Genomic DNA, 67296 nt, shown 5'->3' with positions numbered 1-67296 from the left:
AAGCACAGCCTAGAGCCGAGGCGAGCCGAGTCCAGAGCCGAACCCAGATCCGAGCCCCGAGCCCAGCCTAGAGCTGAGCCGAGTCCAGAGCCGAGCCAGAGCCGAGCCTCGAGCCGAGCCCCGAGGAGAGCCGAGCACAGAGCCCAGAGCCGAGCCTCGAGACGAGCCCCGAGACAATCCCCAAGCCCAGCCTAGAGCCGAGGCGAGCCGAGTCCAGAGCCGAACCCAGATCCGAGCCCCGAGCCCAGCCTAGAGCCGAGCCGAGCCCAGAGCCCAGCCTAGAGGCGAGCCCAGAGCCGAGTATTGAGCCGAGCCTCGAGCCGAGTCCCGAGCCCAGCCGAGCACAGAGCTAAGAGCCGAGCCTCGAGCCGAGCCCCGAGCCCAGCCGAGCACAGAGCCCAGAGCCGAGCCTCGAGACGAGCCCTGAGACAATCCCCAAGCCCAGCCTAGAGCCGAGGCGAGCCGAGTCCAGAGCCGAACCCAGATCCGAGCCCCGAGCCCAGCCTAGAGTCGAGCCGAGCCCAGAGCCCAGCTCAGAGGCGAGCCCAGAGCCGAGTATTGAGCCGAGCCTCGAGCTGAGCCCCGAGCCCAGTCGAGCACAGAGCCCAGAGCCGAGCCTCGAAACGAGCCCCGAGACAATCCCCAAGCCCAGCCTAGAGCCGAGGCGAGCCGACTCCAGAGCCTAACCGAGATCCGAGACCCGAGCCCAGCCTAGAGCCGAGCCGAGGCTAGAGCCCAGCCTAGAGCCGAGCCCAGAGCCGAACCTCGAGCCGAGCCCCGAGCCCAGCCGAGCACAGAGCCCAGAGCCGAGTCTCGAGACGAGCCCCGAGACAATCCCCAAGCCCAGCCTAGAGCCGAGGCGAGCCGAGTCCAGAGCCGAACCCAGATCCGAGCCCCGAGCCCAGCCTAGAGCCGAGCCGAGTCCGGAGCAAAGCCCAGAGCCGAGCCTCGAGCCGAGCCCCGAGCCCAGCCGAGCACAGAGCCCAGAGCCGAGCCTCGAGACGAGCCCCGAGACAATCCCCAAGCCCAGACTAGAGCCGAGGCGAGCCGAGTCCAGAGCCGAACCCAGATCATAGCCCCAAGCGCAGCCTAGAGCCGAGCCGAGTCCAGAGCAGAGCCCAGAGTCGGGCGCGATCGGAGCCTCGAGCCGAGCCAAGAGCAGAGCCGATACCTGAGCCCAACCCAAAGCCGATTGCAGACAAGCCCAGAGCCGAGCCTCGAGCCCAGCCTAGAGCCGAGTCCAGAGCCGAGTCCAGAGCCGAACCCAGAGCCGAGCCTCGAGCCCAGCCTAGAGCCGAGCCGATCCCAGAGCCGAGCCTCGAGCCCAGCCTAGAGCCGAGCCGATCCCAGAGCCGAGCCTCGAGCCCAGCCTAGATCCGTGTCCAGACCCGAGCCCAGAGCCGAGGAACGAGCAGAGACTAGAGCCGAGCCGAGGCTAGAGCCCAGCCTAGAGCCGAGTCCAGAGCCGAGCCTCGAGCCGAGCCCCGAGCCCAGCCGAGCACAGAGCCCAGAGCCGAGCCTCGAGACGAGCCCCGAGACAATCCCCAAGCCCAGCCTAGAGCCGAGGCGAGCCGAGTCCAGAGCCGAACCCAGATCCGAGCCCCGAGCCCAGCCTAGAGGCGAGCCGAGCCAGAGCCCAGTCTAGAGCCCAGCCTAGAGCCGAGCCCAGAGCCGAGCCTCGTGCCGAGCCCCGAGCCCAGCCGAGCACAGAGGCCAGAGCCGAGCCTCGAGACGAGCCCCGAGACAATCCCCAAGCCCAGCCTAGAGCCGAGGCGAGCCGAGTCCAGAGCCGAACCCAGATCCGAGCCCCGAGCCCAGCCTAGAGCCGAGCCGAAGCTAGAGCCCAGCCTAGAGCCGAGTCCAGAGCCGAGCCTCGAGCCCAGCCTTGAACCGAGTCCAGACCCGAGCTCAGAGCCGAGAAACGAGCAGAGCCTAGATCCGAGCCTTGGCTAGAGCCCAGCGTAGAGCCGAGCCCAGAGCCGAGGCTCGAGCCGAGCCCCGAGACAATCCCCAAGCCCAGCCTAGAGCCGAGGCGAGCCGAGTCCAGAGCCGAACCCAGATCCGAGCCCCGAGCCCAGCCTAGAGCCGAGCCGAGGCTAGAGCCCAGCCTAGAGCCGAGTCCAGAGCCGAGCATCGAGCCCAGCCTAGAACCGAGTCCAGAGCCGAGCCCAGAGCCGAGCCTCGAGCCGAGCCCCGAGCCCAGCCGAGCACAGAGCCCACAGCCGAGCCTCGAGACGAGCTCCGAGACAATCCCCAAGCCCAGCCTAGAGCCGAGGCGAGCCGAGTCCAGAGCCGAACACAGATCCGAGCCCCGAGCCCAGCCTAGAGCCGAGCCGAGTCCAGAGCCGAGACCAGGTTCAGGCGCGATCTGAGCCTCGAGCCGAGCCAAGAGCAGAGCCGATACCTGAGCCTAACCCAAAGCCGATTGCAGACAAGCCCAGAGCCGAGCCTCGAGCCAAGCCTCGAGCCCAGCCGAGCACAGAGCCCTGAGCCGAGCCTCGAGACGAGCCCCGAGACAATCCCCAAGCCCAGCCTAGAGCCGAGGCGAGCCGAGTCCAGAGCCGAACCCAGATCCGAGCCCCGAGCCCAGCCTAGAGCCGAGCCGAGGCTAGAGCCCAGCCTAGAGCCGAGCCCCGAGCCAAGCCGAACACAGAGCACAGAGCCGAGCCTCGAGACGAGCCCCAAGACAATCCCCAAGCCCAGCCTAGAGCCGAGGCGAGCCGAGTCCAGAGCCGAACCCAGATCCGAGCCCCGAGCCCAGCCTAGAGGCGAACCGAGCCAGAGCCCGCTCTAGAGCTCAGCCTAGAGCCGAGCCCAGAGCCGAGCCTCGCGCCGAGCCCCGAGCCCAGCCGAGCACAGAGCCCAGAGCCGAGCCTCGAGACGAGCCCCGAGACAATCCCCAAGCCCAGCCTAGAGCCGAGGCGAGCCGAGTCCAGAGCCGAACCCAGATCCGAGCCCCGAGCCCATCCCAAAGCCGAGCCGGGTCCAGAGCCGAGCCCAGAGCCGAGCCTCGAGCCGAGCCCCGAGTCCAGCCGAGCACAGAGCCCAGAGCCGAGCCTCGAGACGAGCCCCGAGACAATCCCCAAGCCCAGCCTAGAGCCGAGGCGAGCCGAGTCCAGAGCCGAACCCAGATCCGAATCCCGAGCCCAGCCTAGAGCCGAGCCGAGTCCAGAGCCGAGCCCAGGTTCAGGCGCGATCTGAGCCTCGAGCCGAGCCAAGAACAGAGCCGATACCTGAGCCTAACCCAAAGCCGATTGCAGACAAGCCCAGAGCCTAGCCTCGAGCCCAGCCTTGAGCCGAGTCCAGAGCCGAGCACAGATCCGAGCCCTAGCATAGCCCAAAGCCGAGCCGACCCCAGAGCCGAGTATTGAGCCGAGCCTCGAGCCGAGCCCCGAGCCCAGCCGAGCACAGAGCCCATAGCCGATGCTCGAGACGAGCCCCGAGATAATCCCCAAGCCCAGCCTAGAGCTGCGGTGAGCCGAGTCCAGAGCCGAAACCAGATCCGAGCCCCGAGCCCAGCCTAGAGCCGAGCCGAGGCTAGAGCCCAGCCTAGAGCCGAGCCCAGAGCCGAACCTCGAGCCGAGCCCCGAGCCCAGCCGAACACAGAGCACAGAGCCGAGCCTCGAGACGAGCCCCAAGACAATCCCCAAGCCCAGCCTAGAGCCGAGGCGAGCCGTATCCAGAGCCGAACCCAGATCCGAGCCCCGAGCACAGCCTAGAGGCGAGCCGAGCCAGAGCCCAGTCTAGAGACCAGCCTAGAGCCGAGTCCAGAGCCGAACCTCGAATCGAGCCCCGAGCCCAGCCGAACACTGAGCACAGAGCCGAGCCTCGAGACGAGCCCCGAGACAATCCCCAAGCCCAGCCTAGAGCCGAGGCGAGCCAAGTCCAGAGCAGAACCCAGATCCGAGCCCCGAGCCCAGCCCAAAGCCGAGCCGAGTCCAGAGCCGAGCCCAGAGCCGAACCTCGAGCCGAGCCCCGAGCCCAGCCGAGCACAGAGCCCAGAGCCGAGCCTCGAGACGAGCCCCGAGAAAATCCCCAAGCCCAGCCTAGAGCCGAGGCGAGCCGAATCCAGAGCCGAACCCAGAGCTGAGCCCCGAGCCCAGCCTAGAGCCGAGCCGAGGCTAGAGCCCAGCCTAGAGCGAGCCCAGAGCCGAACCTCGAATCGAGCCCCGAGCCCAGCCGAACACAGAGCCCAGAGCCGAGCCTCGAGACGACCTCCGAGACAATCCCCAAGCCCAGCCTAGAGCCGAGGCGAGCCGAGTCCAGAGCCGAACCCAGATCCGAGCCCCGAGCCCAGCCTAGAGCCGAGCAAGTCCAGAGCCGAGCCCAGGTTCAGGCGCGATCTGAGCCTCGAGCCGAGCCAAGAGCAGAGCCGATACCTGAGCCTAACCAAAAGCCGATTTGAGACAAGCCCAGAGCCGAGCCTCGAGCCAAGCCCCGAGCCCAGCCGAGCACAGAGCCCAGAGCCGAGCCTCGAGCCCAGCCTAGAGCCGAGCCGAGGCTAGAGCCCAGCCTAGAGCCGAGCCCAGAGCCGAGCCTCGAGCCGAGCCCCGAGCCCTGCCGAGCACAGAGCCCAGAGCCGAGCCTCGAGACGAGCCCCGAGAAAATCCCCAAGCCCAGCCTAGAGCCGAGGCGAGCCGAGTCCAGAGCCGAACCCAGATCCGAGCCACGAGCACAGCCTAGAGCCGAGCCGAGTCCAGAGCCCAGCCCAGAGCCGAGCCTCGAGCCGAGCCCCGAGCCCAGCCGAGCACAGAGCCCGGAGCCGAGCCTCGAGACGAGCCCCGAGACAATCCCCAAGCCCAGACTAGAGCCGAGGCGAGCCGAGTCCAGAGGCGAACCCAGATCATAGCCCCAAGCGCAGCCTAGAGCCGAGCCGAGTCCAGAGCAGAGCCCAGAGTCGGGCGCGATCGGAGCCTCGAGCCGAGCCAAGAGCAGAGCCGAAACCTGAGCCCAACCCAAAGCCGATTGCAGACAAGCCCAGAGCCGAGCCTCGAGCCCAGCCTAGAGCCGAGTCCAGAGCCGAGCCCAGAGCCGAGCCTCAAGCCGAGCCCCGAGCCCAGCCTAGAGGCGAGCCGAGCCAGAGCCCAGTCTAGAGCCCAGCCTAGAGCCGAGCCCAGAGCCGAGCCTCGAGCGGAGCCCCGAGCCCAGACGAGCACAGAGCCCATATCCGAACCTCGAGACGAGCCCCGAGACAATCCCCAAGCCCAGCCTAGAGCCGAGGCGAGCCGAGTCCAGAGCCGAACCCAGATCCGAGCCCCGAGCACAGCCTAGAGCCGAGCCGAGTCCAGAGCCCAGCCCAGAGCCGAACCTCGAGCCGAGCCCCGAGCCCAGCCGAGCACAGAGCCCGGAGCCGAGCCTCGAGACGAGCCCCGAGACAATCCCCAAGCCCAGACTAGAGCCGAGGCGAGCCGAGTCCAGAGGCGAACCCAGATCATAGCCCCAAGCGCAGCCTAGAGCCGAGCCGAGTCCAGAGCAGAGCCCAGAGTCGGGCGCGATCGGAGCCTCGAGCCGAGCCAAGAGCAGAGCCGAAACCTGAGCCCAACCCAAAGCCGATTGCAGACAAGCCCAGAGCCGAGCCTCGAGCCCAGCCTAGAGCCGAGTCCAGAGCCGAGCCCAGAGCCGAGCCTCAAGCCGAGCCCCGAGCCCAGCCTAGAGGCGAGCCGAGCCAGAGCCCAGTCTAGAGCCCAGCCTAGAGCCGAGCCCAGAGCCGAGCCTCGAGCGGAGCCCCGAGCCCAGACGAGCACAGAGCCCATATCCGAACCTCGAGACGAGCCCCGAGACAATCCCCAAGCCCAGCCTAGAGCCGAGGCGAGCCGAGTCCAGAGCCGAACCCAGATCCGAGCCCCGAGCCCAGCCTAGAGCCGAGCCGATCCCAGAGCAGAGCCTCGAGCCCAGCCTAGATCCTTGTCCAGAATCGAGCCCAGAGCCTAGCAACGAGCAGAGTCTAGAGCCGAGCCGAGGCTAGAGCCCAGCCTAGAGCCGAGCCCAGAGCCGAGCCTCGAGCCGAGCCCCGAGCCCAGCCGAGCACAGAGCCCAGAGCCGAGCCTCGAGACGAGCCCCGAGACAATCCCCAAGCCCAGCCTAGAGCCGAGGCGAGCCGAGTCCAGAGCCGAACCCAGATCCGAGCCCCGAGCCCAGCCTAGAGCCGAGCCGAGGCTAGAGCCCAGCCTAGAGCCGAGCCCAGAGCCGAACCTCGAGCCGAGCCCCGAGCCCAGCCGAACACAGAGCACAGAACCAAGCCTCGAGACGAGCCCCGAGACAATCCCCAAGCCCAGCCTAGAGCCGAGGCGAGCCGAGTCCAGAGCCGAACCCAGATCCGAGCCCCGAGCCCAGCCTAGAGCCGAGCCGAGGCTAGAGCCCAGCCTAGAGCCGAGCCCAGAGCCGAACCTCGAGCCGAGCCCCGAGCCCAGCCGAGCACAGAGCCCAGAGCCGAGCCTCGAGACGAGCCCCGAGACAATCCCCAAGCCCAGCCTAGAGCCGAGGCGAGCCGAGTCCAGAGCCGAACCCAGATCATAGCCCCAAGCGCAACCTAGAGCCGAGCCGAGTCCAGAGCAGAGCCCAGAGTCGGGCGCGATCGGAGCCTCGAGCCGAGCCAAGAGCAGAGCCGATACCTGAGCCCAACCCAAAGCCGATTGCAGACAAGCCCAGAGCCGAGCCTCGAGCCCAGCCTAGAGCCGAGTCCAGAGCCGAGCCCAGAGCCGAGCCTCGAGCCGAGCCCCGAGCCCAGCCGAGGACAGAGCCCAGAGCCGAGCCTCGAGACGAGCCCCGAGCCCAGCCGAGCACAGAGCCCAGAGCCGAGCCTCGAGACGAGCCCCGAGAAAATCCCCAAGCCCAGACTAGAGCCGAGGCGAGCCGAGTCCAGAGCCGAACCCAGATCCGAGCCCCGAGCCCAGCCTAGAACCGAGCCGAGCCCAGAGCACATCCTAGAGCCGAGCACAGAGCCGAGCCTCGAAACGAGCCCCGAGCCCAGCCGAGCACAGAGCCCCGAGCCCAGCCTAGAGCCGAGCCCAGAGCCGAGCCTCGAGCCGAGCCCCGAGCCCTGCCGAGCACAGAGCCCAGAGCCGAGCCTCGAGACGAGCCCCGAGAAAATCCCCAAGCCCAGCCTACAGCCGAGGCGAGCCGAGTCCAGAGCCGAACCCAGATCCGAGCCACGAGCACAGCCTAGAGCCGAGCCGAGTCCAGAGCCCAGCCCAGAGCCGAGCCTCGAGCCGAGCCCCGAGCCCAGCCGAGCACAGAGCCCGGAGCCGAGCCTCGAGACGAGCCCCGAGACAATCCCCAAGCCCAGACTAGAGCCGAGGCGAGCCGAGTCCAGAGGCGAACCCAGATCATAGCCCCAAGCGCAGCCTAGAGCCGAGCCGAGTCCAGAGCAGAGCCCAGAGTCGGGCGCGATCGGAGCCTCGAGCCGAGCCAAGAGCAGAGCCGAAACCTGAGCCCAACCCAAAGCCGATTGCAGACAAGCCCAGAGCCGAGCCTCGAGCCCAGCCTAGAGCCGAGTCCAGAGCCGAGCCCAGAGCCGAGCCTCAAGCCGAGCCCCGAGCCCAGCCTAGAGGCGAGCCGAGCCAGAGCCCAGTCTAGAGCCCAGCCTAGAGCCGAGCCCAGAGCCGAGCCTCGAGCGGAGCCCCGAGCCCAGACGAGCACAGAGCCCATATCCGAACCTCGAGACGAGCCCCGAGACAATCCCCAAGCCCAGCCTAGAGCCGAGGCGAGCCGAGTCCAGAGCCGAACCCAGATCCGAGCCCCGAGCCCAGCCTAGAGCCGAGCGGATCCCAGAGCAGAGCCTCGAGCCCAGCCTAGATCCTTGTCCAGAATCGAGCCCAGAGCCTAGCAACGAGCAGAGTCTAGAGCCGAGCCGAGGCTAGAGCCCAGCCTAGAGCCGAGCCCAGAGCCGAGCCTCGAGCCGAGCCCCGAGCCCAGCCGAGCACAGAGCCCAGAGCCGAGCCTCGAGACGAGCCCCGAGACAATCCCCAAGCCCAGCCTAGAGCCGAGGCGAGCCGAGTCCAGAGCCGAACCCAGATCCGAGCCCCGAGCCCAGCCCAAAGCCGAGCCGAGTCCAGAGCCGAGCCCAGAGCCGAGCCTCGAGCCGAGCCCCGAGCCCAGCCGAGCACAGAGCCCAGAGCCGAGCCTCGAGACGAGCCCCGAGATAATCCCCAAGCCCAGCCTCGAGCCGAGGCGAGCCGAGTCCAGAGCCGAACCCAGATCCGAGCCCCGAGCCCAGCCTAGAGCCGAGGCGAGCCGAGTCCAGAGCCGAACCCAGATCCGAGCCCCAAGCCCAGCCTAGAGCCGAGGCGAGCCGAGTCCAGAGCCGAACCTAGATCCGAGCACCGAGGCCATCCTAGAGCCGAGCCTATCCCAGAGCCGAGCCTCGAGCCCAGCCTAGAACCGAATCCAGAGACGAGCCCAGAGCAGAGCCACGAGCCCAGCCTGGAGCCGAGAGCAGACAAGCCCAAAGCCGAGCCTCGAGCCCAGCCTAGATCCGTGTCCAGACCCGAGCCCAGAGCCGAGCAACGAGCAGAGCCTAGAGCCGAGCCGAGGCTAGAGCCCAGCCTAGAGCCGAGCCCAGAGCCGAGCCTCGAGACGAGCCCCGAGACAATCCCCAAGCCCAGCCTAGAGCCGAGGCGAGCCGAGTCCAGAGCCGAACCCAGATCCGAGCCCCGAGCCCAGCCTAGAGCCGAGCCGAGTCCAGAGCCGAGCCCAGGTTCAGGCGCGAGCCGAGCCCCGAGCCCAGCCGAGCACAGAGCCCAGAGCCGAGCCTCGAGACGAGCCCCGAGACAATCCCCAAGCCCAGCCTAGAGCCGAGGCGAGCCTAGTCCAGAGCCGAACCCAGATACGAGCCCCGAGCCCAGCCTAGAGCCGAGACCAGAGCCGAGCCCAGGTTCAGGCGCGAGCCGAGCCTCGAGCCCAGCCGAGCACAGAGGCAGAGCCGAGCATCGAGACGAGCCCCGAGACAATCCCCAAGCCCAGCCTAGAGCCGAGGCGAGCCGACTCCAGAGCCGAACCCAGATCCGAGCCCCGAGCTCAGCCTAGAGCCGAGCCGATTCCAGAGCCGAGCCCAGGTTCAGGCGCGATCTGAGCCTCGAGCCGAGCCAAGAGCAGAGCCGATACCTGAGCCTAACACAAAGCCGACTGCAGACAAGCCCAGAGCCGAGCCTCGAGCCCAGCCTAGAGCCGAGTCCAGAGCCGAGCACAGAGCCGAGCCTCGAGCCGAGCCCCGAGCCCAGCCGAGCACAGAGCCCAGAGCCGAGCCTCGAGACGAGCCCCGAGACAATCCCCAAGCCCAGCCTAGAGCCGAGGCGAGCCGAGTCCAGAGCCGAACCCAGATCCGAGCCCCGAGCCCAGTCTAGAGCCGAGCCGAATCCAGAGCCGAGCCCACATTCAGGCGCGATCTGAGCCTCGAGCCGAGCCAAGAGCAGAGCCGATACCTGAGTCCAACACAAAGCCGATTGCAGACAAGCCCAGAGCCGAGCCCCGAGCCCAGCCTAGAGCCGAGCCGAGGCTAGAGTCCAGCCTAGAGCCGAGCCCAGAGCCGAGCCTCGAGCCGAGCCCCGAGCCCAGCCGAACACAGAGCACAGAGCCGAGCCTCGAGATGAGCCCCGAGACAATCCCCAAGCCCAGCATAGAGCCGAGGCGAGCCGAGTCCAGAGCCGAACCCAGATCCGATCCCCGAGCCCAGCCTAGAGCCGAGCCGAGGCTAGAGCCCAGCCTAGATCCGAGCCCAGAGCCGAACCTCGAGACGAGCCCCGAGCCCAGCCGAACACAGAGCACAGAACCGAGCCTCGAGACGAGCCCCGAGACAATCCCCAAGCCCAGCCTAGAGCCGAGGCGAGCCGAGTCCAGAGCCGAACCCAGATCCGAGCCCCGAGCCCAGCCTAGAGCCGAGCCGAGGCGAGCCGAGTCCAGAGCCGAACCCAGATCCGAGCCTCGAGCCGAGCCGCGAGACCAGCCGACTCCAGAGCCGAGCCCAGAACCGAGCCTCGAGCCGAGCCCCGAGCCCAGCCGAGCACAGAGCCCATAGCCGAGCCTCGAGACGAGCCCCGAGACAATCCCCAAGCCCAGACTAGAGCCGAGGCGAGCCGAGTCCAGAGCCGAACCCAGATCATAGCCCCAAGCGCAACCTAGAGCCGAGCCGAGTCCAGAGCAGAGCCCAGAGTCGGGCGCGATCGGAGCCTCGAGCCGAGCCAAGAGCAGAGCCGATACCTGAGCCCAACCCAAAGCCGATTGCAGACAAGCCCAGAGCCGAGCCTCGTGCCCAGCCTAGAGCCGAGTCCAGAGCCGAGCCCAGAGCCGAGCCTCAAGCCGAGCCCCGAGCCCAGCCGAGGACAGAGCCCAGAGCCGAGCCTCGAGACGAGCCCCGAGCCCAGCCGAGCACAGAGCCCAGAGCCGAGCCTCGAGACGAGCCCCGAGACAATCCCCAAGCCCAGCCTAGAGCCGAGGCGAGCCGAGTCCAGAGCCGAACCCAGATCCGAGCCCCGAGCCCAGCCTAGAGCCGAGCCGAGTCCAGAGCCGAGCCCAGGTTCAGGCGCGAGCCGAGCCCCGAGCCCAGCCGAGCACAGAGCCCAGAGCCGAGCCTCGAGACGAGCCCCGAGACAATCCCCAAGCCCAGCCTAGAGCCGAGGCGAGCCGAGTCCAGAGCCGAACCCATATACGAGCCCCGAGCACAGCCTAGAGCCGAGACCAGAGCCGAGCCCAGGTTCAGGCGCGAGCCGAGCCTCGAGCCCAGCCGAGCACAGAGGCAGAGCCGAGCATCGAGACGAGCCCCGAGACAATCCCCAAGCCCAGACTAGAGCCGAGGCGAGCCGACTCCAGAGCCGAACCCAGATCCGAGCCCCGAGCTCAGCCTAGAGCCAAGCCGATTCCAGAGCCGAGCCCAGGATCAGGCGCGATCTGAGCCTCGAGCCGAGCCAAGAGCAGAGCCGATACCTGAGCCTAACACAAAACCGACTGCAGACAAGCCCAGAGCCGAGCCTCGAGCCCAGCCTAGAGCCGAGTCCAGAGCCGAGCACAGAGCCGAGCCTCGAGCCGAGCCCCGAGCCCAGCCGAGCACAGAGCCCAGAGCCGAGCCTCGAGACGAGCCCCGAGACAATCCCCAAGCCCAGCCTAGAGCCGAGGCGAGCCGAGTCCAGAGCCGAACCCAGATCCGAGCCCCGAGCCCAGTCTAGAGCCGAGCCGAATCCAGAGCCGAGCCCACATTCAGGCGCGATCTGAGCCTCGAGCCGAGCCAAGAGCAGAGCCGATACCTGAGCCCAACACAAAGCCGATTGCAGACAAGCCCAGAGCCGAGCCCCGAGCCCAGCCTAGAGCCGAGCCGAGGCTAGAGTCCAGCCTAGAGCCGAGCCCAGAGCCGAGCCTCGAGCCGAGCCCCGAGCCCAGCCGAACACAGAGCACAGAGCCGAGCCTCGAGAGGAGCCCCGAGACAATCCCCAAGCCCAGCATAGAGCCGAGGCGAGCCGAGTCCAGAGCCGAACCCAGATCCGAGCCCCGAGCCCAGCCTAGAGCCGAGCCGAGGCGAGCCGAGTCCAGAGCCGAACCCAGATCCGAGCCTCGAGCCGAGCCGCGAGACCAGCCGACTCCAGAGCCGAGCCCAGAGCCGAGCCTCGAGCCGAGCCCCGAGCCCAGCCGAGCACAGAGCCCATAGCCGAGCCTCGAGACGAGCCCCGAGACAATCCCCAAGCCCAGACTAGAGCCGAGGCGAGCCGAGTCCAGAGCCGAACCCAGATCATAGCCCCAAGCGCAACCTAGAGCCGAGCCGAGTCCAGAGCAGAGCCCAGAGTCGGGCGCGATCGGAGCCTCGAGCCGAGCCAAGAGCAGAGCCGATACCTGAGCCCAACCCAAAGCCGATTGCAGACAAGCCCAGAGCCGAGCCTCGTGCCCAGCCTAGAGCCGAGTCCAGAGCCGAGCCCAGAGCCGAGCCTCAAGCCGAGCCCCGAGCCCAGCCGAGGACAGAGCCCAGAGCCGAGCCTCGAGACGAGCCCCGAGCCCAGCCGAGCACAGAGCCCAGAGCCGAGCCTCGAGACGAGCCCCGAGAAAATCCCCAAGCCCAGACTAGAGCCGAGGCGAGCCGAGTCCAGAGCCGAACCCAGATCCGAGCCCGAGCCCAGCCTAGAACCGAGCCGAGCCCAGAGCACATCCTAGAGCCGAGCACAGAGCCGAGCCTCGCGCCGAGCCCCGAGCCCAGCCGAGCACAGAGCCCAGAGCCCAGCCTAGAGCCGAGCCCAGAGCCGAGCCTCGAGCCGAGCCCCGAGCCCTGCCGAGCACAGAGCCCAGAGCCGAGCCTCGAGACGAGCCCCGAGACAATCCCCAAGCCCAGCCTAGAGCCGAGGCGAGCCGAGTCCAGAGCCGAAACCAGATCCGAGCCACGAGCACAGCCTAGAGCCGAGCCGAGTCCAGAGCCGAGCCCAGAGCCGAGCCTCGAGCCGAGCCCCGAGCCCAGCCGAGCACAGAGCCCAGAGCCGAGCCTCGAGACGAGCCCCGAGACAATCCCCAAGCCCAGACTAGAGCCGAGGCGAGCCGAGTCCAGAGCCGAGCCTCAAGCCGAGCCCCGAGCCCAGCCTAGAGGCGAGCCGAGCCAGAGCCCAGTCTAGAGCCCAGCCTAGAGCCGAGCACAGAGCCGAGCCTCGAGCCGAGCCCCGAGCCCAGCCGAGCACAGAGCCCAGAGCCGAGCCTCGAGACGAGCCCCGAGAGAATCCCCAAGCCCAGCCTAGAGCCGAGGCGAGCCGAGTCCAGAGCCGAACCCAGATCCGAGCCCCGAGCCCAGCCTAGAGCCGAGCCGAGCCCAGAGCCGAGGCTCGAGCCGAGCCCCGAGCCCAGCCGAGCACAGAGCCCAGAGCCGAGCCTCGAGACGAGCTCCGAGACAATCCCCAAGCCCAGACTAGAGCCGAGGCGAGCCGAGTACAGAGCCGAACCCAGATCCGAGTCCCAAGCGCAGCCTAGAGCCGAGCCGAGTCCAGAGCAGATCCCAGAGTCGGGCGCGATCGGAGCCTCGAGCCGAGCCAAGAGCAGAGCCGATACGTGAGCCCAACACAAAGCCGACTGCAGACAAGCCCAGAACCGAGCCTCGAGCCCAGCCTAGAGCCGAGTCCAGAGCCGAGCCCCGAGCCCAGCCGAGCACAGAGCACAGATCCGAGCCTCGATACGAGCCCCGAGACAATCCCCAAGCCCAGCCTAGAGCCGAGGCGAGCCGAGTCCAGAGCCGAACCCAGATCCGAGCCCCGAGCCCAGCCTAGAGCGAAGCCGAGGCTAGCGCCCAGCCTAGAGCTGAGCCCAGAGCCGAAACTCGAGCCGAGCCCTGAGCCCAGCCGAGCCCAGAGCCCAGAGCCGAGCCCCGAGACGAGACCCGAGACAATCCCCAAGCCCAGCCTAGAGCCGAGGCGAGCCGAGTCCAGAGCCGAAACCAGATCCGAGCCACGAGCACAGCCTAGAGCCGAGCCGAGTCCAGAGCCGAGCCCAGAGCCGAGCCTCGAGCCGAGCCCCGAGACAATCCCCAAGCCCAGCCTAGAGCCGAGGCGAGCCGAGTCCAGAGCCGAACCCAGATCCGAGCCCCGAGCCCAGCCTAGAGCCGAGCCGAGCCCAGAGCCGAGCCTCGAGCCGAGCCCCTAGCCCAGCCGAGCACAGAGCCCAGATCCGAGCCTCGAGACGAGCCCCGAGACAATCCCCAAGGCCAGCCTAGAGCCGAGGGGAGCCGAGTCCAGAGCCGAACCCAGATCCGAGCCCCGAGCCCAGCCTAGAACCGAGCCGATCCCAGAGCCGAGCCTCGAGCCCAGCCTAGATCCGTGTCCAGACCCGAGCCCAGAGCCGAGCAACGAGCAGAGCCTAGAGCCGAGCCGTGGCTAGAGCCCAGCCTAGAGCCGAGCCCAGAGCCGAGCCTCGAGCCGAGCGCCGAGCCCAGCCGAGCACAGAGCCCAGAGCCGAGCCTCGAGACGAGCCCCGAGACAATCCCCAAGCCCAGCCTAGAGCCGAGGCGAGCCGAGTCCAGAGCCGAACCCAGATCCGAGCCCCGAGCCCAGCCTAGAGCCGAGCCGAGCCCAGAGCCCAGGTTAGAGGCGAGCCCAGAGCCGAGCCTCGAGCCGAGCCCCGAGCCCAGCCGAGCACAGAGCCCAGAGCCGAGCCTCGAGACGAGCCCCGAGACAATCCCCAAGCCCAGCCTAGAGCCGAGGCGAGCCGAGTCCAGAGCCGAACCCAGATCCGAGCACCGAGCCCAGCCTAGAGCCGAGCCGAGTCCAGAGCCGAGCCCAGGTTCAGGCGCGATGTGAGCCTCGAGCCGAGCCAAGAGCAGAGCCGATACCTGAGCCTAACACAAAGCCGATTGCAGACAAGCCCAGAACCGAGCCTCGAGCCCAGCCTAGAGCCGAGTCCAGAGCCGAGCACAGAGCCGAGCCTCGAGCCGAGCCCCGAGCCCAGCCGAGCACAGAGCCCAGAGCCGAGCCTCGAGCCGAGCCCCGAGCCCAGCCGAGCACAGAGCCCAGAGCCGAGCCTCGAGACGAGCCCCGAGACAATCCCCAAGACCAGCCTAGAGCCGAGGCGAGCCGAGTCCAGAGCCGAACCCAGATCATAGCCCGAAGCGCAGCCTAGAGCCGAACCGAGTCCAGAGCAGAGCCCAGAGTCGGGCGCGATCGGAGCCTCGAGCCGAGCCAAGAGCAGAGCCGATACCTGAGCCCAACCCAAAGCCGATTGCAGACAAGCCCAGAGCCGAGCCTCGAGCCCAGCCTAGAGCCGAGTCCAGAGCCGAGCCCAGAGCCGAGCCTCGAGCCGAGCCCCTAGCCCAGCCGAGCACAGAGCCCAGAGCCGAGCCTCGAGACGAGCCCCGAGACAATCCCCAAGCCCAGCCTAGAGCCGAGGCGAGCCGAGTCCAGAGCCGAACCCAGATCCGAGCACCGAGCCCAGCCTAGAGCCGAGCCGAGTCCAGAGCCGAGCCCAGGTTCAGGCGCGATGTGAGCCTCGAGCCGAGCCAAGAGCAGAGCCGATACCTGAGCCTAACACAAAGCCGATTGCAGACAAGCCCAGAACCGAGCCTCGAGCCCAGCCTAGAGCCGAGTCCAGAGCCGAGCACAGAGCCGAGCCTCGAGCCGAGCCCCGAGCCCAGCCGAGCACAGAGCCCAGAGCCGAGCCTCGAGCCGAGCCCCGAGCCCAGCCGAGCACAGAGCCCAGAGCCGAGCCTCGAGACGAGCCCCGAGACAATCCCCAAGACCAGCCTAGAGCTGAGGCGAGCCGAGTCCAGAGCCGAACCCAGATCATAGCCCGAAGCGCAGCCTAGAGCCGAACCGAGTCCAGAGCAGAGCCCAGAGTCGGGCGCGATCGGAGCCTCGAGCCGAGCCAAGAGCAGAGCCGATACCTGAGCCCAACCCAAAGCCGATTGCAGACAAGCCCAGAGCCGAGCCTCGAGCCCAGCCTAGAGCCGAGTCCAGAGCCGAGCCCAGAGCCGAGCCTCGAGCCGAGCCCCTAGCCCAGCCGAGCACAGAGCCCAGAGCCGAGCCTCGAGACGAGCCCCGAGACAATCCCCAAGCCCAGGCTAGAGCCGAGGCGAGCCGAGTCCAGAGCCGAACCCAGATCCGAGCCCCGAGCCCAGCCTAGAGCCGAGCCGATCCCAGAGCCGAGGCTCGAGCCCAGCCTAGATCCGTGTCCAGACCCGAGCCCAGAGCCGAGCAACGAGCAGAGCCTAGAGCCGAGCCGTGGCTAGAGCCCAGCCTAGAGCCGAGCCTAGAGCCGAGCCTCGAGCCGAGCCCCGAGCCCAGCCAAGCACATAGCCCAGAGCCGAGCCTCGAGACGAGCCCCGAGACAATCCCCAAGCCCAGCCTAGAGCCGAGGCGAGCCGAGTCCAGAGCCGAACCCAGATCCGAGCCCCGAGCCCAGCCTAGAGGCGAGCCGAGCCCAGAGCCCAGTCTAGAGCCGAGCGTAGAGCCGAGTCCAGACCCGAGCCCAGAGCCGAGCAACGAGTCCAGCCAATAGCCGAGCCGAGTCCAGAGCCGAGCCCAGAGCCGAGCCTCGAGCCGAGCCCCGAGCCCAGCCGAGCCCAGAGCCCAGAGCCGAGACTCGAGACGAGCCCCGAGACAATCCCCAAGCCCAGCCTAGAACCAAGGCGAGCCGAGTCCAGAACCGAACCCAGATACGAGCCCCGAGCCCAGCCTAGAGCCGAGCCCATAGCCGAGCCTCGAGCCGAGCCCCGAGCCCAGCCGAGCACAGAGCCCAGAGACGAGCCTCGAGACGAGCCCCGAGACAATCCCCAAGCCCAGCCTAGAGCCGAGGCGAGCCGAGTCCAGAGCCGAACCCAGATCCGAGCCCCGAGCCCAGCCTAGAGCCGAGCCGAGTCCAGAGCCGAGCCCAGAGCCGAGGCTCGAGCCGAGCCCCGAGCCCAGCCGAGCACAGAGCCCAGAGCCGAGCCTCGAGACGAGCCCCGAGACAATCCCCAAGCCCAGACTAGAGCCGAGGCGAGCCGAGTCCAGAGCCGAACCCAGATCCGAGTCCCAAGCGCAGCCTAGAGCCGAGCCGAGTCCAGAGCAGATCCCAGAGTCGGGCGCGATCGGATCCTCGAGCCGAGCCAAGAGCAGAGCCGATACGTGAGCCCAACACAAAGCCGACTGCAGACAAGCCCAGAACCGAGCCTCGAGCCCAGCCTAGAGCCGAGTCCAGAGCCGAGCCCCGAGCCCAGCCGACCACAGAGCCCAGATCCGAGCCTCGAGACGAGCTCCGAGACAATCCCCAAGCCCAGCCTAGAGCCGAGGCGAGCCAAGTCCAGAGCCGAACCCAGATCCGAGCCCCGAGCACAGCCCAAAGCCGAGCCGAGTCCAGAGATGAGCCCAGAGCCGAACCTCGAGCCGAACCCCGAGCCCAGCCGAGCACAGAGCCCAGAGCCGAGCCTCGAGACGAGCCCCGAGACAATCCCCAAGCCCAGCCTAGAGCCGAGGCGAGCCGAGTCCAGAGCCGAACCCAGATCCGAGTCCCGAGCCCAGCCTAGAGGCGAGCCGAGCCAGAGCCCAGTCTAGAGCCCAGCCTAGAGCCGAGCCCAGAGCCGAGCCTCGAGCCGAGCCCCGAGCCCAGCCGAGCACAGAGGCCAGAGCCGAGCCTCGAGACGAGCCCCGAGACAATCCCCAAGCCCAGCCTAGAGCCGAGGCGAGCCGAGTCCAGAGCCGAACCCAGATACGAGCCCCGAGCCCAGCCTAGAGCCGAGTCAAGAGCCTAACCTCGAGCCGAGCCCCGAGCCCAGCCGAGCACAGAGCCCAGAGCCGAGCCTCGAGACGAGCCCCGAGACAATCCCCAAGCCCAGCCTAGAGCCGAGGCGAACCGAGTCCAGACCCGAACCCAGATCCGAGCCCCGAGCCCAGCCTAGAGCCGAGCCGAGTCTAGAGCCGAGCCCAGGTTCAGGCGCGATATGAGCCTCGAGCCGAGCCAAGAGCAGAGCCGATCCCTGAGCCCAGCCCAAAGCCGATTGCAGACAAGCCCAGACCCGAGCCTCGAGCCCAGCCTAGAGCCGATTCCAGAGCCGAGCCCAGAGCCGAGCCTCGAGCCGAGCCCCGAGCCAGCCGAGCACAGAGCCCAGAGCCGAGCCTAGAGACGAGCCCCGAGACAATCCCCAAGCCTAGCCTAGAGCCGAGTAGAGCCGAGTCCAAAGCCGAACCCAGATCCGAGCCCCGAGCCCAGCCTAGAGCCGAGCCGAGTCCAGAGCCGAACCCAGATCCGAGACCCGAGCTCAGCCTAGAGGCGAGCCGAGCCAGAGCCCAGTCTAGAGGTGAGCCCAGAGCCGAGTATTGAGACGAGACTCGAGCCGAGCCCCGAGCCCAGCCGAGCACAGAGCCCAGAGCCGAGCCTCGAGACGAGCCCCGAGACAATCCCCAAGCACAGCCTAGAGCCGAGGCGAGCCGAGTCCAGAGCCGAACCCAGATCCGAGCCCCGAGCCCAGCCTAGAGCTGAGCCGAGTCCAGAGCCGAGCCAGAGCCGAGCCTCGAGCCGAGCCCCGAGGAGAGCCGAGCACAGAGCCCAGAGCCGAGCCTCGAGACGAGCCCCGAGACAATCCCCAAGCCCAGCCTAGAGCCGAGGCGAGCCGAGTCCAGAGCCGAACCCAGATCCGAGCCCCGAGCCCAGCCTAGAGCCGAGCCGAGCCCAGAGCCCAGCCTAGAGGCGAGCCCAGAGCCGAGTATTGAGCCGAGCCTCGAGCCGAGTCCCGAGCCCAGCCGAGCACAGAGCTAAGAGCCGAGCCTCGAGCCGAGCCCCGAGCCCAGCCGAGCACAGAGCCCAGAGCCGAGCCTCGAGACGAGCCCTGAGACAATCCCCAAGCCCAGCCTAGAGCCGAGGCGAGCCGAGTCCAGAGCCGAACCCAGATCCGAGCCCCGAGCCCAGCCTAGAGTCGAGCCGAGCCCAGAGCCCAGCTCAGAGGCGAGCCCAGAGCCGAGTATTGAGCCGAGCCTCGAGCTGAGCCCCGAGCCCAGTCGAGCACAGAGCCCAGAGCCGAGCCTCGAAACGAGCCCCGAGACAATCCCCAAGCCCAGCCTAGAGCCGAGGCGAGCCGACTCCAGAGCCTAACCGAGATCCGAGACCCGAGCCCAGCCTAGAGCCGAGCCGAGGCTAGAGCCCAGCCTAGAGCCGAGCCCAGAGCCGAACCTCGAGCCGAGCCCCGAGCCCAGCCGAGCACAGAGCCCAGAGCCGAGTCTCGAGACGAGCCCCGAGACAATCCCCAAGCCCAGCCTAGAGCCGAGGCGAGCCGAGTCCAGAGCCGAACCCAGATCCGAGCCCCGAGCCCAGCCTAGAGCCGAGCCGAGTCCGGAGCAAAGCCCAGAGCCGAGCCTCGAGCCGAGCCCCGAGCCCAGCCGAGCACAGAGCCCAGAGCCGAGCCTCGAGACGAGCCCCGAGACAATCCCCAAGCCCAGACTAGAGCCGAGGCGAGCCGAGTCCAGAGCCGAACCCAGATCATAGCCCCAAGCGCAGCCTAGAGCCGAGCCGAGTCCAGAGCAGAGCCCAGAGTCGGGCGCGATCGGAGCCTCGAGCCGAGCCAAGAGCAGAGCCGATACCTGAGCCCAACCCAAAGCCGATTGCAGACAAGCCCAGAGCCGAGCCTCGAGCCCAGCCTAGAGCCGAGTCCAGAGCCGAGTCCAGAGCCGAACCCAGAGCCGAGCCTCGAGCCCAGCCTAGAGCCGAGCCGATCCCAGAGCCGAGCCTCGAGCCCAGCCTAGAGCCGAGCCGATCCCAGAGCCGAGCCTCGAGCCCAGCCTAGATCCGTGTCCAGACCCGAGCCCAGAGCCGAGGAACGAGCAGAGACTAGAGCCGAGCCGAGGCTAGAGCCCAGCCTAGAGCCGAGTCCAGAGCCGAGCCTCGAGCCGAGCCCCGAGCCCAGCCGAGCACAGAGCCCAGAGCCGAGCCTCGAGACGAGCCCCGAGACAATCCCCAAGCCCAGCCTAGAGCCGAGGCGAGCCGAGTCCAGAGCCGAACCCAGATCCGAGCCCCGAGCCCAGCCTAGAGGCGAGCCGAGCCAGAGCCCAGTCTAGAGCCCAGCCTAGAGCCGAGCCCAGAGCCGAGCCTCGTGCCGAGCCCCGAGCCCAGCCGAGCACAGAGGCCAGAGCCGAGCCTCGAGACGAGCCCCGAGACAATCCCCAAGCCCAGCCTAGAGCCGAGGCGAGCCGAGTCCAGAGCCGAACCCAGATCCGAGCCCCGAGCCCAGCCTAGAGCCGAGCCGAAGCTAGAGCCCAGCCTAGAGCCGAGTCCAGAGCCGAGCCTCGAGCCCAGCCTTGAACCGAGTCCAGACCCGAGCTCAGAGCCGAGAAACGAGCAGAGCCTAGATCCGAGCCTTGGCTAGAGCCCAGCGTAGAGCCGAGCCCAGAGCCGAGGCTCGAGCCGAGCCCCGAGACAATCCCCAAGCCCAGCCTAGAGCCGAGGCGAGCCGAGTCCAGAGCCGAACCCAGATCCGAGCCCCGAGCCCAGCCTAGAGCCGAGCCGAGGCTAGAGCCCAGCCTAGAGCCGAGTCCAGAGCCGAGCATCGAGCCCAGCCTAGAACCGAGTCCAGAGCCGAGCCCAGAGCCGAGCCTCGAGCCGAGCCCCGAGCCCAGCCGAGCACAGAGCCCACAGCCGAGCCTCGAGACGAGCTCCGAGACAATCCCCAAGCCCAGCCTAGAGCCGAGGCGAGCCGAGTCCAGAGCCGAACCCAGATCCGAGCCCCGAGCCCAGCCTAGAGCCGAGCCGAGTCCAGAGCCGAGACCAGGTTCAGGCGCGATCTGAGCCTCGAGCCGAGCCAAGAGCAGAGCCGATACCTGAGCCTAACCCAAAGCCGATTGCAGACAAGCCCAGAGCCGAGCCTCGAGCCAAGCCTCGAGCCCAGCCGAGCACAGAGCCCTGAGCCGAGCCTCGAGACGAGCCCCGAGACAATCCCCAAGCCCAGCCTAGAGCCGAGGCGAGCCGAGTCCAGAGCCGAACCCAGATCCGAGCCCCGAGCCCAGCCTAGAGCCGAGCCGAGGCTAGAGCCCAGCCTAGAGCCGAGCCCCGAGCCAAGCCGAACACAGAGCACAGAGCCGAGCCTCGAGACGAGCCCCAAGACAATCCCCAAGCCCAGCCTAGAGCCGAGGCGAGCCGAGTCCAGAGCCGAACCCAGATCCGAGCCCCGAGCCCAGCCTAGAGGCGAACCGAGCCAGAGCCCGCTCTAGAGCTCAGCCTAGAGCCGAGCCCAGAGCCGAGCCTCGCGCCGAGCCCCGAGCCCAGCCGAGCACAGAGCCCAGAGCCGAGCCTCGAGACGAGCCCCGAGACAATCCCCAAGCCCAGCCTAGAGCCGAGGCGAGCCGAGTCCAGAGCCGAACCCAGATCCGAGCCCCGAGCCCATCCCAAAGCCGAGCCGGGTCCAGAGCCGAGCCCAGAGCCGAGCCTCGAGCCGAGCCCCGAGTCCAGCCGAGCACAGAGCCCAGAGCCGAGCCTCGAGACGAGCCCCGAGACAATCCCCAAGCCCAGCCTAGAGCCGAGGCGAGCCGAGTCCAGAGCCGAACCCAGATCCGAATCCCGAGCCCAGCCTAGAGCCGAGCCGAGTCCAGAGCCGAGCCCAGGTTCAGGCGCGATCTGAGCCTCGAGCCGAGCCAAGAACAGAGCCGATACCTGAGCCTAACCCAAAGCCGATTGCAGACAAGCCCAGAGCCTAGCCTCGAGCCCAGCCTTGAGCCGAGTCCAGAGCCGAGCACAGATCCGAGCCCTAGCATAGCCCAAAGCCGAGCCGACCCCAGAGCCGAGTATTGAGCCGAGCCTCGAGCCGAGCCCCGAGCCCAGCCGAGCACAGAGCCCATAGCCGATGCTCGAGACGAGCCCCGAGATAATCCCCAAGCCCAGCCTAGAGCTGCGGTGAGCCGAGTCCAGAGCCGAAACCAGATCCGAGCCCCGAGCCCAGCCTAGAGCCGAGCCGAGGCTAGAGCCCAGCCTAGAGCCGAGCCCAGAGCCGAACCTCGAGCCGAGCCCCGAGCCCAGCCGAACACAGAGCACAGAGCCGAGCCTCGAGACGAGCCCCAAGACAATCCCCAAGCCCAGCCTAGAGCCGAGGCGAGCCGTATCCAGAGCCGAACCCAGATCCGAGCCCCGAGCACAGCCTAGAGGCGAGCCGAGCCAGAGCCCAGTCTAGAGACCAGCCTAGAGCCGAGTCCAGAGCCGAACCTCGAATCGAGCCCCGAGCCCAGCCGAACACTGAGCACAGAGCCGAGCCTCGAGACGAGCCCCGAGACAATCCCCAAGCCCAGCCTAGAGCCGAGGCGAGCCAAGTCCAGAGCAGAACCCAGATCCGAGCCCCGAGCCCAGCCCAAAGCCGAGCCGAGTCCAGAGCCGAGCCCAGAGCCGAACCTCGAGCCGAGCCCCGAGCCCAGCCGAGCACAGAGCCCAGAGCCGAGCCTCGAGACGAGCCCCGAGAAAATCCCCAAGCCCAGCCTAGAGCCGAGGCGAGCCGAATCCAGAGCCGAACCCAGAGCTGAGCCCCGAGCCCAGCCTAGAGCCGAGCCGAGGCTAGAGCCCAGCCTAGAGCGAGCCCAGAGCCGAACCTCGAATCGAGCCCCGAGCCCAGCCGAACACAGAGCCCAGAGCCGAGCCTCGAGACGACCTCCGAGACAATCCCCAAGCGCAGCCTAGAGCCGAGGCGAGCCGAGTCCAGAGCCGAACCCAGATCCGAGCCCCGAGCCCAGCCTAGAGCCGAGCAAGTCCAGAGCCGAGCCCAGGTTCAGGCGCGATCTGAGCCTCGAGCCGAGCCAAGAGCAGAGCCGATACCTGAGCCTAACCAAAAGCCGATTTGAGACAAGCCCAGAGCCGAGCCTCGAGCCAAGCCCCGAGCCCAGCCGAGCACAGAGCCCAGAGCCGAGCCTCGAGCCCAGCCTAGAGCCGAGCCGAGGCTAGAGCCCAGCCTAGAGCCGAGCCTCGAGCCGAACATCGAGCCGAGCCCCGAGCCCAGCCGAACACAGAGCACAGAGCCGAGCCTCGAGACGAGCCCCGAGACAATCCCCAAACCCAGCCTAGAGCCGAGCCGAGCCGAGTCCAGAGCCGAACCCAGATCCGAGCCCCGAGCCCAGCCCAAAGCCGAGCCGAGTCCAGAGCCGAGCCCAGAGTTGAGCCTCGAGCCGAGCCCCGAGCCCAGCCGAGCACAAAGCCCAGAGCCGAGACTCGAGACGAGCCCGGAGACAATCCCCAAGCCCAGCCTAGAGCCGAGGTGAGCCGAGTCCAGAGCCGAACCCAGATCCGAGCCCCGAGCCCCGAGCCCAGCCGAGAGCCGAGCCGAGTCCAGACCGAGCCCAGAGTCGGGCGCGATCTAAGCCTCGAGACGAGCCAAGAGCAGAGCCGATACCTGAGCCCAACCCAAAGCCGATTGCAGAGAAGCCCAGAGCCGAGCCTCGAGCCCAGCCTAGAGCCGAGTCCAGAGCCGAGCCCAGAGCCGAGCCTCGAGCCGAGCCCCGAACCCAGCCGAGCACAGAGCCCAGAGCCGAGCCTCGAGACGAGCTCCGAGACAATCCCCAAGCCCAGCCTAGAGCCGAGGCGAGCCGAGTCCAGAGCCGAACCCAGATCCGAGCCCCGAGCCCAGGCTAGAGCCGAGCCGAGTCCAGAGCCGAGCCCAGGTTCAGGCGCGATCTGAGCCTCGATCCGAGCCAAGAGCAGAGCCGATACCTGAGCCTAACCGAAAGCCGATTGCAGACAAGCCCAGAGTCGAGCCTCGAGCCAAGCCCCGAGCCCAGCCGAGCACAGAGCCCAGAGCCGAGCCTCGAGACGAGCCCCGAGACAATCCCCAAGCCCAGCCTAGAGCCGAGGCGAGCCGAGTCCAGAGCCGAACCCAGAGCCGAGCCCCGAGCCCAGCCTAGAGCCGAGCCGAGGCTAGAGCCCAGCCTAGAGCGAGCCCAGAGCCGAACCTCGAGCCGAGTCCCGAGCCCAGCCGAACACAGAGCACAGAGCCGAGCCTCGAGACGAGCCCCAAGACAATCCCCAAGCCCAGCCTAGAGCCGAGGCGAGCCGAGTCCAGAGCCGAACCCAGATCCGAGCCCCGAGCCCAGCCTAGAGCCGAGCCGAGTCCAGAGACGAGCCTCGAGCCCAGCCTAGAACCGAGTCCAGAGACGAGCCCAGAGCAGAGCCAGTAGCGTAGCATAGAGCCGAGAGCAGACAAGCCCAGAACCGAGCCTCGAGCCGAGCCTAGATCCGAGTCCAGACCCGAGCCCAGAGCCGAGCCACGAGCAGAGCCTAGAGCCGAGCCGAGGCCAGAGCCCAGCCTAGAGCCGAGCCCAGAGCCGAGCCTCGAGCCGAGCCCCCAGCCCAGCCGAGCACAGAGCCCAGAGCCGAGCCGAGAGTCGGGCGCGATTTGAGACTCGAGCCGAGCTAAGCGTAGAGCCGATCCCTGAGCTCAGCCCAAAGCCGAGAGAAGACAAGCCCAGAACCGAGCCTCGAGCCCAGCCTAGATCCGAGTCCAGAGCCGAGCCCAGAGCCGAGCAACGAGCAGAGCCTAGAGCCGAGCCGAGGCTAGAGCCCAGAGCCGAGCCTCGAGACGAGCCCCGAGACAATCCCCAAGCCCAGCCTAGAGCCGAGGCGAGCCGAGTCCAGAGCCGAAACCAGATTCGAGCCCCGAGCCCAGCCTAGAGACGAGCCGAGCCCAGAGCCGAGCCTCGAGCCCAGCCTAGATCCGAGTCCAGAGACGAGCCCAGATCCGAGCCCCGAGCCCAGCCTAGAGCCGAGCCGAGTCCAGAGCCGAGCCCAGGTTCAGGCGCGATCTGAGCCTCGAGCCGAGCCAAGAGCAGATCCGATCCCTGAGCCCAACCCAAAACCGATTGCAGACAAGCCCAGAGCCGAGCCTCCAGCCCAGCCTAGACCGAGTCCAGAGCCGAACCCAGATCCGAGCCCCGAGCCCAGCCTAGAGCCGAGTCGATGCTAGAGCCCAGCCTAGAGCCGAGCCCAGAACCGAACCTCGAGCCGAGCCCCGAGCCCAGCCGAACACAGAGCACAGAGCCGAGCCTCGAGACGAGCCCCGAGACAATCCCCAAGCCCAGCCTAGAGCCGAGGCGAACCGAGTCCAGAGCCGAACCCAGATCCGAGCCCCGAGCCCAGCCTAGAGCCGAGCCGAGTCCAGATCCGAGCCCAGATTCAGGCGCGATCTGAGCCTCGAGCCGAGCCAAGAGCAGATCCGATCCCTGAGCCCAACCCAAAGCCCATTGCAGACAAGCCCAGAGCCGAGCCTCCAGCCCAGCCAAGAGCCGAGTCCAGAGCCGAGCACAGAGCCGAGCTTCAAGCCGAGCCCCGAGCCCAGCCGAGCACAGAGCCCATAGCCGATGCTCAAGACGAGCCCCGAGACAATCCCCAAGCCCAGCCTAGAGCCGAGGCGAGCCGAGTCCAGAGCCGAACACAGATCCGAGCCCCGAGCCCAGCTTAGAGCCGAGCCGAGGCTAGAGACAAGCCTAGAGCCGAGCCCAGAGCCGAACATCGAATCGAGCCCCTTGCCCAGCAGAACACAGAGCACAAAGAGCCTCGAGACGAGCCCCGAGACAATCCCCAAGCCCAGCCTAGAGCCGAGGCGAGCCGAGTCCAGAGCCGAACCCAGATCCGAGCCCCGAGCCCAGCCTAGAGAGGAGCCGAGGATAGAGCCCAGTCTAGAGCCGAGCCCAGAGCCGAACCTCGAGCCGAGCCCCGAGTCCAGCCGAGCACAGAGCCCAGAGCCGAGCCTCGAGACGAGCCCCGAGACAATCCCCAAGCCCAGCCTAGAGCCGAGGCGAGCCGAGTCCAGAGCCGAACCCAGATCCGACCCCGAGCCCAGCCTAGAGCCGAGCCGAGTCCAGAGCCGAGCCCAGAGCCGAGCCTCGAGCCGAGAACCGAGCCCAGCCGAGCACAGAGCCCAGAGCCGAGCCTCGAGACGAGCCCCGAGACAATCCCCAAGCCCAGCCTAGAGCCGAGTCGAGCCGAGTCCAGAGCCGAACACAGATCCGAGCCCAGAGCCCAGCCTAGAGGCGAGCCCAGAGCCGAGTATTGAGCCGAGCCTCGAGCCGAGCCCCGAGGCCAGCCGAGCACAGAGCCCAGAGCCGAGCCTCGAGACGAGCCCCGAGACAATCCCCAAGCCCAGCCTAGAGCCGAGGCGAGCCGAGTCCAGAGCCGAACCCAGATCCGAGCCCCGAGCCCAGCCTAGAGCCGAGCCGATCCCATAGCCCAGGCTAGAGACGAGCCAAGAGCCGAGTATTGAGCCGAGCCTTGACCCGAGCACCGAGCCCAGCCGAGCACAGAGCCCAGAGCCGAGCCTCGAGACGAGCCCCGAGAAAATCCCAAAGCCCAGACTAGAGCCGAGGCGAGCCGAGTCCAGAGCCGAACCCAGATCCGAGCCCCGAGCCCAGCCTAGAGCCGAGCCGAGGCTAGAGCCCAGCCTAGAGCCGAGCCCAGAGCCGAACCTCGAGCCGAGCCCCGAGCCCAGCCGAGCACAGAGCCCAGAGCCGAGCCTCGAGACGAGCCCCGAGACAATCCCCAAGCCCAGCCTAGAGCCGAGGCGAGCCGAGTACAGAGCCGAACTCAGACCCGAGCCCCGAGCCCAGCCCAAACCCGAGCCGAGTCCAGAGCCCAGCCCAGAGCCGAGCCTCGAGCCGAGCCCCGAGCCCAGCCGAGCACAGAGCCCAGAGCCGAGCCTCGAGACGAGCCCCGAGACAAATCCCAAGCCCAGCCTAGAGCCGAGGCGAGCCGTGTCCAGAGCCGAACCCAGATCCGAGCCCCGAGCCCAGCCCAAAGCAGAGCCGAGTCCAGAGCCGAAACCAGAGCCGAGCCTCGAGCCGAGCCCCGAGCCCAGCCGAGCACAGAGCCCAGAGCCGAGCCTCGAGACGAGCCCCGAGACAATCCCCAAGCCCAGCCTAGAGCCGAGGCGAGCCGAGTCCAGAGCCGAACCCAGATCCGAGCCCCGAGCCCAGCCTAGAGCCTAGCCGAGCCCAGAGCCCAGGCTAGAGGCGAGCCCAGAGCCGAGTATTGAGCCGAGCCTTGAGCCGAGCACCGAGCCCAGCCGAGCACAGAGCCCAGAGCCGATGCTCAAGACGAGCCCCGAGACAAACCCCAAGCCCAGCCTAGAGCCGAGTCGAGCCGAGTCCAGAGCCGAACCCAGATCCGAGCCCCGAGGCCAGCCTAGAGCCGAGCCGAGTCCAGAGCCGAGCCTCGAGCCCAGCCTAGAACCGAGTCCAGAGACGAGCCCAGAGCAGAGCCACGAGCCCAGCCTAGAGCCGAGAGCAGACAAGCCCAGAGCCGAGCCTCGAGCCCAGCCCAGATGCGTGTCCAGATCCGAGCCCAGAGCCGAGCAACGAGCAGAGCCTAGAGCCGAGCCGAGGCTAGAGCCCAGCCTAGAGCAGAGCCCAGAGCCGAGCATCGAGCCGAGCCCCGAGCCCAGCCGAGCACAGAGCCCAGAGCCGAGCCTCGAGATGATCCCCGAGCCCAGCCGAGCACAGAGCCCAGAGCCGAGCCGAGAGTCGGGCGCGATCTGAGCCTCGAGCCGAGATAAGAGTAGAGCCGATCCCTGAGCTCAGCCCAAAGCCGAGAGAAGACAAGCCAAGAGCCGAGCCTCGAGCCCAGCCTCGAGCTGAGTCCAGAGCCGAACCCAGATCCGAGCCCCGAGACCAGCCTAGAGCCGAGCCGAGCCCTGAGCCCAGTCTAGAGACGAGCCCAGAGCCGAGTATTGAGCCGAGCCTTGAGCCGAGCACCGAGCCCAGCCGAGCACAGAGCCCAGAGCCGAGCCTCGAGACGAGCCCCGAGACAATCCCAAAGCCCAGACTAGAGCCGAGGCGAGCCGAGTCCAGAGCCGAACCCAGATCCGAGCCCCGAGCCCAGCCTAGAGCCGAGCCGAGGCTAGAGCCCAGCCTAGAGCCGAGCCCAGAGCCGAACCTCGAGCCGAGCCCCGAGCCCAGCCGAGCACAGAGCACAGAGCCGAGCCTCGAGACGAGCCCCGAGACAATCCCCAAGCCCAGCCTAGAGCCGAGGCGAGCCGAGTCCAGAGCCGAACCCAGATCCGAGCCCCGAGCCCAGCCCAAACCCGAGCCGAGTCCAGAGCCGAGCCCAGAGCCGAACCTCGAGTCGAGCCCCGAGCCCAGCCGAGCACAGAGCCCATAGCCGATGCTCAAGACGAGCCCCGAGACAAACCCAAGCCCAGCCTAGAGCCGAGGCGAGCCGAGTCCAGAGCCGAACTCAGATCCGAGCCCCGAGCCCAGCCCAAACCCGAGCCGAGTCCAGAGCCGAGCCCAGAGCAGAGCCTCGAGCCGAGCCCCGAGCCCAGAGCCGAGCCTCGAGACGAGCCCCGAGACAAATCCCAAGCCCAGCCTAGAGCCGAGGCGAGCCGAGTCCAGAGCCGAACTCAGATCCGAGCCCCGAGCCCAGCCCAAACCCGAGCCGAGTCCAGAGCCGAGCCCAGAGCCGAGCCTCGAGCCGAGCCCCGAGCCCAGCCGAGCACAGAGCCCAGAGCCGAGCCTCGAGACGAGCCCCGAGACAATCCCCAAGCCCAGCCTAGAGCCGAGGCGAGCCGAGTCCAGAGCCGAACCCAGATCCGAGCCCCGAGCCCAGCCTAGAGAGGAGCCGAGTATAGAGCCCAGTCTAGAGCCGAGCCCAGAGCCGAACCTCGAGCCGAGCCCCGAGCCCAGCCGAACACAGAGCACAGAGCCGAGCCTCGAGACGAGCCCCGAGACAATCACCAAGCCCAGCCTAGAGCCGAGGCGAGCCGAGTCCAGAGCCGAACCCAGATCCGAGCCCCGAGCCCAGCCTAGAGAGGAGCCGAGGATAGAGCCCAGTCTAGAGCCGAGCCCAGAGCCGAACCTCGAGCCGAACCCCGAGCCCAGCCGAACACAGAGCACAGAGCCGAGCCTCGAGACGAGCCCCGAGACAATCCCCAAGCCCAGCCTAGAGCCGAGGCGAGCCGAGTCCAGAGCCGAACCCAGATCCGAGCCCCGAGCCCAGCCTAGAGCCGAGCCGAGTCCAGAGCCGAGCCCAGAGCCGAGCCTCGAGCCGAGAACCGAGCCCAGCCGAGCACAGAGCCCAGAGCCGAGCCTCGAGACGAGCCCCGAGACAATCCCCAAGCCCAGCCTAGAGCCGAGTCGAGCCGAGTCCAGAGCCGAACACAGATCCGAGCCCAGAGCCCAGCCTAGAGGCGAGCCCAGAGCCGAGTATTGAGCCGAGCCTCGAGCCGAGCCCCGAGCCCAGCCGAGCACAGAGCTCAGAGCCCAGCCTAGAGACGAGCCCAGAGACGAGCCTCGAGCCGCGCCCCGAGCCCAGCCGAGCACAGAGCCCAGAGCCGAGCCTCGAGACGAGCCCCGAGACAATCCCCAAGCCCAGCCTAGAGCCGAGGCGAGCCGAGTCCAGAGCCGAACCCAGATCCGAGCCCCGAGCCCAGCCTAGAACCTAGCCGAGCCCAGAGCCCAGGCTAGAGGCGAGCCCAGAGCCGAGTATTGAGCCGAGCCTTGAGCCGAGCACCGAGCCCAGCCGAGCACAGAGCCCAGAGCCGATGCTCAAGACGAGCCCCGAGACAAACCCCAAGCCCAGCCTAGAGCCGAGTCGAGCCGAGTCCAGAGCCGAACCCAGATCCGAGCCCCGAGGCCAGCCTAGAGCCGAGCCGTGTCCAGAACCGAGCCTCGAGCCCAGCCTAGAACCGAGTCCAGAGACGAGCCCAGAGCAGAGCCACGAGCCCAGCCTAGAGCCGAGAGCAGACAAGCCCAGACCCGAGCCTCGAGCCCAGCCCAGATGCGTGTCCAGATCCGAGCCCAGAGCCGAGCAACGAGCAGAGCCTAGAGCCGAGCCGAGGCTAGAGCCCAGCCTAGAACCGAGCCCAGAGCCGAGCATCGAGCCGAGCCCCGAGCCCAGCCGAGCACAGAGCCCAGAGCCGAGCCTCGAGACGATCCCCGAGCCCAGCCGAGCACAGAGCCCAGAGCCGAGCCGAGAGTCGGGCGCGATCTGAGCCTCGAGCCGAGATAAGAGTAGAGCCGATCCCTGAGCTCAGCCCAAAGCCGAGAGAAGCAAGCCAAGAGCCGAGCCTCGAGCCCAGCCTCGAGCTGAGTCCAGAGCCGAACCCAGATCCGAGCCCCGAGACCAGCCTAGAGCCGAGCCGAGCCCTGAGCCCAGGCTAGAGGCGAGCCCAGAGCCGAGTATTGAGCCGAGCCTTGAGCCGAGCACCGAGCCCAGCCGAGCACAGAGCCCAGAGCCGAGCCTCGAGACGAGCCCCGAGACAATCCCAAAGCCCAGACTAGAGCCGAGGCGAGCCGAGTCCAGAGCCGAACCCAGATCCGAGCCCCGAGCCCAGCCTAGAGCCGAGCCGAGGCTAGAGCCCAGCCTAGAGCCGAGCCCAGAGCCGAACCTCGAGCCGAGCCCCGAGCCCAGCCGAGCACAGAGCCCAGAGCCGAGCCTCGAGACGAGCCCCGAGACAATCCCCAAGCCCAGCCTAGAGCCGAGGCGAGCCGAGTCCAGAGCCGAACCCAGATCCGAGCCCCGAGCCCAGCCCAAACCCGAGCCGAGTCCAGAGCCGAGCCCAGAGCCGAACCTCGAGCCGAGCTCCGAGCCCAGCCGAGCACAGAGCCCATAGCCGATGCTCAAGACGAGCCCCGAGACAAACCCAAGCCCAGCCTAGAGCCGAGGCGAGCCGAGTCCAGAGCCGAACCCAGATCCGAGCCCCGAGCCCAGCCCAAACCCGAGCCGAGTCCAGAGCCGAGCCCAGAGCCGAACCTCGAGCCGAGCCCCGAGCCCAGCCGAGCACAGAGCCCATAGCCGATGCTCAAGACGAGCCCCGAGACAAACCCAAGCCCAGCCTAGAGCCGAGGCGAGCCGAGTCCAGAGCCGAACTCAGATCCGAGCCCCGAGCCCAGCCCAAACCCGAGCCGAGTCCAGAGCCGAGCCCAGAGCCGAGCCTCGAGCCGTGCCCCGAGCCCAGCCGAGCACAGAGCCCAGAGCCGAGCCTCGAGACGAGCCCCGAGACAAATCCCAAGCCCAGCCTAGAGCCGAGGCGAGCCAAATCCAGAGCCGAACTCAGATCCGAGCCCCGAGCCCAGCCCAAACCCGAGCCGAGTCCAGAGCCGAGCCCAGAGCCGAGCCTCGGGCCGAGCCCCGAGCCCAGCCGAGCACAGAGCCCAGAGCCGAGCCTCGAGACGAGCCCCGAGACAAATCCCAAGCCCAGCCTAGAGCCGAGGCGAGCCGAGTCCAGAGCCGAACCCAGATCCGAGCCCCGAGCCCAGCCCAAAGCCGAGCCGAGTCCAGAGCCGAGTATTGAGCCGACCCTCGAGCCGAGCCCCGAGCCCAGCCGAGCACAGAGCCCAGAGCCGAGCCTCGAGACGAGCCCCGAGACAATCCCCAAGCCCAGCCTAGAGCCGAGGCGAGCCGAGTCCAGAGCCGAACCCAGATCCGAGCCCCGAGCCCAGCCTAGAGCCTAGCCGAGCCCAGAGCCCAGGCTAGAGGCGAGCCCAGAGCCGAGTATTGAGCCGAGCCTTGAGCCGAGCACCGAGCCCAGCCGAGCACAGAGCCCAGAGCCGATGCTCAAGACGAGCCCCGAGACAAACCCCAAGCCCAGCCTAGAGCCGAGTCGAGCCGAGTCCAGAGCCGAACCCAGATCCGAGCCCCGAGGCCAGCCTAGAGCCGAGCCGAGTCCAGAGCCGAGCCTCGAGCCCAGCCTAGAACCGAGTCCAGAGACGAGCCCAGAGCAGAGCCACGAGCCCAGCCTAGAGCCGAGAGCAGACAAGCCCAGACCCGAGCCTCGAGCCCAGCCCAGATGCGTGTCCAGATCCGAGCCCAGAGCCGAGCAACGAGCAGAGCCTAGAGCCGAGCCGAGGCTAGAGCCCAGCCTAGAACCGAGCCCAGAGCCGAGCATCGAGCCGAGCCCCGAGCCCAGCCGAGCACAGAGCCCAGAGCCGAGCCTCGAGACGATCCCCGAGCCCAGCCGAGCACAGAGCCCAGAGCCGAGCCGAGAGTCGGGCGCGATCTGAGCCTCGAGCCGAGATAAGAGTAGAGCCGATCCCTGAGCTCAGCCAAAAGCCGAGAGAAGCAAGCCAAGAGCCGAGCCTCGAGCCCAGCCTCGAGCTGAGTCCAGAGCCGAACCCAGATCCGAGCCCCGAGACCAGCCTAGAGCCGAGCCGAGCCCTGAGCCCAGGCTAGAGGCGAGCCCAGAGCCGAGTATTGAGCCGAGCCTTGAGCCGAGCACCGAGCCCAGCCGAGCACAGAGCCCAGAGCCGAGCCTCGAGACGAGCCCCGAGACAATCCCAAAGCCCAGACTAGAGCCGAGGCGAGCCGAGTCCACAGCCAAACCCAGATCCGAGCCCCCAGCCCAGCCCAGAGCCGAGCCGAGCCAGAGCCCAGTCTAGAGGCGAGCCCAGAGCCGAGTATTGAGCCGAGCCTCCAGCCGAGCACAGAGTCCAGCCGAGCACAGAGCACACAGCCGAGCCTCGAGACGAGCCCCGAGACAATCCCCAAGCCCAGCCTAGAGCCGAGTCGAGCCGAGTACAGAGCCGAACACAGATCCGAGCCCCGAGCCCATCCTAGAGCCGAGCCGAGTCGAGAACCGAGCCTCGAGCCCAGCCTAGAGCCGAGCCGAGGCTAGAGCCCAGCCTAGAGCCGAGCCCAGAGCCGAACCTCGAGCCGAGCCCCGAGCCCAGCCGAACACAGAGCACAGAGCCGAGCCTCGAGACGAGCCACAAGACAATCCCCAAGCACAGCCTAGAGCCGAGGCGAGCCGTGTCCAGAGCCGAACCCAGATCCGAGCCCCGAGCCAAGCCTAGAGGCGAGTCAGGCCAGAGCCCAGTCTAGAGCCCAGCCTAGAGCTGAGCCCAGAGCCGAACCTCGAATCGAGCCCCGAGCCCAGCCGAACACAGAGCACAGAGCCGAGCCTCGAGACGAGCCCCGAGACAATCCCCAAGCCCAGCCTAGAGCCGAGGCGAGCCGAGTCCAGAGCCGAACCCAGAGCCTAGCCTCGAGCTGAGCACCGAGCCCAGCCAAGCACAGAGCCCAGAGCCGAGCCTCGAGACGAGCCCCGAGACAATCCCAAAGCCCAGCCTAGAGCCGAGGCGAGCCGAGTCCAGAGCCGAACCCAGATTCGAGTCCAGAGCCGAGCCTCGAGCCCAGCCCAGAACCGAGTCCAGAGACGAGCCCAGAGCAGAGCCACGAGCCCAGCCTAGAGCCGAGAGCAGACAAACCCTAAGCCGAGCCTCGAGCCCAGCCTAGATCCGTGTCCAGAGCCGAGCCCAGAGCCGAGCAACGAGCAGAGCCTAGAGCCGAGCCGAGGCTAGAGCCCAGCCTAGAGCCGAGCCCAGAGCCGAGCCTCGAGCCGAGCCCCGAGCCCAGCCGAGCACAGAGCCCAGAGCCGAGCCTCGAGACGAGCCCCGAGACAATCCCCAAGCCCAGCCTAGAGCCGAGGCGAGCCGAGTCCAGAGCCGAACCCAGATCCGAGCCCCGAGCCCAGCCGAGAGCCGAGCCGAGTCCAGAGCCGAGCCCAGGTTCAGGCGCGATCTGAGCCTCGAGCCGAGCCAAGAGCAGAGCCGATCCCTGAGCCCAGCCCAAAGCCGATTGCAGACAAGCCGAGAGCCGAGCCTCGAGCCCAGCCTAGAGCCGAGTCCAGAGCCGAGCACAGAGCCGAGCCCAGAGCCCAGCCGAGCACAGAGCCCAGAGCCGAGCCTCGAGACGAGCCCCGAGACAATCACCAAGCCCAGCCTAGAGCCGAGGCGAGCCGAGTCCAGAGCCGAACCCAGATCCGAGCGCCGAGCCCAGCCTAGAGCCGAGCCGAGACAGAGCCCAGTCTAGAGCCCAGCCTAGAGCCGAGCCCAGAGCCGAGCCTCGAGCCGAGCCTCGAGCCCAGCCGAACACAGAGCACAGAGCCGAGCCTCGAGACGAGCCCCGAGACAATCCCCAAGCCCAGCCTAGAGCCGAGGCGAGCCGAGTCTAGAGCCGAACCCAGACCCGAGCCCCGAGCCCGGCCAGAGCCGAGCCGAGGCTAGAGCCCAGCCTAGAGCCGAGCCCAGAGCCGAACCTCGAGCCGAGCCCCGAGCCCAGCCGAGCACAGAGCCCAGAGCCGAGCCTCGAGACGAGCCCCGAGAAAATCCTGAAGCCCAGCCTAGAGCCGAGTCGAGCCGAGTACAGAGCCGAACCCAGATCCGAGCCCCGAGCCCATCCTAGAGCCGAGCCGAGTCCAGAATCAAGCCTCGAGCCCAGCGTAGGACCGAGTCCAGAGACGAGCCCAGAGCAGAGCCACGAGCCCAGCCTAGAGCCGAGAGCAGACAAGCCCAGAACCGAGCCTCGAGCCCAGCCTAGATCCGAGTCCAGACCCGAGCCCAGAGCAGAGCCACGAGCAGAGCCTAGAGCCGAGCCGAGGCCACAGCCCTGCCTAGAGCCGAGCCGAGACCAGAGCCCAGCCTAGAGGCGAGCCCAGAGCGAGTATTGACCCGAGCCTCGAGCCGAGCCCCGAGCCCAGCCAAGCACAGAGCCCAGAGCCGAGCCTCGAGACGAGCCCCGAGACAATCCCAAAGCCCAGCCTAGAGCCGAGGCGAGCCGAGTCCAGAGCCGAACCCAGATCCGAGTCCAGAGCCGAGCCTCGAGCCCAGCCCAGAACCGAGTCCAGAGACGAGCCCAGAGCAGAGCCACGAGCCCAGCCTAGAGCCGAGAGCAGACAAACCCTGAGCCGAGCCTCGAGCCCAGCCTAGATCCGTGTCCAGAGCCGAGCCCAGAGCCGAGCAACGAGCAGAGCCTAGAGCCGAGCCGAGCCCAGAGCCCAGCCTAGAGACGAGCCCAGAGCCGAACCTCGAGACGAGCGCCGAGCCCAGCCGAGCACAGAGCCCAGAGCCGAGCCTCGAGACGAGCCCCGAGATAATCCCCAAGCCCAGCTTGGAGCCGAGGCGAGCCGAGTCCACAGCCGAACCCAGATCCGAGCCCCGAGCCCAGCCCAAAGCCGAGCCGAGTCCAGAGCCTAGCCCAGAGCCGAGCCTCGAGCCGAGCCCCGAGCCCAGCCGAGCACAGAGCCCAGAGCCGAGCCTCGAGACGAGCCCCGAGATAATCCCCAAGCCCAGCCTAGAGCCGAGGCGAGCCGAGTCCACAGCCGAACCCAGATCCGAGCCCCGAGCCCAGCCGAGAGCCGAGCCGAGTCCAGAGCCGAGCCCAGGTTCAGGCGCGATCTGAGCCTCGAGCCGAGCCAAGAGCAGAGCCGATCCCTGAGCCCAGCCCAAAGCCGATTGCAGACAAGCCGAGAGCCGAGCCTCGAGCCCAGCCTAGAGCCGAGTCCAGAGCCGAGCACAGAGCCGAGCCTCGAGCCGAGCCCGGAGCCCAGCCGAACACAGAGCACAGAGCCGAGCCTAGAGACGAGCCCCGAGACAATCCCCAAGCCCAGATTAGAGCCGAGGCGAGCCGAGTCCAGAGCCGAACCCAGCTGCGAGCCCTAGCCCAGCCCAAAGCCGAGCCGAGCCCAGAGCCGAGTATTGAGCCGAGCCTCGAGCCGAGCCCCGAGCCCCGAGCCCAGCCGAGCACAGAGCCCAGAGCCGAGCCTCGAGCCCAGCCCAGAACCGAGTCCAGAGACGAGCCCAGAGCAGAGCCACGAGCCCAGCCTAGAGCCGAGAGCAGACAAGCCCAGAGCCGAGCCTCGAGCCCATCCTAGATCCGTGTCCAGAGCCGAGCCCAGAGCCGAGCCTCGAGCCGAGCCCCAAGCACGGCCGAGTACAGAGCCCAGAGCCGAGCCTCGAGACGAGCCCCGAGACAATCCCCAAGCCCATCCTAGAGCCGAGGCGAGCCGAGTCCAGAGCCGAACCCAAATCCAAGCCCCGAGCCCAGCCTAGAGCCGAGCCGAGGCTAGAGCCCAGCCTAGAGCCGAGCCCAGAGCCGAACCTCGAATCGAGCCCCGAGCCCAGCCGAACACAGAGCACAGAGCCGAGCCTCGAGACGAGCCCCGAGACAATCCGCAAGCCCAGCCTAGAGCCGAGGCGAGCCGAGTCCAGAGCCGAACCCAGATCCGAGCCCTGAGCCCAGGCTAGAGGCGAGCCGAGCCAGAGCCCAGTCTAGAGCCCAGCCTAGAGCCGAGCCCAGAGCCGAGCCTCGAGCCGAGCCCCGAGACAATCCCCAAGCCCAGCCTAGACCCGAGGCGAGCCGAATCCAGAGCCGAACCAAGATCCGAGCCCCCAGCCCAGCCCAGAGCCGAGCCGAGCCCAGAGCCCAGGCTCGAGGCGAGCCCAGAGCCGAGTATTTAGTCGAGCCTCGAGCCGAGCCCCGAGCCCAGCCGAGCACAGAGCCCAGAGCCGAGCCTCGAGACTAGCCCCGAGACAATCCCCAAGACCAGCCTAGAGCCGAGGCGAGTCGAGGCCCGAGCCGAACCCAGATCCGAGCCCCGAGCCCAGCCTAGAGCCGAGCCGAGCCCAGAGCCCAGTCTAGAGGCGAGCCCAGAGCCGAGTATTGAGCCGAGACTCGAGCCGAGCCCCGAGCCCAGCCGAGCACAGAACCCAGAGCCGAGCCTCGAGACGAGCACCGAGACAATCCCCAAGCCCAGCCTAGAGCCGAGGCGAGCCGAGTACAGAGCCGAACACAGAACCGAGCCCCGAGCCCATCCTAGAGCCGAGCCGAGTCCAGAACCGAGCCTCGAGCCCAGACTAGAACCGAGTCCAGAGACGAGCCCAGAGCAGAGCCACGAGCCCAGCCTAGAGCCGAGAGCAGACAAGCCCAGAACCGAGCCTCGAGCCCAGCCTAGATCCGAGTCCAGAACCGAGCCCAGAGCAGAGCCACGAGCAGAGCTTAGAGCCGATCCGAGGCCAGAGCCCAGCCTAGAGCCGAGCCCAGAGCCGAGCCTCGAGCCGAGCCCCGAGCCCAGCCGAGCACAGAGCCCAGAGCCGAACCTCGAGACGAGCCCCGAGACAATCCCCAAGCCCAGCCTAGAGCCGAGGCAGAGCCGAGTCCAGAGCCGAACACAGATCCGAGCCCCGAGCCCAGCCTAGAGCCGAGCCGAGCCCAGAGCCCAGCCTAGAGGCGAGCCCAGAGCCGAGTATTGAGCCGAGCCTCGAGCCGAGCACAGAGCCCAGCCGAGCACAGAGCCCAGCCGAGCACAGAGCCCAGAGCCGAGCCTCGAGACGAGCCCCGAGACAATCCCCAAGCCCAGCCTAGAGCCGAGGCGAGCCGAGTCCAGAGCCGAACCCAGATCCGAGCCCCGAGCCCAGCCCAAAGCCGAGCCGGGTCCAGAGCCGAACCCAGATCCGAGCCCCGAGCCCAGCCTAGAGCCGAGCCGAGTCCAGAGCCGAGCCCAGGTTCAGGCGCGATCTGAGCCTCGAGCCGAGCCAAGAGCAGAGCCGATACCTGAGCCCAACCCAAAGCCGATTGCAGACAAGCCAAGAGCCGAACCTCGAGCCCAGCCTAGAGCCGAGTCCAGAGCCGAGCACAGAGCCGAGCCTCGAGACGAGCCCCGAGACAATCCCCAAGACCAGCCTAGAGCCGAGGAGAGCCGAGTCCAGAGCCGAACCCAGATCCGAGCCCCCAGCCCATCCCAGAGACGAGCCGAGCCAGAGACCAGTCTAGAGGCGAGCCCAGAGCCGAGTATTGACCCGAGCCTCGAGCCGAGCCCCGAGCCCAGCCGAGCACAGAGCTCAGAGCCGAGCCTCCAGACGAGCCCCGAGACAATCCCCAAGCCCAGCCTAGAGCCGAGGCGAGCCGAGTCCAGAGCCGAACCCAGATCCGAGCCCCGAGCCCAGCCTAGAGCCGAGCCGAGGCTAGAGCCCAGCCTAGAGCGGAGCACAGAGCCGAACCTCGAGCCGAGCCCCAAGCCCAGCCGAACACAGAGCACAGAGCCGAGCCTAGAGACGAGCCCCGAGACAATCCCGAAGCCCAGCCTAGAGCCGAGGCGAGCCGAGTCCAGAGCCGAACCCAGATCCGAGCCCCGAGCCCAGCCCAAAGCCGAGCCGAGCCCAGAGCAGAGTATTGAGCCGAGCCTCGAGCCGAGCCCCGAGCCCCGAGCCCAGCCGAGCACAGAGCCCAGAGCCGAGCCTCGAGACGAGCCCCGAGACAATCCCCAAGCCCAGCCTAGAGCCGACGCGAGCCGAGTCCAGAGCCGAACCCAGATCCGAGCCCCGAGCCAAGCCTAGAGCCGAGCCGAGGCTAGAGCCCAGCCTAGAGCCGAGCCCAGAGCCGAACCTCGAGCCGATCCCCAAGCCCAGCCGAACACAGAGCACAGAGCCGAGCCTCGAGACGAGCCCCGAGACAATCCCCAAGCCCAGCCTAGAGCCGAGGCGAGCCGAGTCCAGAGCCGAAACCAGAGCTGAGCCTCGAGCCGAGCCCCGAGCCAAGCCGAGCACAGAGCCCAGAGCCGAGCCTCGAGACGAGCCCCGAGACAATCCCCAAGCCCAGCCTAGAGCCGAGGCGAGCCGAGTCCAGAGCGGAACCCAGATCCGAACCCCGAGCCCAGCCTAGAGCCGAGCCGATCCCAGAGCACAGCCTAGAGCCGAGCCCAGAGCCGAACCTCTAGCCGAGCCCCGAGCCCAGCCGAACACAGAGCACAGAGCCGAGCCTCGAGACGAGCCCCGAGACAATAACCAAGCCCAGCCTAGAGCCGAGGCGAGCCGAGTCCAGAGCCGAACACAGATCCGAGCCCCCAGCCCAGCCCAGAGCCGAGCTGAGCCCAGAGCCCAGGCTACAGGCGAGCCCAGAGCCGAGTATTGAGACGAGCCTCGAGCCGAGCCCCGAGCCCAGCCGAGCACAGAGCCCAGAGCCGAGCCTCGAGAGGAGCCCCGAGACAATCCCCAAGCCCAGCCTAGAGCCGAGGCGATTTGAGGCCCGAGCCGAACCCAGATCCGAGCCCCGAGCCCAGCCTAGAGCCGAGCCGAGCCAGAGCCCAGTCTAGAGGCGAGCCTAGAGCCGAGTATTGAGCCGATACTCGAGCCGGGCCCCGAGCCCAGCCGAGCCCAGAGCCCAGAGTGGAGCCTCGAGACGAGCCCCGAGACAATCCCCAAGCCCAGCCTAGAGCCGAGTCGAGCCGAGTCCAGAGCCGAAGACAGATCCGAGCCCAGAGCCCAGCTTAGAGCCGAGACGAGTCCAGAGCCGAGCCTCGAGCCCAGCCTAGAACCGAGTCCAGAGACGAGCCCAGAGCAGAGCCACTAGCCCAGCCTAGAGCCGAGAGCTGACAAGCCCAGAACCGAGCCTCGAGCCCAGCCTAGATCCGAGTCCAGACACGAGCCCAAAGCCGAGGCACGAGCAGAGCCTAGAGCCGAGCCGAGGCCAGAGCCCAGCCTAGAGACGAGCCCAGAGCCGAGCCTCGAGCCGAGCCCCGAGCCCAGCCGAGTACAGAGCCCAGAGCCGAGCCGAGAGTCGGGCGCGATTTGAGCCTCGAGCCGATCTAAGAGTAGAGCCGATCCCTGAGCTCAGCCCAAAACCGAGAGAAGACAAGCCAAGAGCCGAGCCTCGAACCCAGCCTCGAGCTGAGTCCAGAGCCGAGCCCAGAGCCGAGCCTCGAGCCGAGCCCCGAGCCCAGCCGAGCACAGAGCCCAGAGCCGAGCCTCGAGACGAGCCCCGAGACAATCCCCAATCCCAGCCTAGAGCCGAGGCGAGCCGAGTTCAGAGCCGAACCCAGATCCTAGCGCCGAGCCTAGCCCAAAGCCGAGCCGAGTCCAGAGCCGAGCCCAGAGCCGAGCCTCGAGCCGAGCCCCGAGCCCAGCCGAGCCCAGAGCCCAGAGCCAAGCCTCGAGACGAGCCCCGAGACAATCCCCAAGCCCAGCCTAGAGCCGAGCCGAGCCAGAGCCCAGACTAGAGGCGAGCCCAGAGACGAGTATTGAGCCGAGTCTCGAGCCGAGCCCCGAGCCCAGCCGAGCACAGAGCCCAGAGCCGAGCCTCGAGACGAGCCCCGAGACAATCCCAAAGCCCAGCCTAGAGCCGAGGCGAGCCGAGTCCAGAGCCGAACCCAGATCCGAGCCCCGAGCCCAGCCTAGAGCCGAGCCGAGGCTAGAGCCCAGCCTAGAGCCGAGCGCAGAGCCGAACCTCGAGCCGAGGCCCGAGCACAGCCGAGCACAGAGCCCAGAGCCGAACCTCGAGAGGAGCCCCGAGACAATCCCCAAGCCCAGCCTAGAGCCGAGGCGAGCCGAGTCCAGAGCCGAAACCAGAGCCGAGCCTCGAGCCGAGCCCCGAGCCCAGCCAGGCACAGAGCCCAGAGCCGAGCCTCGAGACGAGCCCCGAGACAATCCCCAAGCCCAGCCTAGAGCCGAGGCGAGTCGAGGCCCGAGCCGAACCCAGATCCGAGCCCCGAGCCCAGCCTAGAGCCGAGCCGAGCCAGAGCCCAGCCTAGAGGCGAGCCCAGAGCCGAGTATTGAGCCGAGACTCGAGCCGAGCCCCGAGCCCAGCCGAGCACAGAGCCCAGAGCCGAGCCTCGAGACGAGCCCCGAGACAATCCCAAAGCCTAGCCTAGAGCCGAGGCGAGCCGAGTCCAGAGCCGAACTCAGATCCGAGCCCCGAGCCCAGCCTAGAGCCGAGCCTAGCCCAGAGCCCAGCCTAGAGGCGAGCCCAGAGCCGAACCTCGAGCCGAGCCCCGAGCCCAGCCGAACACAGAGCCCAGAGCCGAGCCTCGAGACGAGCCCCGAGACAATCCCCAAGCCCAGCCTAGAGCCGAGGCGAGCCGAGTCCAGAGCCGAACCCAGATCCGAGCCCCGAGCCCAGCCTAGAGCCGAGCCGAGGCTAGAGCCCAGCCTAGAGCCGAGCCCAGAGCCGAACCTCGAGCCGAGCCCCGAGCCCAGCCGAACACAGAGCCCAGAGCCGAGCCTCGAGACGAGCCCCGAGACAATCCCCAAGCCCAGCCTAGAGCCGAGGCGAGCCGAGTCCAGAGCCGAACCCAGATCCGAGCCCCGAGCCCAGCCCAAAGCCGAGCCGAGTCCAGAGCCGAGCCCAGAGCCGAGCCTCGAGCCGAGCCCCGAGCCCAGCCGAGCAGAGAGCCCAGAGCCGAGCCTCAAGACGATCCCCGAGACAATTCCCAAGCCCAGCCTAGAGCCGAGGCGAGCCGAGTCCAGAGCCGAACCCAGATCCGAGCCCCGAGCCCGGCCTAGAGCTGAGCCGAGCCCATAGCCCAGCCAAGAGCCGAGTCCAGAGACGAGCCCAGAGCAGAGCCACGAGCCCAGCCTAGACCCGAGAGCAGACAAGCCCAGTGCCGAGCCTCGAGCCCAGCCTAGATCCGTGTCCAGAGCCGAGCCCAGAGCCGAGCAACGAGCAGAGCCTAGAGCCGAGCCGAGGCTAGAGCCCAGCCTAGAGCCGAGCCCAGAGCCGAGCCTCGAGCCGAGCCCCGAGCCCAGCCGAGCACAGAGCCCAGAGCCGAGCCTCGAGACGAGCCCCGAGACAATCCCCAAGCCCAGCCTAGATCCGAGGCGAGCCGAGTCCAGAGCCGAACCCAGATCCGAGCCCCAAGCCCAGCCTAGAGCCGAGCCGAGGCTAGAGCCCAGCCTAGAGCCGAGCCCAGAGCCGAACCTCGAGCCGAGCCCCGAGCCCAGCCGAACACAGAGCACAGAGCCGAGCCTCGAGACGAGCCCCGAGACAATCCCCAAGCCCAGCCTAGAGCCGAGGCGAGCCGAGTCCAGAGCCGAACCCAGATCCGAGACCCGAGCCCAGCCTAGAGCCGAGCCGACCCCAGAGCCCAGCCTAGAGGCGAGCCCATATCCGAGTATTGAGCCGAGCCTCGAGGCGAGCCCCAAGCCCAGCCGAGCACAGAGCTCAGAGCCAAGCCTCGAGACGAGCCCCGAGACAATCCCCAAGCCCAGCCTAGAGCCGAGGCGAGCCGAGTCCAGAGCCGAACCCAGATCCGAGCCCCGAGTCCAGCCTAGAGCCGAGCCGAGTCCAGAGCCGAACCCAGAGTCGGGCGCGATCGGAGCCTCGAGCCGAGCCAAGAGCAGAGCAGACCCCTGAGCCCAGCTCAAAGCCGAGAGCAGACAAGCCCTGAGCCGAGCCTCGAGCCCAACCTAGAGCCGAGTCCAGAGCCGAGCCCAGAGCCGAGCCTCGAGCCCATCCTAGATCCGTGTCCAGACACGAGCCCAGAGCCGAGCAACGAGCAGTGCCTAGAGCCGAGCCGAAGCTAGAGCCCAGCCTAGAGCCGAGCCCAGAGCCGAGCCTCGAGCCGAGCCCCGAGCCCAGCCGAGCACAGAGCCCAGAGCCGAGCCTCGAGACGAGCCCCGAGACAATCCCCAAGCCCAGCCTAGAGCCGAGGCGAGCCGAGTCCAGAGCCGAACCCAGATCCGAGCCCCGAGCCCAGCCTAGAGCCGAGCCGAGGCTAGAGCCCAGCCTAGAGCCGAGCCCAGAGCCGAACCTCGAGCCGAGCCCCGAGCCCAGCCGAACACAGAGCACAGAGCCGAGCCTCGAGACGAGACCCGAGACAATCCCCAAGCCCAGCCTAGAGCCGAGGCGAGCCGAGTCCAGAGCCGAACACAGATCCGAGCCCCGAGCCCAGCCCAAAGCCGAGCCGAGTCCAGAGCCGAGCCCAGAGCCGAGCCTCGAGCCGAGCCCCGAGCCCAGCCGAGCACAGAGCCCAGAGCCGAGCTTCGAGACGAGCCCCGAGACAATCCCCAAGCCCAGCCTAGAGCCGAGGCGAGCCGAGTCCAGAACCGAACCCAGATCCGAACCCCGAGCCCAGCCTAGAGCCGAGCCGAGTCCAGAGCCGAGCCCAGATTCAGGCGCGATCTGAGCCTCGAGCCGAGCCAAGAGCAGAGCCGATACCTGAGCCCAACCCAAAGCCAATTGCAGACAAGCCCAGAGCCGAGCCTGGAGACCAGCCTAGAGCCGAGTCCAGAGCCGAGCACAGAGCCGAGCCTCGAGCCGAGCCCCGAGCCCAGCCGAGCACAGAGCCCATAGCCGATGCTCAAGACGAGCCCTGAGACAATCCCCAAGCCCAGCCTAGAGCCGAGGCGAGCCGAGTCCAGAGCCGAACCCAGATCCGAGCCCCCAGCCCAGCCTAGAGCCGAGCCGAGGCTAGAGCCCAGCCTAGAGCCGAGCCCAGAGCCGAACCTCGAATCGAGCCACGAGCCCAGCCGAACACAAAGCACAGAGCCGTGCCTCGAGACGAGCCCCGAGACAATCCCCAAGCCCAGCCTAGAGCCGAGGCGAGCCGAGTCCAGAGCCGAAACCAGATCCGAGCCCCGAGCCCAGCCTAGAGCCGATCCGAGTCCGGAGCCGAGCCCAGATTCAGGCGCGAGATGAGCCTCGAGCCGAGCCAAGAGCAGAGCCGATACCTGAGCCCAACCCAAAGCCGATTGCAGACAAGCCCAGAGCCGAGCCTCGAGCCCAGCCTAGAGCCGAGTCCAGAGCCGAGCTCAGAGCCGAGCCTCGAGCCGAGCCCCGAGCCCAGCCGAGGACAGAGCCCATAGCCGATGCTCAAGACGAGCCCCGAGTCAATCCCCAAGCCCAGCCTAGAGCCGAGGCGAGCCGAGTCCAGAGCCGAACCCAGATCCGAGCCCCGAGCCCAGCCTAGAGCCGAACCGAGGCTAGAGCCCAGCCTAGAGCCGAGCCCAGAGCCGAACCTCGAATCGAGCCCCGAGCCCATCGAACACAGAGCCCAGATCCGAGCCTCGAGACGAGCCCCGAGACAATCCCCAAGCCCAGCCTAGAGCCGAGGCGAGCCGAGTCCAGAGCCGAACCCAGATCCGAGCCCTGACCCCAGCCTAGAGGCGAGCCGAGCCAGAGCCCAGTCTAGAGCCGAGCCTAGAACCGAGTCCAGAGCCGAGCCTCGAGCCGAGCCCCGAGCCCAGCCGAGCAGAGAGCCCAGAGCCGAGCCTCAAGACGATCCCCGAGACAATCCCCAAGCCCAGCCTAGAGCCGAGGCGAGCCGAGTCCAGAGCCGAACCCAGATCCGAGCCCCGAGCCCGGCCTAGAGCTGAGCCGAGCCCATAGCCCAGACTAGAGCCGAGCCTCAAGCGGAGCCCCGAGCCCAGCCAAGCACAGAGCCAAGAGCCGAGCCTCGAGACGAGCCCCGAGACAATCCCAAAGCCCAGCCTAGAGCCGAGTCGAGCCGAGTCCAGAGCCGAACACAGATCCGAGCCCCGAGCCCACCCTAGAGCCGAGCGGAGTCCAGAGCCGAGCCTCGAGCCCAGCCCAGAACCGAGTCCAGAGACGAGCCCAGAGCAGAGCCACGAGCCCAGCCTAGAGCCGAGAGCAGACAAGCCCAGAGCCGAGCCTTGAGCCCAGCCTAGATCCGTGTCCAGAGCCGAGCCCAGAGCCGAGCCACGAGCAGAGCCTAGAGCCGAGCCGAGGCTAGAGCCCAGCCTATAGCCGAGCCCAGATCCGAGCCTCGAGCCGAGCCCCGAGCCCAGCCGAGCACAAAGCCCAGAGCCGAGCCGAGAGTCGGGCGCCATCTGAGCCTCGAGTCGATCTAAGAGTAGAGCCGATCCCTGAGCTCAGCGCAAAGCCGAGAGAAGATAAGCCAAGAGCCGAGCCTCGAGCCCAGCCTCGAGCCGAGTCCAGAGCCGAACCCAGATCCGAGACCCGAGCCCAGCCTAGAGCCGAACCGAGCCCAGAGCCCAGCCTAGAGGCGAGCCCAGAGCCGAGTATTTAGCCGAGCCTCGAGCCGAGCCCCGAGCCCAGCCGAGCACAGAGCTCAGAGCCAAGCCTCGAGACGAGCCCCGAGACAATCCCCAAGCCCAGCCTAGAGCCGAGGCGAGCCGAGTCCAGAGCCGAACCCAGATCCGAGCCCCGAGCCCAGCCTAGAGCCGAGCCGAGTCCAGAGCAGAGCCCAGAGTCGGGCGCGATCGGAGCCTCGAGCCGAGCCAAGAGCAGAGCAGATCCCAGAGCCCAGCTCAAAGCCGAGAGCAGACAAGCCCTGAGCCGAGCCTCGAGCCCACCCTAGAGCCGAGTCCAGAGCCGAGCCCAGAGCCGAGCCTCGAGCCCCGCCTAGAACCGAGTCCAGAGACGAGCCCAGAGCAGAGCCACGAGCCCAGCCTAGAGCCGAGAGCAGACAAGCCCAGAGCCGAGCCTCGAGCGCAGCCTAGAGCCGAGTCCAGAGCCGAGCACAGAGCCGAGCCCCGAGCCGAGCCCCGAGCCCAGCCGACCACAGAGCCCAGAGCCGAGCCTCGAGACGAGCCCCGAGACAATCCCCAAGCCCAGCCTAGAGCCGAGGCGAGCCGAGTCCAGAGCCGAACCCAGATCCGAGCCCCGAGCCCAGTCTAGAGCCGAGCCGAGTCCAGAGCCGAGCCCAGATTCAGGCGCGATCTGAGCCTCGAGCCGAGCCAAGAGCAGAGCCGATATCTGAGCCCAAACCAAAGCCGATTGCAGACTAGCTCAGAGCCGAGCCCCGAGCCCAGCCTAGAGCCGAGCCGAGCCCAGAGCCCAGCCTAATGGCGAGCCCAGAGCCGAGTATTGAGCCGAGACACGAGCCGAGCCCCTAGCCCAGCCGAGCACAGAGCTCAGAGCCAAGCCTCGAGACGAGCCCCGAGACAATCCCCAAGCCCAGCCTAGAGCCGAGCCGAGCCGAGTCCAGAGCCGAACCCAGATCCGAGCCCCGAGCCCAGCCTAGAGCCGAGCCGATCCCAGAGCCGAGCCTCGAGCCCAGCCTAGAACCGAGTCCAGAGACGAGCCCAGAGCAGAGCCACGAGCCTAGCCTAGAGCCGAGAGCAGAGAAGCCCACAGCCGAGAATCGATCCCAGCCTAGATCCGTGTCCAGACCCGAGCCCAGAGCCGAGCTACGAGCAGAGCCTAGAGCCGAGCCGAGGCTAGAGCCCAGTCTAGAGCCCAGCCTAGAGCCGAGCCCAGAGCCGAGCCTCGAGCTGAGCCCCGAGCCCAGCCGAGCACAGAGCCCAGATCCGAGCCTCGAGACGAGCCCCGAGACAATCCCCAAGCCCAGCCTAGAGCCGAGGCGAGCCGAGTCCAGAGCCGAAGTCAGATCCGAGCCCCGAGCCCAGCCTAGAGCCGAGCCGAGTCCAGAGTCGAGCCTCGAGCCCTTCCTAGAGGCTAGCCGAGCCAGAGCACAGTCTAGAGCCGAGCTTAGAGCCGAGTCCAGAGCCGAGCCTCGAGCCGAGCCCCGAGCCTAGCCGAACACAGAGCACAGAGCCGAGCCTCGAGACGAGCCCCGAGCCCAGCCGAGCACAGAGCCCAGAGCCGATGCTCAAAACGAGCCCCGAGACAATCCCCAAGCCCAGCCTAGATCCGAGGCGAGCCGAGTCCAGAGCCGAACCCAGATCCGAGCCCCGAGCCCAGCCTAGAGCCGAGTCCAGAGCCGAGCCCAGAGCCGAGCCTCGAGCCGAGCCCCGAGCCCAGCCGAACACAGAGCACAGAGCCGAGCCTCGAGACGAGCCTCGAGACAATCCCCAAGCCCAGCCTAGAGCCGAGGCGAGCCGAGTCCAGAGCCGAACCCAGATCCGAGCCCCGAGCCCAGCCCAAAGCCGAGCCGAGTCCAGAGCCGAGCCCAGAGCCGAGCCTCGAGCCGAGCCCCGAGCCCAGCCGAGCACAGAGCCCAGAGCCGAGCCTCGAGACGAGCCCCGATACAATCCCTAAACCCACCCTAGTGCCGAGGCGAGCCGAGTCCAGAGCCGAACTCAGATCCGAGTCCCCAGCCCAGCCTAGAGCCGAGCCGAGGCTAGAGCCCAGCCAAGAGCCGAGCCCAGAGCCGAACCTCGAGCCGAGCCCCGAGCCCAGCCGAACACAGAGCCCAGAGCCGAGCCTCGAGACGAGCCCCGAGACAATCCCCAAGCCCAGCCTAGAGCCGAGTCGAGCCGAGTCCGGAGCCGAGCCTCGAGACCAGCGTAGAACCGAGTCCAGAGACGAGCCCAGAGCAGAGCCACTAGCCCAACCTAGGGCCGAGAGCAGACAAGCCCAGAACCGAGCCTCGAGCCCAGCCTAGATCCGAGTCCAGACCCGAGCCCAGAGCCGAGCCACGAGCAGAGCCTAGACCCGAGCCGAGGCCAGAGCCCAGCCTAGAGCCGAGCCCAGAGCCGAGCCTCGAGCCGAGCCCCGAGCCCAGCAGAGCACAGAGCCCAGAGCCGAGCCGAGAGTCGGGCGCGATTTGAGCCTCGAGCCGAGCTAAGAGTAGAGCCGATCCCTGAGATCAGCCCAAAGCCGAGAGAAGACAAGCCAAGAGCCGAGCCTCGAGCCCAGCCTCGAGCTGAGTCCAGAGCCGAGCCCAGAGCCGAGCCTCGAGCCGAGCCCCGAGACAATCCCCAAGCCCAGCCTAGAGCCGAGGCGAGCCGAGTCCAGAGCCGAACCCAGATCCGAGCCCCGAGCCCAGCCCAAAGCCGAGGCGAGTCCAGAGCCGAGCCCAGAGCCGAGCCTCGGGCCGAGCCCCGAGCCCAGCCGAGCACAGAGCCCAGAGCCTAGCCTCGAGACGAGCCCCGAGACAATCCCCAAGCCCAGCCTAGAGCCGAGGCGAGCCGAGTCCAGAGCCGAACCCAGATCCGAGCCCCGAGCCCAGCCTAGAGGCGAGCCGAGCCCAGAGCCCAGGTTAGAGGCGAGCCCAGAGCCGAGCCTCGAAACGAGCCCCGAGCCCAGCCGAGCACAGAGCCCAGAGCCGAGCCTCGAGACGAGCCCCGAGACAATCCCCAAGCCCAGCCTAGAGCCGAGGCGAGCCGAGTCCAGAGCCGAACCCAGATCCGAGCCCTGAGCCCAGCCCAAAGCCGAGCCGAGTCCAGAGCCGAGCCCAGAGCCGAGCCTCGAGCCGAGCCCCGAGCCCAGCCGAGCACAAAGCCCAGAGCCGAGCCGAGAGTCGGGCGCGATCTGAGCCTCGAGTCGATCTAAGAGTAGAGCCGATCCCTGAGCTCACCCCAAAGCCGAGAGAATATAAGCCAAGAGCCGAGCCTCGAGCCCAGCCTCGAGCCGAGTCCAGAGCCGAACCCAGACCCGAGACCCGAGCCCAGCCTAGAGCCGAACCGAGCCCAGAGCCCAGCCTAGAGGCGAGCCCAGAGCCGAGTATTTAGCCGAGCCTCGAGCCGAGCCCCGAGCCCATCCGAGCACAGAGCTCAGAGCCAAGCCTCGAGACGAGCCCCGAGACAATCCCCAAGCCCAGCCTAGAGCCGAGGCGAGCCGAGTCCAGAGCCGAACCCAGATCCGAGCCCCGAGCCCAGCCTAGAGCCGAGCCGAGTCCAGAGCAGAGCCCAGAGTCGGGCGCGATCGGAGCCTCCAGCCGAGCCAAGAGCAGAGCAGATCCCAGAGCCCAGCTCAAAGCCGAGAGCAGACAAGCCCTGAGCCGAGCCTCGAGCCCAACCTAGAGCCGAGTCCAGAGCCGAGCCCAGAGCCGAGCCTCGAGGCCCGCCTAGAACCGAGTCCAGAGACGAGCCCAGAGCAGAGCCACGAGCCCAGCCTAGAGCCGAGAGCAGACAAGCCCAGAGCCGAGCCTCGAGCCCAGCCTAGAGTCGAGTCCAGAGCCGAGCACAGAGCCGAGCCCCGAGCCGAGCCCCGAGCCCAGCCGACCACAGAGCCCAGAGCCGAGCCTCGAGACGAGCCCCGAGACAATCCCAAAGACCAGCCTAGAGCCGAGGCGAGCCGAGTCCAGAGCCGAACCCAGATCGGAGCCCCGAGCCCAGTCTAGAGCCGAGCCGAGTCCAGAGCCGAGCCCAGATTCAGGCACGATCTGAGCCTCGAGCCGAGCCAAGAGCAGAGCCGATATCTGAGCCCAAACCAAAGCCGATTGCAGACTAGCCCAGAGCCGAGCCCCGAGCCCAGCCTAGAGCCGAGCCGAGCCCAGAGCCCAGCCTAATGGCGAGCCCAGAGCCGAGTATTGAGCCGAGCCTCGAGCCGAGCCCCTAGCCCAGCCGAGCACAGAGCTCAGAGCCAAGCCTCGAGACGAGCCCCGAGACAATCCCCAAGCCCAGCCTAGAGCCGAGGCGAGCCGAGTCCAGAGCCGAACCCAGATCCGAGCCCCGAGCCCAGCCTAGAGCCGAGCCGATCCCAGAGCCGAGCCTGGAGCCCAGCCTAGAACCGAGTCCAGAGACGAGCCCAGAGCAGAGCCACGAGCCTAGCCTAGAGCCGAGAGCAGAGAAGCCCACAGCCGAGAATCGATCCCAGCCTAGATCCGTGTCCAGACCCGAGCCCAGAGCCGAGCTACGAGCAGAGCCTAGAGCCGAGCCGAGGCTAGAGCCCAGCCTAGAGCCGAGCCCAGAGCCGAGCCTCGAGCCGAGCCCCGAGCCCAGCCGAACACAGAGCACAGAGCCGAGCCTCGAGACGAGCCCCGAGACAATCCCCAAGCCCAGCCTAGAGCCGAGGAGAGCCGAGTCCAGAGCCGAACACATATCCGAGCCCCGAGCCCAGCCTAGAGCCGAGCCGAGGCTAGAGCCCAGCCTAGAGCCGAGCCCAGAGCCGAACCTCGAGTCGAGCCCCGAGCCCAGCCGAACACAGAGCCCAGATGCGAGCCTCGAGACGAGCCCCGAGACAATCCCCAAGCCCAGCCTAGAGCGGAGGCGAGCCGAGTCCAGAGCCGAACCCAGATCCGAGCACCGAGCCCAGCCTAGAGCCGAGCCGAGCCAGAGCCCAGTCTAGAGCCCAGCCTAGAGCCGAGCCCAGAGCCGAGCCTCGAGCTCGAGCCCCGAGCCCAGCCGAGCACAGAGCCCAGATCCGAGCCTCGAGACGAGCCCCGAGACAATCCCCAAGCCCAGCCTAGAGCCGAGGCGAGCCGAGTCCAGAGCCGAAGTCAGATCCGAGCCCCGAGCCCAGCCTAGAGCCGAGCCGAGTCCAGAGCCGAGCCTCGAGCCCAGCCTAGAGCCGAGCCGAGCCAGAGCCCAGTCTAGAGCCCAGCCTAGAGCCGAGCCCAGAGCCGAGCCTCGAGCTCGAGCCCCGAGCCCAGCCGAGCACAGAGCCCAGATCCGAGCCTCGAGACGAGCCCCGAGACAATCCCCAAGCCCAGCCTAGAGCCGAGGCGAGCCGAGTCCAGAGCCGAAGTCAGATCCGAGCCCCGAGCCCAGCCTAGAGCCGAGCCGAGTCCAGAGCCGAGCCTCGAGCCCAGCCTAGAGGCGAGCCGAGCCAGAGCACAGTCTAGAGCCGAGCCTAGAGCCGAGTCCAGAGCCGAGCCCCGAGCCGAGCCCCGAGCCCAGCCGACCACAGAGCCCAGAGTCGAGCCTCGAGACGAGCCCCGAGACAATTCCCATACCCAGCCTAGAGCCGAGGCGAGCCGAGTCCAGAGCCGAGCCCAGGTTCAGGCGCGATCTGAGCCTCGAGCCGAGCCAAGAGCAGAGCCGATACCTGAGCCTAACCCAAAGCCGATTGCAGACAAGCCCAGAGCCGAGCCTCGAGCCCAGCCTAGAGCCGAGTCCAGAGCCGAGCACAGAGCCGAACCTCGAGCCCAGCCTAGAGCCGAGCCGAGCCCAGAGCCCAGCCTAATGGCGAGCTCAGAGCCGAGTATTGAGCCGAGCCTCGAGCCGAGCCCCTAGTCCAGCCGAGCACAGAGCTCAGAGCCAAGGCTCGAGACGAGCCCCGAGACAATCCCCAAGCCCAGCCTAGAGCCGAGGGGAGCCGAGTCCAGAGCCGAAGACAGATCTGAGCCACAAGCCCATCCTAGAACCGAGTCCAGAGACGAGCCAAGAGCAGAGCCACTAGCCCAGCCTAGAGCCGAGAGCAGACAAGCCCAGAGCCGAGCCCCGAGCCCAGCTTAGATCCGAGTCCAGACCCGAGCCTAGAGCCGAGCCACGAGCAGAGCCTAGAGCCGAGCCGAGGCCAGAGACCAGCCTAGAGACGAGCCCAGAGCCGAGCCTCGAGCCGAGCTCCGAGCCCAGCCGAGCACAGAGCCCAGAGCCGAACCTCGAATCGAGCCACGAGCCCAGCCGAACACAGAGCACAGAGCCGAGCCTCGAGACGAGCCCCGAGACAATCCCCAAGCCCAGCCTAGAGCCGAGGCGAGCCGAGTCCAGAGCCGAACCCAGATCCGAGCCCCGAGCCCAGCCTAGAGTCGAGCCGAGCCAGAGCACAGTCTAGAGCCGAGCCTAGAGCCGAGTCCAGAGCCGAGCCTCGAGCTGAGCCCCGAGCCCAGCCGAGCACAGAGCCCAGATCCGAGCCACGAGACGAGCCCCGAGACAATCCCCAAGCCCAGCCTAGAGCCGAGGCGAGCCGAGTCCAGAGCCGAACCCAGATCCCAGCCCCGAGCCCAGCCTAGAGCCGAGCCGAGGCTAGAACCCAGCCTAGAGCCGAGCCCAGAGCCGAACCTCGAGCCGAGCCCCGAGCCCAGCCGAGCACAGAGCCCAGATCCGAGCCTCGAGACGAGCCCCGAGACAATCCCCAAGCCCAGCCTAGAGCCGAGGCGAGCCGAGTCCAGAGCCGAAGACAGATCCGAGCCCCAAGCCCAGCCTAGAGCCGAGCCGAGTCCAGAGCCGTGCCTCGAGCCCAGCCTAGAACCGAGTCCAGAGACGAGCCAAAAGCAGAGCCACTAGCCCAGCCTAGAGCCGAGAGCAGACAAGCCCAGAGCCGAGCCTCGAGCCCAGCTTAGATCCGAGTCCAGACCCGAGCCCAGAGCCGAGCCACGAGCAGAGCCTAGAGCCGATCCGAGGCCAGAGCCCAGCCTAGAGACGAGCCCAGAGCCGAGCCTCGAGCCGAGCCCCGAGCCCAGCCGAGCACAGAGCCCAGAGCCGAGCCGAGAGTCGGGCGCGATCTGAGCCTCGAGCCGATCTAAGAGTAGAGCCGATCCCTGAGCTCAGCCCAAAGCCGAGAGAAGACAAGCCAAGAGCCGAGCCTCGAGCCCAGCCTCGAGCTGAGTCCAGAGCCGAGCCCAGAGCCGAGCCTCGAGCCGAGCCCCGAGCCCAGCCGAGCACAGAGCCCAGATCCGAGCCTCGAGACGAGCCCCGAGACAATCCCCAAGCCCAGCCTAGAGCCGAGGCGAGCCGAGTCCAGAGCCGAACCCAGATCCGAGCCCCGAGCCCAGCCTAGAGGCGAGCCGAGCCCAGAGCCCAGCCTAGAGCCGAGCCCAGAGCCGAGCCTCGAGCCGAGCCCCGAGCCCAGCCGAGCACAGAGCCCAGAGCCGAGCCTCGAGACGAGACCCGAGACAATCCCCAAGCCCAGCCTAGAGCCGAGGCGAGCCGAGTCCAGAGCCGAGCCCAGAGCCGAGCCACGAGCCCAGCCTAGATCCGTGTCCAGAGCCGAACCCAGATCCGAGCCCCGAGCCCAGCCTAGAGCCAAGCCGAGTCCAGAGCCGAGCCCAGGTTCAGGCGCGATCTGAGCCTCGAGCCGAGCCAAGAGCAGAGCCGACACCTGAGCCTAACCCAAAGCCGATTGCACAGAGCCCAGATCCGAGCCTCGAGCCCAGCCTAGAGCCGAGTCCAGAGCCGAGCACAGAGCCGAGCCTCGAGCCGAGCCCCGAGCCCAGCCGAGCACAGAGCCCAGATCCGAGCCTCGAGACGAGCCCCGAGACAATCCCCAAGCCCAGCCTAGAGCCGAGGCGAGCCGAGTCCAGAGCCGAACCCAGATCCGAGCCCCGAGCCCAGCCTAGAGCCGAGCCGATCCCAGAGCCGAGCCTCGAGCCCAGCCTAGAACCGAGTCCAGAGACGAGCCCAGAGCAGAGCCACGAGCATAGCCTAGAGCCGAGAGCAGAGAAGCCCACAGCCGAGACTCGAGCCCAGCCTAGATCCGTGTCCAGACCCGAGCCCAGAGCCGAGCAACGAGCAGAGCCTGGAGCCGAGCCGAGGATAGAGCCCAGCCTAGAGCCGAGCCCAGAGCCGAGCCTCGAGCCGAGCCCCGAGCCCAGCCGAGCACAGAGCCCAGATCCGAGCCTCGAGACGAGCCCCGAGACAATCCCCAAGCCCAGCCTAGAGCCGAGGCGAGCCGAGTCCAGAGCCGAACCCATATCCGAGCCCCGAGCCCAGCCTAGAGCCGAGCCGAGGCTAGAGCCCAGCTTAGAGCCGAGCCCAGAGCCGAACCTCGAGCCGAGCCCCGAGCACAGCCGAACACAGAGCACAGAGCCGAGCCTCGAGACGAGCCCCGAAACAATCCCCAAGCCCAGCCTAGAGCCGAGGCGAGCCGAGTCCAGAGCCGAAGACAGATCCGAGCCCCGAGCCCAGCCTAGAGCCGAGCCGAGTCCAGAGCCGAGCCTCGAGCCCAGCCTAGAACCGAGTCCAGAGACGAGCCAAGAGCAGAGGCACTAGCCCAGCCTAGAGCCGAGAGCAGACAAGCCCAGAGCCGAGCCTCGAGCCCAGCCTAGAGCCGAGTCCAGAGCCGAGCACAGAGACCATAACCAATGCTCAAGACGAGCCCCGAGACAATCCCCAAGCCCAGCCTAGAGCCGAGTCGAGCCGAGTACAGAGCCGAACACAGACCCGAGCCCCGAGCCCATCCTAGAGCCGAGCCGAGCCAGAGCCCTGTCTAGAGGCGAGCCCAGAGCCGAGTATTGAGCCGAGCCTCGAGCCGAGCCCCGAGCCCAGCCGAGCACAGAGCCCAGAGCCGAGACTGAAGACGAGCCCCCAGACAATACCCAAGCCCAGTCTAGAGCCGAGGCGAGCCGAGTCCAGAGCCGAACCGAGATCCGAGCCCCGAGCCCAGCCTAGAGCCGAGCCGAACCCAGAGCACAGCCTAGAGACGAGCCTCGAGCCGAGCCCCGAGCCCAGAGCACAGCCTAGATGCGAGCCGAGAGCCGAGCATCTAACCGAGCCTCGAGCCGAGCCCCGAGCCCAGCCGATCACAGATCCCAGAGCCGAGCATCAAGACGAGCCCCCAGACAATACCCAAGCCCAGCCTAGAGCCGAGGCGAGCAGAGTCCAGAGCCGAACCCAGATCCGAGCCCTGAGGCCAGCCTAGAGCCGAGCCGAACCCAGAGCACAACATAGAGCCGAGCCTCGAGCCGAGCCCCGAGCCCAGCCGAACCCAGAGCCGAGCCTCAGCCGAGCCCCGAGCCCAGCCGAACACATAGCCCAGAGGCGAGCCTCGAGACGAGCCCCGAGACAATCCCCAAGCCCAGTCTAGAGCCGAGGCGAGCCGAGTCCAGATCCGAACCTAGATCCGAGCCCCGAGCCAAGCCTAGAGCCGAGACGAGCCCAGAGCCCAGCTTAGAACAGAGCCTCGAGCCGAGCCCCGAGCCCAGCCGAGCACAGAGCCCAGAGCCCAGCCGAGCACAGAGCCCAGAGCCGAGCCTCGAGACGAGCCCCGAGACAATCCCCAAGCCCAGCCTAGAGCCGAGGCGAGCCGAGTCCAGAGCCGAACCCAGATCCGAGCCCCGAGCCCAGCCTAGAGCCGAGCCGAGTCCAGAGCCGAGGCCAGATTCAGGCGCGATCTGAGCCTCGAGCCGAGCCAAGAGCAGAGCCGATACCTGAGCCCAACCCAAAGCCGATTGCAGACAAGCCCAGAGCCGAGCCTCGAGCCCAGCCTAGAGCCGAGTCCAGAGTCGAGCACAGAGCCGAGCCTCGAGCTGAGCCCCGAGCCCAGCCGAGCACAGATCCCAGAGCCGAGCCTCGAGACGAGCCCCGAGACAATCCCCAAGCCCAGCCAAGAGCCGAGGCGCGCCGAGTCCAGAGCCGAACCCAGATCCGAGCCCCGAGCCCAGCCTAGAGGCGAGCCGAGCCAAGAGCCCAGTCTAGAGCCCAGCCTAGAGCCGAGCCCAGAGCCGAGCCTCGAGCCGAGCCCCGAGCCGAGCCGAACACAGAGCCCAGATCCGAGCCTCGAGACGAGCCCCGAGACAATCCCCAAGCCCAGTCTAGAGCCGAGGCGAGCCGAGTCCAGAGCCGAACCCAGATCCGAGCCCCGAGCCCAGCCTAGAGCCGTGCCGAGGCTAGAGCCCAGCCTAGAGCCGAGACCAGAGCCGAACCTCGAGCCGAGCCCCGAGCCCAGCCGAACACAGAGCACAGAGCCGAGCCTCGAGACGAGCCCCGAGACAATCCCCAAGCCCAGCCTAGAGCCGAGGCGCGCCGAGTCCAGAGCCGAACCCAGATCCGAGCCCCGAGCCCAGCCTAGAGGCGAGCCGAGCCAAGAGCCCAGTCTAGAGCCCAGCCTAGAGCCGAGCCCAGAGCCGAGCCTCGACCCGAGCCCCGAGCCGAGCCGAACACAGAGCCCAGATCCGAGCCTCGAGACGAGCCCCGAGACAATCCCCAAGCCCAGTCTAGAGCCGAGGCGAGCCGAGTCCAGAGCCGAACCCAGATCCGAGCCCCGAGCCCAGCCTAGAGCCGTGCCGAGGCTAGAGCCCAGCCTAGAGCCGAGACCAGAGCCGAACCTCGAGCCGAGCCCCGAGCGCAGCCGAACACAGAGCACAGAGCCGAGCCTCGAGACGAGCCCCGAGACAATCCCCAAGCCCAGCCTAGAGCCGAGGCGAGCCGAGTCCAGAGCCGAACCCAGATCCGAGCCCCGAGCCCAGCCCAAAGCCGAGCCGAGTCCAGAGCCGAGCCCAGAGCCGAGCCTCGAGCCGGGCCCCGAGCCCAGCCTAGAGCCGAGCCGAGTCCAGAGCCGAGCCCAGGTTCAGGTGCGATCTGAGCCACGAGCCGAGCCAAGAGCAGAGCCGATACCTGAGCCCAACCCAAAGCCGATTGCAGACAAGCCCAGAGCCGAGCCTCGAGCCCAGCCTAGAGCTGAGTCCAGAGCCGAGCACAGAGCCGAGCCTCGAGCCGAGCCCCGAGCCCAGCCGAGCACAGAGCCCAGAGCCGAGCCTCGAGACGAGCCCCGAGACAATCCCCAAGCCCAGCCTAGAGCCGAGGCGAGCCGAGTCCAGAGCCGAACCCAGATCCGAGCCCCGAGCCCAGCCTAGAGCCGAGCCGAGCCAGAGCCCAGTCTAGAGGCGAGCCCAGAGCCGAGTATTGAGCCGAGACTCGAGCCGAGCCCCGAGCCCAGCCGAGCACAGAGCCCAGAGCCGAGCCTCGAGACGAGCCCCGAGACAATCCCCAAGCCCAGCCTAGAGCCGAGTCGAGACGAGTACAGAGCCGAACACAGATCCGAGCCCCGAGCCCATCCTAGAGCCGAGCCGATTCCAGAACCGAGCCTCGACCCCAGCCTAGAACCGAGTCCAGAGACGAGCCCAGAGCAGAGCCACGAGCCCAGCCTAGAGCCGAGAGCAGACAAGCCCAGAACCGAGCCTCGAGCCCAGCCTAGATCCGAGTCCAGACCCGAGCCCAGAGCAGAGCCACGAGCTCAGCCTAGAGCCGAGAGCAGAGAAGCCCACAGCCGAGACTCGAGCCCAGCCTAGATCCGTGTCCAGACCCGAGCCCAGAGCAGAGCCACGAGCAGAGCCTAGAGCCGAGCCGAGGCCAGAGCCCAGCCTAGAGCCGTGCCCAGAGACGAGCCTCGAGCCGAGCCCCGAGCCCAGCCGAGCACAGAGCCCAGAGCCGAGCCTCGAGACGAGCCCCGAGACAATCCCCAAGCCCAGCCTAGAGCCGAGGCGAGCCGAGTCCAGAGCCGAACCCAGATCCGAGCCCCGAGCCCAGCCTAGAGCCGAACCGAGCCCAGAGCCCAGCCTAGAGGCGAGCCCATAGCCGAGTACTGAGCCGAGCCTCGAGCCGAGCCCCGAGCCCAGCCGAGCACAGAGCCCAGAGCCGAGCCTCGAGACGAGACCCGAGACAATCCCCAAGCCCAGACTAGAGCCGAGGCGAGCCGAGTCCAGAGCCGAACCCAATTCCGAGCCCCGAGCCCAGCCTAGAGCCGAGCCGAGCCAGAGCCCAGTCTAGAGACGAGCCCAGAGCCGAGTATTGAGCCGAGACTCGAGCCGAGCCCCGAGCCCAGCCGAGCACAGAGCCCAGAGCCTAGCCTCGAGACGAGCCACGAGACAATCCCCAAGCCCAGCCTAGAGCCGTGGCGAGCCGAGTCCAGAGCCGAACCCAGATCCGAGCCCTGAGCCCCGTCTAGAGCCGAGCCGAGCTCAGAGCCCAGCCTTGAGGCTATCCCAGAGCCGAGTATTGAGCCGAGCCTCGAGACGACCCCTAGACAATCCCCAAGCCCAGCCTAGAGCCGAGGCGAGCCGAGTCCAGAGCCGAACCCAGATCCGAGCCCGCAGCCCAGCCTAGAGCCGAGCGAAGCCCAGAGTCCAGCCTAGAGACGAGCCCAGAGCCGATCCTCGAGCCGAGCCCCGAGACAATCCCCAAGCCCACCCTAGAGCCGAGGCGAGCCGAGTCCAGAGCCGAACCCAGATCCGAGCCCCGAGCCCAGCCTAGAGGCGAGCCGAGCCAGAGCCCAGTCTAGAGCCCAGCCTAGAGCCGAGTCCAGAGCCGAGCACAGAGCCGAGCCTCGAGCCGAGCCCCGAGCCCAGCCGAGCACAGAGCCCAGAGCCGAGCCTCGAGACGAGCCCCGAGTCAATCCCCAAGCCCAGCCTAGAGCCGAGGCGAGCCGAGTCCAGAGCCGAACGCAGTTCCGAGCCCCCAGCCCAGCCCAGAGCCGAGCCGAGCCCAGAGTCCAGCCTAGAGGCGAGCACAGAGCCGAGCCTCGAGCCGAGCCCCGAGCCCAGCCGAGCACAGAGCCCAGAGCCGAGCCTCGAGACGAGCCCCGAGACAATCCCCAAGCCCAGCCTAGAGCCGAGGCGAGCCGAGTCCAAAGCCGAACCCAGTTCCGAGCCCCCAGCCCAGCCCAGAGCCGAGCCGAGCCCAGAGTCCAGCCTAGAGGCGAGCACAGAGCCGAGCCTCGAGCCGAGCCCCGAGCCCAGCCGAGCACAGAGCCCAGAGCCGAGCCTCGAGACGAGCCCCGAGACAATCCCCAAGCCCAGCCTAGAGCCGAGGCGAGTCGAGGCCCGAGCCGAACCCAATTCCGAGCCCCGAGCCCAGCCTAGAGCCGAGCCGAGCCAGAGCCCAGTCTAGAGACGAGCCCAGAGCTGAGTATTGAGCCGAGACTCGAGCCGAGCCCCGAGCCCTGCCGAGCACAGAGCCCAGAGCCTAGCCTCGAGACGAGCCACGAGACAATCACCAAGCCCAGCCTAGAGCCGTGGCGAGCCGAGTCCAGAGCCGAACCCAGATCCGAGCCCTGAGCCCAGTCTAGAGCCGAGCCGAGGCTAGAGCCCAGCCTAGAGCCGAGCCCAGAGCCGAACCTCGAGCCGAGCCCCGAGCCCAGCCGAGCACTGAGCTCAGAGCCGAGCCTCGAGACGAGCCCCGAGACAATCCCCAAGCCCAGCCTAGAGCCGAGGCGAGCCGAGTCCAGAGCCGAACACAGATCCGAGCCCCAAGCGCAGCCTGGAGCCGAGCCGAGTCCAGAGCAGAGCCCAGAGGCGGGCGCGATCGGAGACTCGAGCCGAGCCAAGAGCAGAGCAGATCCCTGAGCCCAGCTCAAAGCCGAGAGCAGACAAGCCCTGAGCCGAGCCTCGAGCCCAGCCTAGAGACGAGTCCAGAGCCGAGCCCAGAGCCGAGCCTCGAGCCTAGCCCCGAGCCCAGCCGAACACAGAGCACAGAGCCGAGCCTCGAGACGAGCCCCGAGACAATCCCCAAGCCCAGCCTAGAGCCGAGGCGAGCCGAGTCCAGAGCCGAACCCAGATCCGAGCCCCGAGCCCAGCCTAGAGCCGAGCCGATCCCAGAGCCGAGCCTCGAGCCCAGCCTAGAACCGAGTCCAGAGACGAGCCCAGAGCAGAGCCACGAGCATAGCCTAGAGCCGAGAGCAGAGAAGCCCAGAGCCGAGACTCGAGCCCAGCCTAGATCCGTGTCGAGACCCGAGCCCAGAGCCGAGCAACGAGCAGAGCCTAGAGCCGAGCCGAGGATAGAGCCCAGCCTAGAGCCGAGCCCAGAGCCGAGCCTCGAGCCGAGCCCCGAGCCCAGCCGAGCACAGAGCCCAGAGCCGATGCTCAAGACGAGCCCCGAGACAATCCCCAAGCCCAGCCTAGAGCCGAGGCGAGCCGAGTCCAGAGCCGAACCCAGATCCGAGCCCCGAGCCCAGCCTAGAGCCGAGCCGAGGCTAGAGCCCAGGCTAGAGCCGAGCCCAGAGCCGAACCTCGAGCCGAGCCCCGAGACAATCCCCAAGCCCAGCCTAGAGCCGAGGCGAGCCGAGTCCAGAGCCGAACCCAGATCCGAACCCCGAGCCCAGCCTTGAGCCGAGCCGATCCCAGAGCCGAGCCTCGAGCCCAGACTAGAACCGAGTCCAGGGACGAGCCCAGAGGAGAGACATGAGCCCACCCTAGAGCCGAGAGCAGACAAGCCCAGAGCCGAGCCTCGAGCCCAGCCTAGATCCGTGTCCAGACCCGAGCCCAGAGCCGAGCAACGAGCAGAGCCTAGAGCCGAGCCGAGGATAGAGCCCAGCCTAGAGCCGAGCCCAGAGCTGAGCCTCGAGCCGAGCCCCGAGCCCAGCCGAGCACAGAGCCCAGAGCCGAGCCTCGAGACGAGCCCCGAGACAATCCCCAAGCCCAGCCTAGAGCCGAGGCGAGCCGAGTCCAGAGCCGAACACAGATCCGAGCCCCGAGCCCAGCCTAGAGCCGAGCCGAGGCTAGAGCCCAGCCTAGAGCCGAGCCCAGAGCCGAGCCTCGAGCCGAGCCCCGAGCCCAGCCGAGCACAGAGCCCAGAGCCGAGCCTCGAGACGAGCCCCGAGACAATCCCCAAGCCCAGCCTAGAGCCGAGGCGAGCCGAGTCCAGAGCCGAACCCAGATCCGAGCCCCGAGCCCAGCCTAGAGCCGATCCGAGTCCAGAGCCGAGCCCAGATTCCGGCGCGATCTGAGACTCGAGCCGAGCCAATAGCAGAGCCGATAACTGAGCCCAACCCAAAGCCGATTGCAGACAAGCCCAGAGCCGAGCCCCGAGCCCAGCCTAGAGCAGAGCCGAGCCAGAGCCCAGTCTAGAGCCCAGCCTAGAGCCGAGCCCCGAGCCCAGCCGAACACAGAGCCCAGATCCGAGCCTCGAGACGAGCCCCGAGACAATCCCCAAGCCCAGCCTAGAGCCGAGGCGAGCCGAGTCCAGAGCCGAACCCAGATCCGAGCCCCGAGCCCAGCCCAAAGCCGAGCCGAGTCCAGAGCCGAGACAGAGCCGAGCCTCGAGCCGAGCCCCGAGCCCAGCCTAGAGCCGAGCCGAGTCCAGAGCCGAGCCCAGTTTCAGGCGCGATCTGAGCCTCGAGCCGAGCCAAGAGCAGAGCCGATACCTGAGCCCAACCCAAAGCCGATTGCAGACAAGCCCAGAGCCGAGCCTCGAGCCCAGCCTAGAGCTGAGTCCAGAGCCGAGCACAGAGCCGAGCCTCGAGCCGAGCCCCGAGCCCAGCCGAGCACAGAGCCCATAGCCGATGCTCAAGACGAGCCCCGAGACAATCCCCAAGCCCAGCCTAGAGCCGAGGCGCGCCGAGTCCAGAGCCGAACCCAGATCCGAGCCCCCAGCCCAGCCCAGAGCCGAGCCGAGCCCAGAGCCCAGCCTAGAGGCGAGCACAGAGCCGAGCCTCGAGCCGAGCCCCGAGCCCAGCCGAGCACAGAGCCCAGAGCCGAGCCTCGAGCCGAGCCCCGAGCCCAGCCGAGCACAGAGCCCAGAGCCGAGACTGAAGACGAGCCCCGAGACAATCCCCAAGCCCAGCCTAGAGCCGAGGCGAGCCGAGTCCAGAGCCGAACACAGATCCGAGCCCCGAGCCGAGCCTCGCGCCGAGCCCCGAGCCCAGCCGAGCCCAGAGCCCAGAGCCGAGCCTCGAGACGAGCCCCGAGACAATCCCCAAGCCCAGCCTAGAGCCGATGCGAGCCGAGTCCAGAGACGAACCCAGATCCGAGCCCCGAGCCCAGCCTAGAGCCGAGCCGAGCCCAGAGCCGAGCCGAGAGTCGGGCGCGATCTGAGCCTCGAGCCGAGCCAAAGAAGAGCCGATCCCTGAGCTCAGCGCAAAGCCGAGAGAAGACAAGCCCAGAGCCGAGCCTCGAGCCCAGCCTAGAGCTGAGTCCAGAGCCGAACCCAGATCCGAGCCCCGAGCCCAGCCTAGAGCCGAGCCGAGCTAAGAGCCCAGCCTAGACGCGAGCCCAGAGCCGAGTATTGAGCCGAGCCTCGAGCCGAGCCCCGAGCCCAGCCGAGCACAGAGCCAGGGCCGAGCCTCGAGACGAGACCCGAGACAATACCCAAGCCAAACCAAGAGCCGAGGCGAGCCAAGTCCAGAGCCGAACCCACATCCGAGCCCCGAGCCCAGCCTAGAGCCGAGCCGAACATAGAGCACAGCCTAGAGACGAGCCTCGAGCCGAGCCCCGAGCCCAGAGCACAGCCTAGATGCGAGCCCAGAGCCGAACCCAGAGCCGAGCCTCGAGCCGAGCCCCGAGCCCAGCCGAGCACAGAGCCCAGAGCCGAGCCTCAAGACGAGCCCCCAGACAATACCAAAGCCCAGCCTAGAGCCGAGGCGAGCCGAGTCCAGAGCCGAACCCATATCGGAGCCCTGAGGCCAGCCTAGAGCCGAGCCGAACCCAGAGCACAACATAGAGCCGAGCCTCGAGCCGAGCCCCGAGCCCAGCCGAGCCCAGAGCCGAGCCTCAGCCGAGCCCCTAGCCCAGCCGAACACATAGCCCAGAGGCGAGCCTCGAGACGAGCCCCGAGACCAGCCGAGCACAGAGCCAGAGCCGAGCCTCGAGACGAGACCCGAGACAATACCCAAGCCAAGCCTAGAGCCGAGGCGAGCCGAGTCCAGAGCCAAACCCAGATCCGAGCCCCGCGACCAGCCTAGAGCCGAGCCGAGTCCAGAGCCGAGCCGAGAGTCGGCCGCGAGCTGAGCCTCGAGCCGAGCCAAGAGCAGAGCCGATCCCTGAGCTCAGCGCAAAGCCGAGAGAAGACAAGCCCAGAGCCGAGCCTCAGCCGAGCCCCGAGCCCAGCCGAACACATAGCCCAGAGGCGAGCCTCGAGACGAGCCCCGAGACAATCCCCAAGCCCAGCCTAGAGCCGAGGCGAGCCGAGTCCAGAGCCGAACCCAGATCCGAGCCCCGAGCCCGGCCTAGAGCCGAGCCGAGTCAGCCGAGCCCAGAGTCGGGCGAGATCTGAGCCTCGAGCCGAGCCAAGAGCAGAGCCGATCCCTGAGCTCAGCCCAAAGCCGAGAGAAGACAAGTCCAGAGCCGAGCCTCGATCCCAGCCTAGAGCCGAGTCCAGAACCGAGCCCAGAGCCGAGAACCGATCCCAGCCTAGAGTCTAGCCCAGAGCCCGGCCTAGAGCCGAGCCGAACCCAGAGCACAGCCTAGAGACCAGCCTCGAGCCGAGCCCCGAGCCCAGAGCACAGCCGAGAGGCTTGCCAGAGCCGAGCCTCGAGCCGAGCCCAGAGCCCAGCCGAGCACAGAGCCCAGAGCCGAGCCTCGAGACGAGCCCCGAGACAATCCCCAAGCCCAGCCTAGAGCCGAGGCGAGCCGAGTCCAGAGCCGAACCCAGATCCGAGCCCCGAGCCCAGCCTAGAGCCAAACCGAGTCCAGAGCCGAGCCCAGATTCAGGCGCGATCTGAGCCTCGAGCCGAGCCAAGAGCAGAGCCGATACCTGAGCCCAACCCAAAGCCGATTACAGACAAGCCCAGAGCCGAGCCTCGAGCCCAGCCTAGAGCCGAGTCCAGAGCCGAGCACAGAGCCGAGCCTCGAGCCGAGCCCCGAGCCCAGCCGAGCACAGAGCCCAGAGCCGAGCCTCGAGACGAGCCCCGAGACAATCCCCAAGCCCAGCCTAGAGCCGAGGCGAGCCGAGTCCAGAGCCGAACACAGATCCGAGGCCCGAGCCCAGCCTAGAGCCGAGCCGAGGCTAGAGCCCAGCCTAGAGCCGAGCCCAGAGCCGAGCCTCGAGCCGAGCCCCGAGCCCAGCCGAGCACAGAGCCAGGGCCGAGCCTCGAGACCAAACCCGAGACAATACCCAAGCCAAACCTAGAGCCGAGGCGAGCCGAGTCCAGAGCCGAACCGAGATCCGAGCCCCGAGCCCAGCCTAGAGCCGAGCCGAACCCAGAGCACAGCCTAGAGACGAGCCTCGAGCCGAGCCCCGAGCCCAGAGCACAGCCTAGATGCGAGCCCAGAGCCGAACCCAGAGCCGAGCCTCGAGCCGAGCCCCGAGCCCAGCCGAGCACAGAGCCCAGAGCCGAGCCTCAAGACGAGCCCCCAGACAATACCCAAGCCCAGCCTAGAGCCGAGGCGAGCCGAGTCCAGAGCCGAACCCAGATCCGAGCCCTGAGGCCACCCTAGAGCCGAGCCGAACCCAGAGCACAACATAGAGCCGAGCCTCGAGCCGAGCCCCGAGCCCAGCCGAGCCCAGAGCCGAGCCTCAGCCGAGCCCCTAGCCCAGCCGAACACATAGACCAGAGGCGAGCCTCGAGACGAGCCCCGAGACAATCCCCAGACCCAGCCTAGAGCCGAGGCGAGCCGAGTCCAGAGCCGAACCCAGATCGAGCCCCGAGCCCAGCCCAAAGCCGAGCCGAGTCCAGAGCCGAGCCCAGAGCCGAGCCTCGAGCCGAGCCCCGAGCCCAGCCTAGATCCGAGCCGAGTCCAGAGCCGAGCCCAGGTTCAGGCGCGATCTGAGCCTCGAGCCGAGCCAAGAGCAGAGCCGATACCTGAGCCCAAACCAAAGCCGATTGCAGACAAGCCCAGAGCCGAGCCTCGAGCCCAGCCTAGAGCTGAGTCCAGAGCCGAGCACAGAGCCGAGCCTCGAGCCGAGCCCCGAGCCCAGCCGAGCACAGAGCCCATAGCCGATGCTCAAGACGAGCCCCGAGACAATCCCCAAGCCCAGCCTAGAGCCGAGGCGCGCCGAGTCCAGAGCCGAACCCAGAGCCGAGCCCCGAGCCCAGCCTAGAGCCGAGCCGAGGCTAGAGCCCAGCCTAGAGCCGAGCCCAGAGCCGAACCTCGAGCCGAGCCCCGAGCCCAGCCGAGCACAGAGCCCAGAGCCGAGCCTCGAGACGAGCCCCGATACAATCCCCAAGCCCAGCCTAGAGCCGAGGCGCGCCGAGTCCAGAGCCGAACGCAGTTCCGAGCCCCCAGCCCAGCCCAGAGCCGAGCCGAGCCCAGAGTCCAGCCTAGAGGCGAGCACAGAGCCGAGCCTCGAGCCGAGCCCCGAGCCCAGCCGAGCACAGAGCCCAGAGCCGAGCCTCGAGACGAGCCCCGAGACAATCCCCAAGCCCAGCCTAGAGACGAGGCGAGTCGAGGCCTGAGCCGAACCCAATTCCGAGCCCCGAGCCCAGCCTAGAGACGAGCCGAGCCAGAGCCCAGTCTAGAGGCGAGCCCAGAGCCGAGTATTGAGCCGAGACTCGAGCCGAGCCCCGAGCCCAGCCGAGCACAGAGCCCAGAGCCGAGCCTCGAGACGAGCCCCGAGACAATCCCCAAGCCCAGCCTAGAGCCGAGTCGAGCCGAGTACAGAGCCGAACACAGATCCGAGCCCCGAGCCCATCCTAGAGCCGAGCCGAGTCCAGAACCGAGCCTCGAGCCCAGCCTAGAACCGAGTCCAGAGACGAGCCCAGAGCAGAGCCACGAGCCCAGCCTAGAGCCGAGAGCAGACAAGCCCAGAACCAAGCCTCGAGCCCAGCCTAGATCCGAGTCCAGACCCGAGCCCAGAGCAGAGCCACGAGCAGAGCCTAGAGCCGAGCCGAGGCCAGAGCCCAGCCTAGAGCCGAGCCCAGAGCCGAACCTCGAGCCGAGCCCCGAGCCCAGCCGAACACAGAGCACAGAGCCGAGCCTCGAGACGAGCCCCGAGACAATCCCCAAGCCCAGCCTAGAGCCGAGTCGAGCCGAGTCCAGAGCCGAACCCAGATCCGAGCCCTGAGGCCAGCCTAGAGCCGAGCCGAACCCAGAGCACAACATGGAGCCGAGCCTCGAGCCGAGCCCCGAGCCCAGCCGAGCCCAGAGCCGAGCCTCAGCCGAGCCCCTAGCCCAGCCGAACACATAGCCCAGAGGCGAGCCTCGAGACGAGCCCCGAGACAATACCCAAGCCCAGCCTAGAGCCGAGGCGAGCCGAGTCCAGAGCCGAACCCAGATCGAGCCCCGAGCCCAGCCCAAAGCCGAGCCGAGTCCAGAGCCGAGCCCAGAGCCGAGCCACGAGCCGAGCCCCGAGCCCAGCCTAGATCCGAGCCGAGTCCAGATCCGAGCCCAGTTTCAGGCGCGATCTGAGCCTCGAGCCGAGCCAAGAGCAGAGCCGATACCTGAGCCCAACACAAAGCCGATTGCAGACAAGCCCAGAGCCGAGCCTCGAGCCCAGCCTAGAGCTGAGTCCAGAGCCGAGCACAGAGCCGAGCCTCGAGCCGAGCCCCGAGCCCAGCCGAGCACAGAGCCCAGAGCCGAGCCTCGAGACGAGCCCCGAGACAATCCCCAAGCCCAGCCTAGAGCCGAGACGAGCCGAGTCCAGAGCCGAACCCAGTTCCGAGCCCCCAGCCCAGCCTAGAGCCGAGCCGAGCTAAGAGCCCAGCCTAGAGCTGAGTCCAGAGCCGAACCCAGATCCGAGCCCCGAGCCCAGCCTAGAGCCGAGCCGAGCTAAGAGCCCAGCCTAGACGCGAGCCCAGAGCCGAGTATTGAGCCGAGCCTCGAGCCGAGCCCCGAGCCCAGCCGAGCACAGAGCCACAGCCGAGCCTTGAGACGAGACCCGAGACAATACCCAAGCCAAGCCTAGAGCCGAGGCGAGCCGAGTCCAGAGCCAAACCCAGATCCGAGCCCCGAGACCAGCCTAGAGCCGAGCCGAGTCCAGAGCCGAGCCGAGAGTCGGGCGCGAGCTGAGCCTCGAGCCGAGCCAAGAGCAGAGCCGATCCCTGAGCTCAGCGCAAAGCCGAGAGAAGACAAGCCCAGAGCCGAGCCTCGAGCCCAGCCTAGAGCTGAGTCCAGAGCCGAACCCAGATCCGAGCCCCGAACCCAACCTAGAGCCGAGCCGAGCTAAGAGCCCAGCCTAGACGCGAGCCCAGAGCCGAGGATTGAGCCGAGCCTCGAGCCGAGCCCCGAGCCCAGCCGAGCACAGAGCCAGGGCCGAGCCTCAAGACGAGCCCCCAGACAATCCCCAAGCCAAGCCTAGAGCCGAGGCGAGCCGAGTCCAGAGCCGAACCGAGATCCGAGCCCCGAGCCCAGCCTAGAGCCGAGCCGAACCCAGAGAACAGCCTAGAGACGAGCCTCGAGCCGAGCCCCGAGCCCAGAGCACAGCCTAGATGCGAGCCCAGAGCCGAACCCAGAGCCGAGCCTCGAGCCGAGCCCCGAGCCCAGCCGAGCACAGAGCCCAGAGCCGAGCCTCAAGACGAGCCCCCAGACAATACCCAAGCCCAGCCTAGAGCCGAGGCGAGCCGAGTCCAGAGCGGAAGCCAGATCCGAGCCCTGAGGCCAGCCTAGAGCCGAGCCGAACCCAGAGCACAACATAGAGCCGAGCCTCGAGCCGAGCCCCGAGCCCAGCCGAGCCCAGAGCCGAGCCTCAGCCGAGCCCCGAGCCCAGCCGAACACATAGCCCAGAGGCGAGCCTCGAGACGAGCCCCGAGACAATCCCCAAGCCCAGCCTAGAGCCGAGGCGAGCCGAGTCCAGAGCCGAACCCAGATCCAAGCCCCGAGCCCAGCCTAGAGCCGAGCCGAGTCAGCCGAGCCCAGAGTCGGGCGAGATCTGAGCCTCGAGCCGAGCCAAGAGCAGAGCCGATCCCTGAGCTCAGCCCAAAGCCGAGAGAAGACAAGTCCAGAGCCGAGCCTCGATCCCAGCCTAGAGCCGAGTCCAGAACCGAGCCCAGAGCCGAGAACCCATCCCAGCCTAGAGTCTAGCCCAGAGCCCGGCCTAGAGCCGAGCCGAACCCAGAGCACAGCCTAGAGACGAGCCTCGAGCCGAGCCCCGAGCCCAGAGCACAGCCTAGAGGCTTGCCAGAGCCGAGCCTCGAGCCGAGCCCCGAGCCCAGCCGAGCACAGAGCCCAGAGCCGAGCCTTGAGACGAGCCCCGAGACAATCCCCAAGCCCAGCCTAGAGCCGAGGCGAGCCGAGTCCAGAGCCGAACCCAGATCCGAGCCCCGAGCCCAGCCTAGAGCCAAACCGAGTCCAGAGCCGAGCCCAGATTCAGGCGCGATCTGAGCCTCGAGCCGAGCCAAGAGCAGAGCCGATCCCTGAGCTCAGCGCAAAGCCGAGAGAAGACAAGCCCAGAGCCGAGCCTCGAGCCCAGCCTAGTGCTGAGTCCAGAGCCGAAACCAGATCCGAGCCCCGAGCCCAGCCTAGAGCCGAGCCGAGCTAAGAGCCCAGCCTAGACGCGAGCCCAGAGCCGAGTATTGAGCCGAGCCTCGAGCCGAGCCCCGAGCCCAGCCGAGCACAGAGCCAGAGCCGAGCCTCGAGACGAGACCCGAGACAATACCCAAGCCAAGCCTAGAGTCGAGGCGAGCCGAGTCCAGAGCCAAACCCAGATCCGAGCCCCGAGACCAGCCTAGAGCCGAGTCGAATCCAGAGCCGAGCCGAGAGTCGGGCGCGAGATGAGCCTCGAGCCGAGCCAAGAGCAGAGCCGATCCCTGAGCTCAGCTCAAAGCCGAGAGAAGACAAGCCCAGAGCGGAGTATTGAGCCAAGCCTCGAGCCGAGCCCGAGCCCAGCCGAGCACAGAGCCCAGAGCCGAGCCTCGAGACGAGCCCCGAGACAATCCCCAAGCCCAGCCTAGAGCCGAGGAGAGCCGAGTCCAGAGCCGAAACCAGATCCGAGCCCCGAGCCCAGCCTAGAGCCGAGCCGAGCTCAGAGCCCAGCCTTGAGGCGATCCCAGAGCCGAGTATTGATCCGAGCCTCGAGACGAGCCCCTAGACAATCCCCAAGCCCAGCCTAGAGCCGAGGCGAGCCGAGTCCAGAGCCGAACCCAGATCCGAGCCCCCAGCCCAGCCTAGAGCCGAGCGAAGCCCAGAGCCCAGCCTAGAGACGAGCCCAGAGCCGATCCTCGAGCCGAGCCCCGAGACAATCCGGAAGCCCAGCCTAGAGCCGAGGAGAGCCGAGTCCAGAGCCGAACCCAGATCCGAGCCTCGAGCCCAGCCTAGAGGCTAGCCGCGCCAGAGCCCTGTCTAGAGGCGAGCCCAGAGCCGAGTATTGAGCCGAGCCTCGAGCCGAGCCCCGAGCCCAGCCGAGCACAGAGCCCAGAGCCGAGCCTGAAGACGAGCCCCCAGACAATACCCAAGCCCAGTCTAGAGCCAAGGCGAGCCGAGTCCAGATCCGAACCGAGATCCGAGCCCCGAGCCCAGCCTAGAGCCGAGCCGAACCCAGAGCACAGCCTAGAGACGAGCCTCGAGCCGAACCCCGAGCCCAGAGCACAGCC

The sequence above is a fragment of the Athene noctua genome, chromosome 6 (genome assembly GCF_965140245.1).
Source record: "Athene noctua chromosome 6, bAthNoc1.hap1.1, whole genome shotgun sequence".
Taxonomy (NCBI): Eukaryota; Metazoa; Chordata; class Aves; order Strigiformes; family Strigidae; genus Athene; species Athene noctua.
Note: the sequence above shows the minus strand (reverse complement) of the source record.